Source organism: Phyllobates terribilis, unplaced genomic scaffold (genome assembly GCF_046119375.1).
Source record: "Phyllobates terribilis strain yellow unplaced genomic scaffold, ASM4611937v1 Scaffold_1__5_contigs__length_1240528914, whole genome shotgun sequence".
NCBI classification, from domain to species: Eukaryota; Metazoa; Chordata; class Amphibia; order Anura; family Dendrobatidae; genus Phyllobates; species Phyllobates terribilis.
The window spans coordinates 255,143,100-255,215,188 of record NW_027362761.1 but is presented as its reverse complement, the minus strand read 5'-3'; the positions used below and the strand labels follow the sequence as shown (position 1 = coordinate 255,215,188).

The window sequence follows — 72,089 nt, the reverse complement described above, 5'->3', positions numbered from 1 at the left end:
GAGCAGCCTAAAGATGTGCGTTCAGAGCTTCCCATGAGGTATGCAACCTTGGTAAAGACCATAAAAATTAGCACTAAATTAAATCACCTATATCTATGAAACTGTATGGAGAATAAAAAAAATGATTACGTAGGGGATCAGCAGGAATAAACTAAGGAAAAATTGGTGCCTTTTAACCTGGTGACAGCTCCTCTTTAAGACACTGTCTTATGAAAATAATCCTTGTATATGCCATATGCATATATATGGGAATAGCAACTAATACTATACATTTCTATCAGAATCCTTGTATATGCCATATGCATATACATGGGAATAGCAACTAATACTACACATTTCTATCAGACTGTGGCTTTTTTGGCTGGTATATTGAGAGTTAGTTACCACATAAAAAGAGATGATGGTGATGAAACACCTTCAACTACAACCCCTGGCAAAAATTATGGAATCACTGGGCTCAGAGGATGTTCATTCAGTTGTTTAATGTTGTTGAAAAAAAGCAGATCACAGACATGGCACAAAACTAAAGTCATTTCAAATGGCAACTTTAGGGCTTTAAGAAACACTAACAGAAATCAAGATACAAAATGTGGTACTCAGTAAGGGTAATTTTTTTCAGACCAAGCAGAGGGAAAAAAATATGGAATCACTCAATTCTGAGGAAAAAATTATGGAATCACCCTGTAAATTTTCATTTCCAAAACTAACACCTGCATCAAATTAGATCTGCTCGCTAGTCTACATCTAAAAAGGAGTGATCACACCTTGCAGAGCTGTTGCACCAAGTGGACTGACATGAGATATGAGATGGCACTCGGACCATGCGAGTGCCGTCCGATTTTCACGCACCCATCTCTTTAAAAGCCGGCAATTCATCAGCCGCGTACAGTTACAACACAGCGGTACCCAACAATTTAGAATAGAAAGAATAGATCTACACACATAGAATAGAAAGATGTCAGTCACGTATATAATTAGTACAGTGACTGTGTTGGTTATTGTACTTGTCATTTATTGTTAAATTAAAGAATTTATTAAAAAAAAAATTTGCGTGGGGTCCCCCGTAATTTTATAGTCTAGCAGAGGTTACGCGGACAGCTGGGGCAGATGTTTGAAGCCTGGGAAGGGGGCAATACCCATGGAGCTTCCCAGGCTACTAATATCTGCCCACAGCTGAATACTTAGCCTTTACTGGCTATTAAAATGGGGGGACCCCAAAAAAGAAACGACGTGGGGTCCCCCTATTTTAACAGCTAGAAAAGGCTAGGCAGACAGCTGGGGACTGATGTTAATAGCCTAGGAAGGGGCCATGAATATTGGCCCCCTCCGAGGCTAGAAACAACAGCCCTCCATAGGATGCGCTAATTCTGGCACTTAGGCTATGTGCCCACGATGCAAAAATGAAGCAGAAATTTTCCAGAGCATTTTGTGCATGTCCATTGGCAGAAAGAAAGCATGTGGATTTTACAAGCATTTTTTATGCGTTTTTTAAGCGTTTTTACTTGCGGATCTGCCATGCGTTTTTCCAATGCATTGTATAGGCAAATCCGCATGCAGAAACGCACAAGAAATGGTCATGCTGCGTTTTTTTCCACACCTAAAATCCGCGCAGAAAAAATCCTGACCATGTGCACAGAACTTGCAAAATGTCATAGGAAGTCATGGGATAAGATGTGCAAAGCGTTTCTGCTGCATTTCCGCAAGGAAAAAAACGCACCAAATCCGCATCGTGTGCACATAGCCTTAGCCTCGCTCTGCCCACTGCCGTGTAGCAGTGGCAGTGGGGTTATAGGGCTGGGGTTGATGTCAGCTTATAATGCTAGCTGACATCGAGCCCAGGTTAGTAATGGAGAGGCTTCTATAAGACGCCCCCATTACTAACCCCTTAGTGGAAGTCAAATGTAAAATAAATACACCCACACCGTGAATAAAATATTTTATTTGAAATAAACACAGACATCTTTTAATATTCTAAATTAAACCCTACTTACCCACGCCCATTTCATCTGAATCCATTGTCACCTGTAATAAAAGTAAAATAAAAAAGCAACCTCACGTTTACCTTTCCGATGTGAAGAACAGAATTTGTCCTGTGACGGCTCCAGCTCTGCTACATCTAGATGGCAGGCAGCATAGTAGCTGGACGCGACCATCCAGCCTGCCATCCTGCAGAGACACTGAGGAGCTCATGCTTGCACTCGTCAGTGACTCGCTGTGACGGCATCAAGATGAGCTGAGTTCATGTCATTTGCCAGCACCGCGAACGTGATATGAACTCAGCTCATCTTGATACTGTCACAGCGAGTCACTGACCAGTGCAAGCATGAGCTCCTCAGTGTCTCTGCAGGATGGCAGGCTGGATGGTCGCATCCAGCTACTATGCAGCCTGCCATCTAGCATTATAAGCTGACATCAACCCCAGCCCTATAATCCCACTTGTCACCACCACAGGGCAATGGGCAGAGCGAGGCTAAGTGCCAGAATTGGCGCATCCTATGGATACACCATTTCTGGGGTGGCAAGGGGAGGTGATCGTGATACCCACCTGTCCTGCCGGCGTCCAACGTTGTCTGCCGCGGCTTCCCGGATGCTGCCATGATGACCCGATGTCGTCATGTCAACATCCGGGTCACCAGACAGCAGGAAGATACTTTGGTCATGCGCAGTGCATGACCAAAGTATCTTCTGCATCTGTAGCGCTGACAGCCTGTATAGCACAGGGATGGTGCTCCATCCCTATACTATACAGGCGATCAGAATAAAAAAAGTGAAAGTCCCATAGTGGGACAAACAATAAAAGTAAAAAAAAAGTGTTAAAAAATGAAAAAAAAAAAAAAATTGGAAAAATATAAAAAAAAAAAATTAAAAAATAATCCTCCAAAAATAAAAATATAATGTACCCATCAATAAATATTATTATGAAAAAAAACAAACAATAGAAGTACACATATTTGGTATCGCCGCGTCCGGAACGATCTGATCTATAAAACTGTCCCACTAGTTAACCCCTTTAGTGAACACGGTAAAAAAAAAAAAAAAAAAACGAAGCAAAGACGAATATAAATAAAAATGGTACAGCTGAAAACGTCATCTTGTCCCGCAAAAAACAAGCCGCCATAAAGCGACACAAAAAAATATTTTTTTCTATAAAATAGTTTTTAGGCTATGTGCCCACGATGCAGAAATGCTCAGGATTTTTTCCTGAGCGTTTTTGCATCTCCTTGGCAGAAAAAAACGCATGCGGATTGTACATGCGTTTTTCCTGCCAGTGACATGCGGAAGTGAAGCGTTCTTCACTTGCATTTCTGCATGCGGGTGTCAAGCGCTTTCCAAGCGATTTTACCATCACTTGGAAAGTGCTTGACAACTTGGTCACACTATATAAATCCATGCAAACGGCATGGATTTAGATACTGTGACCCGAGAGAATGTCAAAAAATAAAAAATAAACCTATACTTACCTTCCGATGACCCACGCTGTCTTGCTACGCTCCTGTGCTGGCTGCCGGCAGATTGCGGTACGCTGTACTGAAGGACCTGCCGTCACATGACTGTGACGTCACCGCAGGTCCTTCAGTCCTGCGCGAGCTATCGGCAAGCCCAGGGAAGTATTTTTTATTTTATTCTTTTTTTTACAGCTTTTAATGGTACCTGGGTGTGGAGGAGAGTCTCCTGTCCTCCACATCCGGGTACCATCCGCACATTAGAACGCGCCAATTACGCAAGTACAGATGCTGTCTTGCGGAATTGGCGCGTTCTAATGCAAGTCAATGGCGGCGAAAACGCAGCGCTTCCACAAAATAATTGGTAGTGCTGCGTTTTTTCCCGCAATGATAATCCGCAGCGGAAATTTCCGCAGCATGTGCACAGCACATGCGGATTATCATTGGGGGACATGGTAGGCCTTCTACCATGCGGTTTTTAAGCGTTTCTGCAGCGTTTTTGCCGCTGCGGAAACGCTTTAAAAACGCTTCGTGGGCACACAGCCTTATTGTGTAAAAGCGCCAAAACATAGAAAAACAATATAAATGTGGTACCGCTATAAACGTACTGACCCAAAGAATAAAGCTGCTTTATCAATTTTACCACATGCGGAACAGAATAAAAAAATAAAAAAAAAAACAATTCCTGAATTGTTGGTTTTTGTTTATTCTGCCTCCCAAAAATCAGAATAGAAAGCGATCAAAAAATGTCACGTGCCTGAATAATGGCACCAATAAAAACATAAACTCATCCCGCAAAAAAACAAACTGTCACATGACTCTGTCGGCCAAAATATGGAAAAATTACAGCTCTCAAAATATGGCGATGCAAAAACTAGATTTTACAAAAAAATGCGTCCTTTAGTGTGTGACAGCTGTCAATCATAAAAACTCGATATGAATCTGGTATCGCTGTAATTGCACCGACCCAAAGAATAAAGTTGTCTAATCACTTATACGAGGAAAGGGGTAAAAAATAAACTCTAGGGTTAGGGTTGGGATTTTTTTCAAAAGTAAAAAAAAAAAGATGACGATATGGCGACTAGTGTTAAGTGTAACATCCCTGGCAGTGTGCTGGCATGGCTTACCATCTCCCACCATGCAAGACAGCCAACTTACCTATCAGTCCAGGCTGTGCACTATACTCCTTTTCTTGCTGTGTGCATGTCTCTTGTCTGCTGGCTTAGGGCGGAGGTGGCGCTGTTACTTCCTGATTCTTAAAGCTACAGTGTGCGCAGTCCTAATGCGTCCCCAGCCTATTGCTGTGAGTCACTGGATACTTAAACCTCCCCCACCCTGTGGGAGGTGCCTGAACAACACTTTCTTTCAGTGTGTTCTGTGCAACTGAGTTGCCAGGTCCTGTCCTGTATCTTGTCGGTTTCCGCCACCCTGGGGGCTGAGTACCCAGGCCCGTTACATGTATCTGTGACTTCTAGTGTATCCCTGCCACCCGGGGGGCTGAGTACCCAGGCTCGTCCCTGTATCTCGTTCCAGTGTCAGTTCCTGTCTGAACTGTTTCCTAGTCCGTTATCTATTTGTCTCTATGTTTGTGAGTTTGTGTCTACTCGCTACTTCATTGCAAGTACCTTGTGTGTATCTGGTTCTGCTTGTCCCGTTTCCCTTCCTCTGCTTCTACCTCCTGTGTTCTAGCTATCTTCCTGTGTTTCCAGTCTGTTCCATGTGAACAGAGCCCTGTCCTGTCTGCCTGCACCAGCGGCTCTGCTCCGCTTGTCCTCCGCACCTACGGTTCCGCTCTGCTCTTCTTGTCCTCCGCACCTGCAGTTCTGCTCTGCCCTGCTTGTCCTCCGCACCTATGGTTCTGCTCTGCTTGTCCACCGCACCTGCGGCTCTGTTCCTGTATCCCAGTCTGTACTGGTCCCTATCCAGCCTGTTTTCCTACCTGCCAGTACCCGCCTGTTTGCATACCAGCCGCGCCTGCCAGTACCCCCGTCCGCATACCAGCCATGCCTGCTAGTACCCACCTGTCTGCATACCAGCCGTATCTGCCAGTACCCGCCTGCCTGCATACCAGCCAAACCTGCCCGTTCCTGCATTCCCCGGTGTGGGTCAACAGCTGTGACCGGGGTCTGACCTGGAGTAGCACCTGGGCCACCTCCCACGTCCCTCCTTGGACCACGGAGTCAATTAAGCCGCCGTGTGTTCGTGGTCGGATCTGGCATGGCCCCTAGTCACGCCCCTCCAGGCACTCCTCAGTTCGTGGCCCAGTGGGACCACTAACCATGCTCATGCCAGTAAGTCCGGGCGTGAGCGTATATTGAGCTCAAGTGCTCGCTACTTGAGTTTGCATTGGGTGCTCGGGTATACACTGAGTATCGCGAGTGGTCAAGTGACATACTCGAGTCTCCGCCCCATATGCTTCGCCGCCAAAAAAAACTTGCAGGGATTGCCTGCCATGCACGAGCGATCCCGCATGTTTTTTTTTGGGAGTCTAATAACCGTGAAACATGCGGGTGGGGACTCGAGCACGCGCGATATATGGTGCATACCTGAGTACCCGATGCAAACTCAAGTAGCGAGCACTTGCGCTCAAGACAAATGACAACTTATTCAATATGATGACCTAATGTTATCAAATTCTGTGTCGTACCTCTGGGTTCAAAATGTTCACTATACCCCTTGATAAAATCCTTCATGGATGTAGTTTCCAAAATGGGGTCAATTGTCGGGGGTTTCCACTATTTAGGCACATCAGGGGCTCTCCAAATGCGACATGGCGTCCGCTCTCAATTCCAGCTAATTTTGCGTTCAAAAAGTCACACAGTGCTCCTTCCCTTCTGAACTCTGCCGTGCGCCCAAACACTGTATTTTCCCTACATATGGGGTATTAGCGTACTCAGGAGAAATTGCACAAAAGTTTTTGGGGTCCATTTTCTCCTCTTACCCTTGTGAAAATAAAAAAATTGGGGCTAAAACATCATTTTTGTGGAAAAAGTTTGATTTCTTTATTTTCATGGCTCCATGTTATAAACTTCTGTAAAGCACTTGGGGCTTCAGGATGCTAACCACACATCTAGATAAGTTCACTGAGGGGTCTAGTTTCCAAAATGGTGTCACTTGTGGGGGGTTTCCACTGTTTAGGCACATCAGGGGCACATCCGCTAATTATTCAAGCAAATTTTACATTCAAAAAGTCAAATGGTGCTCCTTCCCTTCCGAACCCTGCCGTGTGCCCAAAAAGTGGTTTTCCCCCACATATGGGGTATCGGCATGCTCAGGAGCAATTGCACAACAAATTGCATGGTACAATTTCTCCTATTGCCCTCATGAAAATGCAAAATTGGAGGCTGAAAAACATTTTTGTTGCAAAAATGTGAAAATTGTACTTTTACGGCTCAATGTTCTAAACTTCTGTGAAGCACCTGGGGGTTCAAGGTGCTCACCACACATCTAGATGAGTTCCTTGAGGGGTCTAGTTTCCAAAATGGTGTCACTTGTGGGGGGTTTCCACTGTTTAGGCACATCAGGGGCTCTCCAAACATAACATGGCATCCGCTAATTATTCAAGCAAATTTTACGATCAAAAAGTTAAATGGCGCTCCTTCCCTTCCGAACCCTGCCGTGCGCACAAACAGTGTTTTTTCCCAACATATGGAGTATCTGCGTGCTCAGGGGAAATTGCACAACAAATTTTGGGGTCCATTTTTTCCTGTTACCCCTGCAAAAATTAAAAAAAAATTGGGTCAAAAGTAACATTTTTGTGAAAAAAGTTAAATGTTAATTTTTTTCTTCCACACTCCAAAAATTCCTGTGAAGCACCTGAAGGGTTAATAAAGTTCTTGCATGTGGTTTTGAGCACCTTGAGGGGTGCAGTTTTTAGAATGGCGTCACTTTTGGGTATTTTCTGTCATAAAGACCCCTCAAAGTGACTTCAAATGTGATGTGGTCCCTAAAAAAATGGTTTTGTAAATTTTGTTGTAAAAATGAGAAATCGATTGTCAGCTTTTAACCCTTATAGATCCCTAAGAAAAAAAAAATTTGGTTCCAAAATTGTGCTGATGTAAAGCAGATATGTGGGAAATGTTATTTATTAACTATTTTGTGTGACATACGGTACAGACCAAAAGTTTGGACACACCTTGTCATTTAAAGATTTTTCTGTATTTTCATGACTTTGAAAATTGTACATTCACACTGAAGGCATCAAAACTATGAATTAACACATGTGGAGTTATATACTTAACAAAAAAGTGTGAAACAACTGAAAATATGTCTTATATTCTAGGTTCTTCAAAGTAGCCACCTTTTGCTTTGATGACTGCTTTGCACACTCTTGATGAGCTTCAAGAGGTAGTCACCGGAAATGGTCTTCCAACAATCTTGAAGGAGTTCCCAGAGATGCTTAGCACTTGTTGGCCCTTTTGCCTTCGCTCTGCGGTCCAGCTCACCCCAAACCATCTCGATTGGGTTCAGGTCTGGTGACTGTGGAGGTCAGGTCATCTGGCGTAGCACCCCATCACTCTCCTCCTTGGTCAAATAGCCCTTACACAGCCTGGAGGTGTGTTTGGGGTCATTGTCCTGTTGAAAATTAAATGGTGGTCCAGCTAAACCGGTTGGAATAGCATGCCGCTGCAAGATGCTGTGGTAGCCATGCTGGTTCAGTCTGCCTTCAATCTTGAATAAATCCCCAACAGTGTCACCAGCAAAGCACCCCCACACCATCACACCTCCTCCTCCATGCTTCACGGTGGGAACCAGGCATGTAGAGTCCATCCGTTCACCTTTTCTGCGTCGCACAAAGACACGGTGGTTGGAACCAAAGATCTCAAATTTGGACTCATCAGACCAAAGCACAGATTTCCACTGGTATAATGTCCATTCTTTATGTTCTGTAGCCCAAACACGTCTCTTCTGCTTGTTACCTGTCCTTAGCAGTGGTTTCCTAGCAGCTATTTTACCATGAAGGCCTGCTGCACAAAGTCTCCTCTTAACAGTTGTTGAAGAGATGTGTCTGCTGCTAGAACTGTGTGGCATTGACCTGGTCTCTAATCTGAGCTGCTGTTAACCTGCGATTTCTGAGGCTGGTGACTCGGATAAACTTATCCTCAGAAGCAGAGGTGACTCTTGGTCTTCCTTTCCTGGGTCAGTCCTCATGTGAGCCAGTTTCTTTGTAGTGCTTGATGGTTTTTGCAACTGCACTTGGGGACACTTTCAAAGTTTTCCCAATTTTTTGGACTGACTGACCTTCATTTCTTAAAGTAATGATGGCCACTCGTTTTTCTTTACTTAGCTGCTTTTTTATGGCCATAATACAAATTCTAACAGTCTATTCAGTAGGACTATTAGCTGTGTATCCACCTGACTTCTACACAACACAACTGATGGTCCCAACCCCATTTATAAGGCAAGAAATCCCACTTATTAAACCTGACAGGGCACACCTATGAAGTGAAAACCATTTCCGATGACTACCTCTTGAAGCTCATCAAGAGAATGCCAAGAGTGTGCAAAGCAGTCATCAAAGCAAAAGGTGGCTACTTTGAAGAACCTAGAATATAAGACATATTTTCAGTTGTTTCACACTTTTTTGTTAAGTATATAATTCCACATGTGTTAATTCATAGTTTTGATGCTTTCAGTGTGAATGTACAATTTTCATAGTTATGAAAATACAGAAAAATCTTTAAAAGAGAAGGTGTGTCCAAACTTTTGGTCTGTACTGTATCTCTCTGATTTAAGGGCATAAAAATTCAAATTTTGAAAATTGCTACATTTTCACCAAATTTATGTTTTTTTCACAAATAAACGCAAGTAATATTGAAGAAATTTTACCACAATCACGAAGTACAATATGTCACGAAAAAACAATCTCAGAATCAGGGGGATCCGTTGAAGCGTTCCAGAGTAATTACCTCATAAAGTGACAGTGGTCAGAATTGTAAAAATTGGCCTGGTCATTAACGTGCAAACCACCTTAGGGGGTAAAGGGGTTAAAAAGGATCTGACGACTCATTATGTAAAGAGTGGCCAGTGTTTGCGCTTATTTTATTCATGCTGTTTTCTTGATTATTATTATTTTTTAATCTTATGGTTCCGGAGATGTGGGCTTTTTTATTTAGTGTACCTGTTCTACTAATTCTTAGGCTAAGTGCCCACGATGCAGAAATGCTCCAGATTTTTCCTGAGCGTTTCTGCATCTCCCTGGCAGAAAAAACGCATGCGGATTGTACATGCGTTTTTCCTGCCAGGGTTGTCGAGCGCTTGGAAAGTGCTTGACAACTTGGTCACACTACAGTTATGGATCTTTCAGCAAGACAATGATCCAAAACACCGCTCCAAATCTACTCAGGCATTCATGCAGAGGAACAATTACAATGTTCTGGAATGGCCATCCCAGTCCCCAGACCTGAATATCATTGAACATCTGTGGGATCATTTGGAGAGGGCTGTCCATGCTCGGCGACCATCAAACTTAACTGAACTGGAATTGTTTTGTAAAGAGAAATGGTCAAAAATACCTTCATCCAGGATCCAGGAACTCATTAAAAGCTACAGGAAGCGACTAGAGGCTGTTATTTTTGCAAAAGGAGGATCTACTAAATATTAATGTCACTTTTCTGGTGAGGTGCCCATACTTATGCACCTGTCAAATTTTGTTTGAATGCAGATTGCACATTTTCTGTTAGTACAATAAACCTCATTTCAAGGCAGAAACATTACTGTGTCCAACAGTTATTACATATATCAAACTGAAATAGCTGTTGCAAAAACACCAATTTTTATAAAACATTAAGCTTAAGATTAATAGGGGTGCCCAAACTTTTTCATATAACTGTATATAAATCCATGCAACCAGCATGGATTTATATAGTGTGACCGTAAAAGAATGGTAAAAAATAAAAATTATACTTACCTTTTGATGGCCCCCGGTGTCCTTATCTGATGTGTCCGGTCTCCCCGGTGTCTCGCGGTTGTGTAAAAGCACCTGCTATGACGTCATTTAGTCATGTGACGGGTCACGTGAACGCCGTGACCCGTCACATGACTAAATGACGTCATGGCAGGTCCTTTTAGACCATCGCGAGCTGCCGGGAAGCCAGGACGGATCGCTGAGGAGACCGGGGGCCATCAGAAGGTCAGTATAATGTATTTTTTTTATTTTAATTATTTTTTTTTTTACAGGTTCTATGGTACCTGGGTCTGGAGGAGAGTCTCCTCTTTTCCAAACCCGGGTACCATCCACACATTGATTAATATCCGCATGTGCACACGTAGTGATGCGGATATTATGCCAGTCAATGGCGGCGAAAACGCTGCGATTCCGCAAAATAATTGGTAGTGCTGCGTATTTTTCTGCAATGATAATCCGCAGCATGTGCACAACACATGCGGATTATCATTGGGGAACATGGCAGACCTTCTACCAAGCATTTTTAAGCGTTTCTGCAGCTGGAATTGCCACTGCGGAAACGCTTAAAAAACGCATAGTGAGCACACAGGCTTATGGCTTTTACCAAGGTGTGTTGTTGGTAGGGTAATTATGCAGAGAAGATGCGCTCCAAACAATCCTGGGAGCCACGTCCCCTTGGAAAGACTGTAAACATTTGCACTAAAAAAGGCTCATATCTCTGGAACTGTATGGCGGATTTTTTTAAAAAAATAAAAGCTGAATGCTCAGGGGAACAGCGGGAATAAAATGAGAGCAAAAATTGTCCACTTTTCACTTGCTGACGATTGTTCTCACTTTCGTATAGCTTGATTGCTATACTATTGATTGCTCTTGGCCATGAGGGACGTGCTACCATTGCGATTCCCCAATAGTCAGAGATTCAAATGTTACTAGAGCTGTGGACCTTGACTGTTTTCTGTGCAGAGGATTCCACAACCCTCATGGCCTCAGTACTGTAAGGAATCTCCTGAGAGTCTTGTTTATTTAAGAAGGGGGTTTCCACCAGTCCAGAACAGCTGCAACAACTTCAGTTTTATGTGTCCCCTTACCACATGGGAGGATATCATATAATCCGCTTGGATCCTATCTTCAAGGTGATTCCTAATTAAAGGTTGTAGAGAGGTCACAAATAACTGCCTGATACAATAAGACAAACTCTAAGGATACAAAACTATAAATCCGACACTTCTGTGACCTATAGACGAGAGCACAACATGTGGTTACTCTCCAGTATGCACTAGATGTAGCCTAAACTGCTTTCTTATCAATTTATTATGCTTTTCTTATACAGTATATCGCCATCATATTCCGCAGCGCTTTATGTACATTATCATTGTTGTCACCAATGCGGCTCACAATCTAAATTCCCTATCAGTATGTCTTTGGAGTGTGAGTTGGAAACCCATGCAAACACGGGGAGAACATACAAACTCCTTGCAGACGTTATCCTTGGTGAGATTTGAACCCAGGACCCCAGTGCTGCTAAGCCAATAAGGCCAAGTGCACACTTTAAGTATTTGTTGAGATCTGAGCTCATCTGAGATGTTTTGAAGAATTTTTGATGCATATTTGGAGGAGTTTTTTCCCCTACAGTGTTTATTTGCGGGCTATTGATTAGATAGCGCCTAGTTTGTAGTTTCCCAAGTGGTTTTTGAATGATTTTTTTTTAAGCGGACACACTCTAAAAAACTCTGTGTTCTAATTCTCTAAGGTTATGGGCACATTTAGATGCCGGCGTAAAAATTGAGTTTTCCCATGCAAAGCATGCTAGCTGAAGAGGTATAAAGACGTGACATTAGAATGAGCATGTGCACAGCAGTTTATGGGGTGCTTTTGCAGCACTTTGTCAGGCAGACCCTCCTGTAACAAATGATGTGTGCACATACCCTCACATGGCTCTATTAGTTACCCTGCCGGGCATGTTATCCGAACGATAGGTCAATATGTCAGTTCTGGACAACCTGTTTAATACTTTGGTATACCACATACACGATACCAAAGCATTACAGAATAAATCAATCCCATTGGGGAGTCCCCTCATGGGACAAAAAAAGAAGTGTGATGAGAAGAAGGATGATATGGCTTATAGACGACAGTAGAGAAGTGACATCTGGGCCAAAGAGATAGATCTGAGTTAAAGTGTTGAGCGAGTATGTTCTATTAACCCTTTCGCTGAGTATGCTCGGGCCGAGCTCCGAGTATTTATAGCTGCTCGGTGAAATGGTTGAATCGCTCCCATGTGCATGATTTGCAACTGTTTGACAGCTTTATTACATGTGAGGAATGTGTAAGAAATAGACATTCCTCACATGTGTTAAAACTGTCAAACAGTTGCAAATCATGCACACGGGAGCGATTCAACCATATCACCGAGAAGCTATAAATACTCGAAGCTCGGCCCGAGCATACTCGGACAGAACATACTCGCTCAGCACTAATCTGAGTGTAATCAGGGTATAGATGATAATTGAAGCCATGGGACTTTATAAGTTGTCCCAGGCAAAATATATAGATGGAGAAAAGTAGGGGTCACAGGACAGAGCTTAGAGGGACAACAACAGAGAGAAGGCAGGATGAGGAGATAGTATGGAAATGCTAAATGTACGGTTAGTAAGGTATGAGGAGATCCAGGAGAGGGCAAAGTCTTTCATGCCAAGGAAAAAAGAGGATCTGTAGTAGAAGGGAGTGGTTGACTGTGTGTGTCGAAGGCAGAGGACAGGTCAAGAAGGAGAAGTATAGAGAATTGTCTGTTAGCTTTGGCGGTAAGTCGTTAGTAATTTTGGTTATGACAGTTTCGGTGTAGTGGTGTGGACAGAAGCCAGATTGCAGGTTGTCGAAGAGTGAGTTGGATGAGAGGTGAGAGGGACGTTCGATGTGGAAGTACTGTTCGAGGAGTTTGGAGGCAAACTGGAGCAGCGTCAAGGGGCGACAGCTGGATATAGAGGTTGTGTCGAGGGATTGCTTCTTTGAGGTGTGTGTGATTGTTGCATTTTGAAAGCAGAAGGGAATGTATCAGAAGTTAATGATAGGTTGAAGAGCTGGGTTAAGGCTGGGATAAGTGGGGTGGTGAGGTTGGGAAGGAGGTGGGGTGAGGTCAAGTGCATAAGTGGCGAGGTGAGATTTGGAGAGAAGGTAAGTAAGCTTTCTTTCAATGATGGTGAGTAGGAAGAATATGGGGGAAGGACATTGGTCTGTTCTATGGAGGGGTTGTGGTGGTTGAGCAGTAAAGAGTTGCCTTGCTTTTGAAACTTGTGGCAAAGTCTTCTGCAGAATTGAGGGGAGGTGGAGGGGGCAATGATGGGTGTAGAAGGGAATTAAAAGTGATGAATAACTGGAGTTATGGGATAGAGAAGATACAAGAGTTGAAAACTAGTCCTGTTTGAATGTGAAAGTTGCTTGTTTGAATGTGGTAAAGTTTTCCTGGGAATGTGTTTTCTTCCAGGAGAGCTCTGCAACCCTGGACCCTTACACAAGCTTTTTAGTGAGGCTGGTGACCAGGATTGTCTATTGATTTGTCGCACTCTGCCATGCATGAGAGGGGCAACCGAGTCAATAGCTGATGCGAGCGTGGCATTACACAAAACAGTGGCGCTTTCTGTGTCGTGAAGATATGAAGGACAATGGTAGAATAGAGTCAAGAGTGTGTGAATGTCTAGATATGCGAGGTTACTGTGGGGGTCAGGTGAAGAGGTCAGGGATGAGAAAGTAAGTAGATGGTGGTCAGCAGAGAGAAAGTGCAGAAGCCAGGTGGAGAAGTGGTCGATAAAGGTGGTGGCAGGCCTAGGGGTCGGTATATGATGACCACTTGGACATTGGAGGGAGAGTGGATATGGGCAGAGTACACTTCAACAGAAAGGAGGAATAAGGGAGGGCAGAGGTGGGATTGGGTTGAAGGCGTAGTCATTATAGCATGGCCTCTAAGTTTTCATTAATCTCACACAATTTCTAGAGGTTCCTTGAGGCCATAGGGGTATTCAATGTGAAAACCATTATTTCTACCAATGCAGGCACAAGGACACTGGTGGATCCTGAGCTACATGTTGCTAAAAATCTAATCGTCTTACACTTCTCTTGGTACAAATCTGCAGATCTATAGCCTGTATGATATAGTCAGCAGATCTCCTATGTCTTGGTGGTCTGCCATCATCCTGTCTTCTTCTCATAGATCTCCTGTTTCTCTGTGGTCTGCCATCACCCAGTTTCCCTGTCAACTGTCTCCTATGTCCCTGTGGTCTGCTATCACACTGTGTCCTTCTTAGAAGTCTCCCAAAGTCTCGGTGGTGTTCCGTCACCTTTTCCCTCTATCAGCTGTCTCCTATGAATCGGTGGTCATCAATGAAATTTGTCTCCCTCAATCAGCAATTCTCTATGTCTCGGTGGTGTGCCATCGTCCTGTCTCCCTCTCACATATCTCCTATATCTCGGTGGTCTGCAATAACCCGGTGTCCCTCTCTCAACAGTCTCCTATATCTTGCTAGTCATCACCTTGTCTCCCTCTCTCAGCAGTCTCTGTCAGCAGTGGTGTGCCATCACCCTGACTCCCTCTCACAATTCTCCTATGTCTCAGTGGTCTCTCTTAATGCTGAGTCCCTCTCTCAGCAGTCTTCTATGTCTTGGTGTTCTGACCTCACCCTGTCTCCCTCTAGGCAGTCACCTATTTCTTGGTGTGCCATCACCTTGTGTCCCTCTCAGCAGTCTCCTATGTCTCAATGTTCTGACGTCACCCTGTCTCCCTCTCAGTAGTATCCTATGTCTCAATGGTCTGCCACTACTTTATGTACCTCTCACAGATCTCCTTTGTCTCGGTGATATGCCGTCAACCTGTCCACCTCTCTTGGCATTCTCCTATGTCTTGGTGACCTGGTGTGAAATAAGTAATGAACACACCACCGATTTTCTAAGTAAACATATTTCTAAAGGTGCTATTGACAAGAAATTCTAACCAGATGTTGGTAATAACCCATTCAATTCACAGAGGCAAAGAAATAAAAAAATAGATGTCCATAAATTTTATGTAATAATGAGAAATGACACAGGGAAAAAAGTATTGAACACATGAAGAAAGAGAAGTGCAAAAAGCCATGGAAAGTCATGCCACTTAGTGAAAAATAATATCACCTATAAAAAGTGTCTCATTACCAAGGTTCCACACAAGAAACATCTCATCTCAGTAAAACCAGTCAGCTGTCTTAAGACCTTTGCGACCTTATTGCTGCAAATCATACTAACGGCATTGGTTACAGAAGAATTTCTAAACTACTGAAGGTTCCAGTGAGCACTGTTGGGACCATAATCCAGAAGTGGAAAGAACATCATTTCACCATAAACCGGCTACGACCAGGAGCTCCCCGGAAGATTGCAGACAGCTGAGTAAAAAGAATTATCAGAAGAGTTGTCCAAGAGCCAAGGACCACATGTGGAGAGCTACAGAAAGACCTGGAATCAGCAGGTACAATTATTTCAAAGAAAACTATAAGTAATGCACACAACCTCCATGGCCTGTATGCATGCTCACCACACAAGACTCCATTGCTGAATAAAAAGCATGTTCTAGCGCATTTAAAGTTTAGTCAACAACATTTAGACAATCTGTAAAATACTGTGAGAATATAGTCTGGTCAGACTAAACTAAAATTGAACTCTTTGGATGGCATTATACACACCATGTTTGGAGGCCAAAAGACACTGCATATCACCCCAAAAACACCATACCAACAGTTAAGTTTAAGGAGGGAACATCATGGTTTGGGGCTGTTGCTCAGCATACGTTACTGGCAAACTTCATATAATTGAAGGAAGTATGAATGAACAAATGTACCAAGACACTGATAAAAATCTGCTGCCATCTACCAGGATGATGAAGATGAAATGAGGGTGGACATTTTAGCAAGACAATGATCCAAAACATATAGCCAAGGAAACTCTCAATCAGTTTCATAGAAAGAAAATAAAGCTGCTAGAATGGCCCAGCCAATCACCTGACCTGAATCAAATAGAAAATTCATGGAAGGAACTAAAGCTCAAAGTTCATAGGAGACCACAGAACCTTCAGGATTTGAACAGTGTTTGTGTGGAAGAATGAGACAAAATCACACTAAAGCAATGCATGCAACTAGTTTCTCCATACAGGATGCGTCTTGAAGTTGTCAACACCAACAAAGGCTTTTGTACAAAGTATTAATTAAATTTCAGTAAGCGTGTTCAACACTTTTCCCCTGTGTCATTTCTCATCATTACACATAACTTAATGTATAGACATCTATGGATTGATTTCTTTGCCTGTGTGGATTGGATGGGTTGTTACCGATATCTAGTGAGAATTTCATGTCAATAGCACCTTTAGAAATATATTTACTTAGAAAATTGGTGACACGTTCAATACTTATTACACCAGCTGTCTGCTATCACACTGTGACCCTCTGAGCAGTCTCCACCAAGTCTCGGCGCTCTGCGGTCACCCTGTCTCCCTCTCACAGACCTTGTTTGTGTCTCAGTGGTTTGCCATAACCCTGTGTTCCTTTCTCAGCAGTCTCCTATATTTCAGTAGCCTGCCTTCAATGTCTCCGTCTCTCTGTACTCTCCTATGTCTCAGTGGTCTGCTGTCACCCTGACTCCCTCTCAAATATCTAAGTCTCGGTGGTCTGTAGTCACCCTTTCTCAGCAGTCTCCTATGTCTTGGTGGTCTGCCATCACACTGTGTCCCTCTCAGCAGTTTCCCCAAGTGTCAATGATCTGCTGTCACAATGTCTCCATCTCACATATCTTCTATATCTTAGTGGACTGCCATCACTTTGTCTCCACCCTCGCAACAGTCTCCTATGTCTCGGTGGTCTACAGCAGGGTTCCCCAACTCCAGTCCTCAAGGCCCACCAACAGGTCATGTTTTCAGGATTTCCTTAGTATTGCACAGGTGATGTAACTATTGCTTGTGCTGATGATGGAATTATCACCTGTGCAATACTAAGGAAATCCTGAAAACATGACCTGTTGGTGGGCCTTGAGGACTGGAGTTGGGGAACCCTGGTCTACAGGCACCTTGTATACCTCCCTCAGCAGTCTCCTGTTTCTTGGTGGTCTACCGTCACCCTGTTTCCCTCTCTCAACAGTCTCCTATGTCTTGGTACACAGCCATCACCGTTTAACTCTCTCAGCAGTCTATTATTATAGATTTCCTATGTCTCTCTCAGTGGTTTGCTACCAGCCCGTGTCCCTCTCACAGATCAATGTCACAATGGCTTGTCATCATTCTGAGTCCCCCTCAGCAGTTTCCTATGTCTCGGCGGTCTGTCATTACTCTGTCTCCCCCTCAGAAGTCTTCTATGTCTCAGTGACCTGCTGTCTTCACGTGAGTCTCTTTCAGTAGTCTCCTATACCTTATCCCCTCTCAGCAGTCTCCTATGTCTTTGTGGTCTGCCACCTTGTGTCTGTATCACCAGTCTCCTATGTTTTGGTAGTTTGCCATTACCCTGTCGCCCCCTCTCTCAGCAGTCTCCTACTTCTCGGTGGTTTACTGTCATCCTGTGTACCTATCAGCAGTCACCTATGTCTCTATGGTCTGTCATCACCCTCTCTCTCCCTCAGCAGTCTCCTATATCTCAGTGGTCTGCCATCACCCTGTCTCCCTTTCTCAGCATTCTCCTATGTCTTGGTGGTCTGCCCTCACCCCGTGTCCCCCTCTCAGAAGTCTCCTATGTCTTGGTGGTCTGCCCTCACCCCGTGTCCCCCTCTCAGAAGTCTCCTATGTCTTGGTGGTCTAACGTCACCGGGTGTCCCTCTCAAAGCAGTTTCCTATATCTCGGTGGTCTGCTATCACCCTGTCTCCCTTTCTCAGCAGTCTCCCATGTCTCTGTGGCCTGCCATCAACCTGTCTCCCTTTATCATCATTCTCCTATGTCTCGGCAGTCTGCCCTCACCCCATGTCCACCTCTCAGCAGTCTCATATGTTTCGATGCTCTGCCTTCACTCAGTGTTCCTCTTTCATCAGTCTCCTATGTCTTGGTGGTCTGACGTCACCCTGTGTGTCTCTCTCGGAGGTCTCCTATGTTTCGGTAGTTTGCAGCCACCTCGTGTCCCTCTCTCAGCAGTCTCCCATGTGTCGGTGGTTTGCAGTCCCCCAGTGTCCCTCTCTCGGCAGTCTCCTATGTCTTGGTGGTCTGCAGTCACCCCCTGTCCCTCTCTCGGCAGTCTCCTATGTCTCGGTGGTCTGCTGTCACCGTATCCCTCTCTCAGAAGTCTATGTCTCGGTAGTCTGCAGTCACCCCCCCAGGGCCGCTATCAGGGCATTACTGTCCTTACTGGCGTATGGGGCCCGGTGAGCAGAGGGGCCCTCCGTTCTTCTGCTCACCGGGCCCCAGCAGCAGGATTCTGCATGTTCAGTCACGTACATTTTAAATCTATTGACATGCGGGAAGCTTCCCGCACTTCAATAATTAACAGCTGCCGGCCAATCACAGGCCGGCAGCTGACGTCAGCGCGCACGTCGCTGGCATATGATGTCACTGTCATGTGCCAACGATCGTGCTTCTGGTGATGGGAGAGCTGGGCGCCGCAAGGCAGGAATAAACTTTCTTTTTTTTACAGCTGCACCATGGGGGCAGGATGGGAGACATTGGGGACAGGATGGAAGACATTGGGGGCAGGATGGAGACATGGGGGCAGGATGGAGACATGGGGGCAGGATGGAGACATGGGGGCAGAATGGAACCATGGGGGCAGAATAGGAGACATTGGGGACAGAATGGGAGACATGGGGGGCAGAGTGGAAACTTGGGGGCAGAATGGAAACATGGGGCAGAATGGGAGATTTTGGAGGCAGAATGGAAACATGGGGGCAGAATGGGAGATCATGGGGGCAGAATGGTAAAATTTGGAGGCAGAATGGGAGATTTTGGAGGCACAATGGAAGATTTTGGAGGCAGAATGGAAACATGGGGGCAGAATCGGAGACTTTGGAGGCAGAATGGAAACGTGGGGGCAAAATGAAAACATAGGGGGCAGAATGGAGACATGGGGGCAGGATGGAGAGACATGGGGGGCAGAATGGAGACATGGGGGCAGAATGGAGACATGCGGGGCAAAATGGAGACATGGGGGGCAGAATGGAGACATGGGGGGCAGAATGGAGACATGGGGGGCAAAATGGAGACATGGGGGGCAGAATGGGAACATGGAGGCAGAATGGAAACATAGGGGCAGAATTGAGACATGGGGGCAGAATAGGAGTCATTAGAGGCAGCATGGAAACATGGAGGCAGAATGGAGACATGGGGGCAGAATGGAAACATGAGGGGCAGGATGGAGAGACATGGGGGTAGGATGTAGGGCATTATTACTGTAGGGGCTAATTAAAGGACATTATTACTGCTGTGATGCATTTTATTTTTGAGGATTCTGTTTTCAGTGAGGGGGTCCTGTTACTGTGCAGGGTGGCACTATGTCGCTTTTTTTTTCTTCATCTGGTGTTGTGTAGAAGCTGGGGAAAAATTGGGGAATGAGCTCGAGAAGCGGTGCTCTAGATAACTGTGTTATTTTATGCAGAGACGAGTCCTGGCAGGAAGAAGTGATGGTGGTCTGTGCTGGATGAAGAGAAAAAACGAAGATGAAGGACTTCAACTAGAGACGTCACCGGTGAGTCAGTGTGTTATCTGTACACTGACACTATACATTATACACTATGTACGGGGGATCCTGTGTATAATGGTACTTATGGTAATATTAGTATTCTGTTTTTTTATTAATGATCAGTAATGTAGTATTCAGTTACTATGTGGTGGTAATATGTGGCCTGGTCATGGTGTAGCGGTATTTGTTCCTTGTAGGTGGTATTATTCGGTCTCTATGTGGTGATAATATGTGGTCTGGTCATAGTGTGGCGGTATTTGTTCCTTGTGTGTGTTATTATTCGGTCTCTATGTGGTGGTAATATGTGGCCTGGTCATGGTGTAGCGGTATTTGTTCCTTGTGTGTGTTATTATTCGGTCTCTATGTGGTGGTAATATGTGGCCTGGTCATGGTGTAGCGGTATTTGTTCCTTGCGTGTGTTATTATTCGGTCTCTATGTGGTGATAATATGTGGTCTGGTCATGGTGTGGCGGTATTTGTTCCTTGTGTGTGTTATTATTCAGTCAATATGTGATCTGGTCATGGTGTGGTGGTATTTGTCCCTTGTATGTGGTATTATTGGTCATTTTAAAAAGGGTATGTGACACATTCCCATAAATAAAAATATACCTAAAAAGAATATTGGGTATTATAAGAAATGTTTAATAGGTTAGAGTAGAGTAGGGCCCGGCCAGAAGAGTCTACCTTGTCGTGGTAGCGGCTTAAAAAATCTTTTGGCCAAAACAAAAGCTGATGGCTATGTATGTGATATGGCGTTCCATGGGAACTGTTAATGTGTGATTGGTGAAAACGTGGTGCAGAAAGTAGAATTTTTCCAAGAGTGGGCTGTGGGACTGTGGAAAATTCAAGGGATGGAGGCGAAGCTGGGGTGGAGCCTCAAGGTGGCCCAAAATTCCTGGAGGCTGCCCTGTCACTCTCTTTCGCCCTCTCTTGGCAGTCTCCTATGTCTCGGTGGTCTGCAGTCCCCCAGTGTCCCTCTTTCGGCAGTCTCCTATGTCTCGGTGGTCTACCGTCACCCTCTGCCCTCTCTTGGCAGTCTCCTATGTCTTGGTGGTCTACAGTCACCCCCTGTCCCTCTCTCGGCAGTCTCCTATGTCTCAGTGGTCTGCAGTCACCCTGTGCCCCTCTCTCGGCAGTCTCCTATGTCTCAGTGGTCTGCAGTCATCCGGTGTCCCTCTCTCGGCAGTCTCATGTCTCGGTGGTCTGCAGTCACCCCATGTCCCTTTCTCGGAAGTCTCCTATGTCTCGGTGCTCTTCAGTCACCCCCTGTCGCTCTCTCGGCAGTCTCCTATGTCTTTGTGGTCTGCAGTCAACCCCTGTCCCTCTCTCGGCAGTCTCCTATGTCTCGGTGGTCTGCAGTCACCCCCTGTCGCTCTCTCGGCAGTCTCCTATGTCTCTGTGGTCTGCAGTCACCCCCTGTCCCTCTCTCGGCAGTCTCCTATGTCTCTGTGGTCTGCAGTCACCCCCTGTCTCTCTCTCGGCAGTCTCCCATGTCTCGGTGGTCTGCAGTCACCCCCTGTCCCTCTCTCGGCAGTCTCCTATGTCTCGGTGGTCTGCAGTCACCCCCTGTCCCTCTCTCGGCAGTCTCCTATGTCTCGGTGGTCTGCAGTCACCCCCTGTCCCTCTCTCGGCAGTCTCCTATGTCTCGGTGGTCTGCAGTCTCCCCCTGTCCCTCTCTCGGCAGTCTACTATGTCTCGGTGCTCTTCAATCACCCCCTGTCACTTTCTCGGCAGTCTCCTATGTCTCAGTGGTCTGCAGTCATCCGGGGTGCCTCTCTCGGCAGTCACCCCCGTGTCCATCTCTCGGCAGTCTCCTATGTCTCGGTGCTCTTCAGTCACCCCCTGTCCCTCTCTCGGCAGTCTCCTATGTCTCAGTGGTCTGCAGTCATCCGGTGTCCCTCTCTCGGCAGTCTTATGTCTCGGTGGTCTGCAGTCACCCCCTGTCCCTCTCTCGGCAGTCTCCTATGTCTCGGTGGTCTGCAGTCACCCCGTGTCCCTCTCGCGGCAGTCTCCTATGTCTCGGTGCTCTTCAGTCACCCCGTCGCTCTCTCGGCAGTCTCCTATGTCTCGGTGGTCTGCAGTCACCCCTGTCCCTCTCTCGGCAGTCTCCTATGTCTCGGTGCTCTTCAGTCACCCCCTGTCGCTCTCTCGGCAGTTTCCTATGTCTCGGTGGTCTGCAGTCACCCCCTGTCCCTCTCTCGGCAGTCTCCTATGTCTCAGTGGTCTGCAGTCATCCTGTGTCCCTCTCTCGGCAGTCTCCTATGTCTCGGTGGTCTGCGGTCACCCGGCGTCCCTCTCTCGGCAGTCTCCTATGTCTCGGTGGTCTGCAGTCACCCCCTCTCCCTCTCTCGGCAGTCTCCTATGTCTCTGTGGTCTGCAGTCACCCTGTGTCCATCTCTCGGCAGTCTCCTATGTCTCGGTGATCTGCAGTCACCCGGTGTCCCTCTCTCGGCAGTCTCCTATGTCTCGGTGGTCTGCAGTCACCCCCTGTCTCTCTCTCGGCAGTCTCCTATGTCTCGGTGATCTGCAGTCACCCGGTGTACCTCTCTCAGCAGTCTCCTATGTCTCGGTGATCTGCAGTCACCCGGTGTCCCTCTCTCGGCAGTCTCTTATGTCTCGGTGGTCTGCAGTCACCCCCTGTCCCTCTCTCGGCAGTCTCCTATGTCTCGGTGGTCTGCAGTCACCCGCTGTCCCTCTCTCGGCAGTCTCCTATGTCTCGGTGGTCTGCAGTCACCCGGTGTCCCTCTCTCGGCAGTCTCTTATGTCTCGGTGGTCTGCAGTCACCCCCTGTCCCTCTCTCGGCAGTCTCCTATGTCTCGGTGGTCTGCAGTCACCCGCTGTCCCTCTCTCGGCAGTCTCCTATGTCTCGGTGGTCTGCAGTCACCCGGTGTCCCTCTCTCGGCAGTCTCCTATGTCTCGGTGGTCTGCAGTCACCCTTTGTCCCTCTCTCGGCAGTCTCCTATGTCTCGGTGCTCTGCAGTCACCCCCTGTCCCTCTCTCGGCAGTCTCCTATGTCTCGGTGGTCTACAGTCACCCGGTGTCCCTCTCTCGGCAGTCTCCTATGTCTCGGTGGTCTGCAGTCACCCCCTGTCCCTCTCTCGGCAGTCTCCTATGTCTCGGTGGTCTGCAGTCACCCCCTGTCCCTCTCTCGGCAGTCTCTGCACGGACCTCCCCTCGGCCCCTCCCATTGCTGTCTCTTTCCCTGGGAGTGTCTATGAGCCTTTGTCTGGGTGTCTCTCAGATCTCGCAGACAGCTGCACAGAGAGGACCCCAGAGACAGCTGACAGAGAGGCCGGAGCCCCGATCACAGTGAGTGTCCCCGGCTGATGTGTGAGGTGACAGACTGGCCGCTGTGCTTCCTTTTCGTGCCTCCATGTGTGTTGTGTGACGGAATGTGTGCAGCCTGCGGTGCTGCCATAGGAGCGAGTGGCCGTCATGGTGCTGATAGCCGTGTGACAGATGGCCGAGTGTATTATCATGTGCACGTCCTGTGTCCTTGCATGTAATGTCCGCACTGGGGGCTTATAGCTGAATTCACAGCACACACTACAGTGTGCATACATGTACACGAGCAGCTGTGGTACTACAACTCCCAGCATGCAGAAGACACCACTGAGACACTACACTGTGCCACAAAGTGATATAAACATCTCTCCTTTCTAGAAGCAAACGACCACGCCCACCCCTGTTACTGTCCGTCCTCGGGTAACCACGCCCACACAGCTCTAGTCACACCCATAAACAGCCTGGCACTTCTCGTAGTCCCGCCCACCGTGCATTGTCCCCACGTGTAACAACAACACAGCGACCTCTCCGTGCTCACACCTGGCAGGGGGGCTTCCTTGGGTGTAGTAGGGTTATGGGTGGGCTCCCGTGTATGATGGGGTCATGGGGTGGGCTCCTCGTGTGGTGTATGGTGGGGGTCATGGGGGGATCCTCGTGTGGTGTATGGTGGGGGTCATGGGGGGATCCTCGTGTGGTGTATGGTGGGGGTCATGGTGAGCTCCTCGCGTGGTGTATGGTGGGGGTCATGGGGGGATCCTCGTGTGGTGTATGGTGGGGGTCATGGGGAGCTCCTCGCGTGGTGTATGGTGGGGGTCATGGAGAGATCCTCGCGTGGTGTATGGTGGGGGTCATGGGGAGATCCTCGCGTGGTGTATGGTGGGGGTCATGGGGGGATCCTCGTGTGGTGTATGGTGGGGGTCATGGGGGGATCCTCGCGTGGTGTATGGTGGGGGTCATGGGGGGATCCTCGCGTGGTGTATGGTGGGGGTCATGGGGAGCTCCTCGCGTGGTGTATGGTGGGGGTCATGGGGGGATCCTCGTGTGGTGTATGGTGGGGGTCATGGGGGGATCCTCGCGTGGTGTATGGTGGGGGTCATGGGGGGATCCTCGCGTGGTGTATGGTGGGGGTCATGGGGAGCTCCTCGCGTGGTGTATGGTGGGGGTCATGGGGGGATCCTCGTGTGGTGTATGGTGGGGGTCATGGGGGGATCCTCGCGTGGTGTATGGTGGGGGTCATGGGGAGATCCTCGCGTGGTGTATGGTGGGGGTCATGGGGAGCTCCTCGCGTGGTGTATGGTGGGGGTCATGGGGGGATCCTCGCGTGGTGTATGGTGGGGGTCATGGGGGGATCCTCGTGTGGTGTATGGTGGGGGTCATGGGGGGCTCCTTGTGTGCTGTATGGTGGGGTTCTGGGGGGGCACCCTCCGTGTTATGTATGGTGGGGTCATTGGGGGCTCCCTCATGCAGTGTACGGTGGGGTAATGGGGTTCCTTTGTGTGGTGGGGTCATGGGGGGGCACCCTCGTGTGGTGTATGGTGGGGTCATGGGAGGTTCCCTCGTGCAGTGTATGGTGGGGTCATGGGGGGGTTCCCTCATGCAGTGTATGGGGGGGGGGGGATACTCTCCTATGTGGTGTGTGAGTGAGGTAATGATGGGCTGCACCTGTCCGTAGTACAGAATATAACATGCCCAGGTACATATCCTGTGAACAAACAGTTCAGTTTCTCTTTTTTTTCTTCCTAAAACTGGGATGAGATACATCTAGGAAGACGTCTTTCTTCTCTGGGTCAAATCTTAGTTTGGGCAACACCAAAAGTACAATAACGCGGGTGACAAACAAGCCTGGCCACAACCTCTGCTGCGTTACCACAGAGACAAAACCATAATGGCTCAAGGAATCTCAGTCCTTCTCTACACTCCTGTAATAAGGCGTCTATAGGATAATAGGCTCAGTGTAGAAGGCCCCCTTCTGACTTTGGGAGGAAAGCTGAACACAGGGGGTCTTGCTTCTGGAATGCAGTGTTAATCACTCTTTCTTCATTAGCTGAATGCTTAGTAGGTCAATAGGAGCCAAGCTAGACACCCTCTATAGCTGTACATGCCCTGTGTGCATCCAGGCTAAAAAGATTTACTAAAAATTAAAAAAAAATACAATTTGTATTAAAATCTGTAAACACATAAGAATAATAGAATTATGTATGGAGTTTTACTGGTTGAAAACCACAAATTGTGCATGTTATCCAAATTATTAAGTTAAATAATTATTTATTATAACTTATATTTATTATAATTTATTTATTATAACAAGAGTGTAAGATTTTTTAATTACATAAATATAGTGGATTTTTAATTATTTTTTTGTGCAAGTGCCATGTGTGAACGAAGCCTCAGGTGGCGATGTGACCTCCTTAGGGGGCATGAAGCTGAACTAGCATTTATGGCACATGCACACTAGTCGTGGGCTCTTGGGCATGCTTTATTGATTTTCCTAATTCATAAATAACTTTAGTCATATGAACTAATGTTTTCTCCTAAAAGCAGATACCGAACATCTATCAATTCCCACAGGAATTGTAAACTCTTTAAACATGGTGTCCATTAAGCACAGAGATGTATTATATAGTGTATGCCGATGTAGTGAATGCACAGGATTAACAATGGAGGTTTACCAGAAGAGTTTCTTATTCTGCGGTGTTTCAGAGAAAAGCATAGTTTAATAGTCGCTGGGGAGCCAGTCCCACGGGAGACTAGTCAGACAAGTGGGTCCTTGGCGGCTTCCCCCCCCCCCCCCGGTAACCTGGAGGGACAGGTTTCTCTGTGTAAGTGTGTATAGGGATAGACCCCTCTCACTGGCAGCGGGCGGGGAGAGACTGCCAAGGACCTACCTGTTCAGCTAGTCTCCCTGCGGCTATTAAACCATGTTTTGCTCTGTAATGCCTCAGCGTTTCAGAGTTAAACATACATGGCTGCCATCATACAGCCAGTGCCTGATACTTGCTGCCCGTTGATCAGCAGTATGCATTAGCTTTTAGGTGCTCTTTAATTAATCGTTTACAGTGAAAACGGTTGTGTTGTGGATGGGCAGTACTTATATAATTATAATGCAAACTATGTCCATGGGGAGGACAATTTGTTTTTAATTTGAACATCTGCACAAGCTCTTACTAGGTGCTGTTAGCTAATCTAAAAGGGGCTTCAAACATCACCTATGCCGTGATATGATGGGAAAATCAAGACAAATGTGACCTCTTAAGCCCTTGTCATGTAGAATTAAAGGGGACCTGCAGGTCCCTCAGGCCTCCCAAACTGCCCCCATAATGATTTAGAGTCTTAATTCAGCAATACACTCAATGCTCTTGATGTCTCATTTTGTTATTCCTATCTCTGCAATAGTAACTTTTATTGCCCTCACTCTCTTATGCAAATTATCTTTGACCCCTGACCTATTGTCTCCTCCAGTATGTTGTGGATTGTAAGCCCTTGAGGACAGGTTCCTCTCCCCCTCTGTACTAGACTGTCAGTGTTATTTTATGTTTATCGTACCTTTATTTTAGATATGTATTTATACCCTCTTCACATGTACAGAACCGTGGAATTAATGGTGGTAATAACGACTAGTCCGATGAGACGTTCCTTTCCTAGAAGAGGCTTGATTCATGGTCGTGAAGTGGGTACACGTACACATAACCCAGTTAACAGATTTACATTGACGGACCGCTACAGAGGGGGATAGGACCATGACCTCACAGGCATGCATTCCATAAGGCATTGGGGAAGGAAGCACTATGTCAGGGCTTCAAAGATAATTCACATACATGAGAAAAGGCAATAAAAAAAAAAAAAGGGATTTTTTTTTTCCGCTTATATAGGAATAACAAGATGGTATATCAAGGGCATGAGTGTATTGCTGAATTATGGCTTTAAACCATTGGGAAGTGGAAAGCTTGTGGGTCCTGACAGGTTCCCATTTTAACTTATGTTTTTGGTGAAATCTCTCCAGAAAAGTACCACAATTATCACTTGTACAGAACAGTGTTTGATCACTGGGGAAACGGGGGTGCCATTGCCGGGCCTGTCACCAAGCACAACATCAAGAGCCCTGTGTCCTCCATTTCCATGGATCAGAAATTGCATATGCGCAGTGTCCCTCCATTAAATTCTGATGGATTTAGGGTACATTGGGTGAGTTCCAAACATGCCATAATGCCAAATACTTTACAAAGGTTCACATTCCATCCGTCATGGAAAAAAATTCTGCCGACACTAGGAACCAGTTAAACCATGGAATTATTTAGATTTTTTTTTAGTGCCCTGAGAATTGGTACTTTCATTAATGTCAAACTAGTCCAATAAGAGGTAGTTTTAGTATATAACCCCAACTCCAAAAGAGTTGGGATTCTGTGTAAAACGTCAAGAAAACGAGAATGTAATGATTTAGAAACCTCTCCTAGCCATAAGTTATGCACCACAGTACAGGTCAGAAGGTGAAAGGCATTTTCCATTTTATTTGAAAAAATAAACTCATGTAGAAATTGATGGCTGGAACACATCTTAGAAAAGTTGAGACAAGGCCATATCTGGACATTTACAGAAGTCTGTAAATGTTTCGGAAGTGAGGAGACAATTGCTGGAGTTTTGGGAGAGGAACGTTGTCCCATTCTTGTCTGATGTAGGATTCTAGATGCTCTGCAGTCCTGGGTCTTTGCTGGATTTTTCATTTCATAATGTGCCAAATGTTTTTTATTGGTGAAAGGTCTGGACTTCAGGCGGCCAGTTCATCACCCAAATTCTACTTCTGTGAAGCCATGCTATTGTGATGGATACAGTATGTGGTTTAGCATTGTCTTGATGAAATATGGAAGACCTTTCCAGTAAGCTACCCATGCCATAGGCAGTAATGCACCCCCATACCATCAGTGATAGAAGCTTTTGAACTATGATAACAAGCTGGATGGTTCCTCTCCTCTTGATTCCGTAGGACTCGCATCTGTGGTTTCCAGAAAGAATTTACATTTTGATTCATCTGACCACAGAACAGTTTTCCATTTTGCCTCAGTTCATTATAAATGAGCATTGGCCCAGAGAAGACTTCAGTGTTGCTGGATTGTGATTTATTGATTCTTCTTTACATGATAGATCTTTGATGAATGAAGGAGGGATCCAGCTCACAAGCAAACAGTGTTTCTTTATTCAGGTGAATATAGTACGGAGGATTAGGGATAAAATCTTTGTCAGCGATAGCATCTACGCGTTTCAGGTCTTGCACTCTTAATCCTGACTTTTTTGGAATTGGGGTTGTGGTAACACATTCTTCTGTACCTTGATGTCTCTGATAAATGACGTCTCTGAAGAGAATTCTTGTTGCCTTTTTTAAGGAAACTTCTTAATGGTTTATGTGTACTTTCTCTTGATGGCACACCATAAGGGCGCACTTCTTGTCATTTCAGACTCCATGACTAAGTAGATTAGGTTTAGGTTCACGTATATTCTGGCTTTGACTAGAACTGGTTGGAATAGTCACATTTTAGGTTCACGTATATTCTGGCTTTGACTAGAACTGGTTGGAATAGTCACATACAATCATCAGACCTGTTAAACTTCTTTCAGAGAGCAAATTGTCATAATAGCAGCAAACTTTCCTTCATCTGTATGTAGATGTCAGATTTTTCCAGTTGTGTGAGAACTGTGCTTCTTACATTCTTCAGACCACTGTATCTTATCACCTCCCAGTAATGTAATATGGTTACACATTATACAGCTGCAGACTTCTATGAGTTGGGAATGTACACTCATAAAGTTGTACTCTAGTCACACAGGACTATAAAATTTTACTTAATAATTTTACATTTGCACATAAATCACATAATATAAAGTACATCCTATATCAGTGGCACGAGGGGTTTGTCCACTTGCTAAAAATTACTTTAAGATTATAAAGAACTTGCCAGTATACTTTTATTTGAAAGGTGCCCCAATCATAAGCTTTCAGCCTTCTGCTGGTTTACACCCATAGATATTCGGCTAGTGAATGGTCGTATTAATGCTCTTTCTAATTAATACACGGGTGTAGACATGCTGACAAGTGCCTGATGAACAAGCAAGATGCCTGACATTGGGTGGTTAGATCATTTATGCTGGCAAAACTAAAAATCATTGTTGTCGGCAGTACATCGTGTAAATAGGTGATGTTGCAGATACCAAATACTGTATAGGGACAGAACTATCGTATTGGTGATCATTCTGCCCGAATAATTATTCATTGGCCTCCGGTAAACAGGCACCACATGACTTGTCTATAGTTGATTCGCGCTCTTTAATGTAGCATTGCCAAAATTGTCAAGTTTTAATGCACCATGACTCCTGGGTCCAGCAGCTTTTAGTTCTTGCCCCTTTCTTTAAAGGGAACCTGACAGTTGATACATGCTGCTTGATCCATGGGCAGCATGTATCAGATAGTGGCTGCATTATTTCAACCATATATGTTTGACTCCAAAATGTTTCGGCTTCTATGAGGCTGGTACTCTGGAGTGACAGGTCTGTCCCTGTGAGCTTCTGTAAGGAGATACCGATCAGTAAAGCAAGGGAAAGCCACCGGGAACCGAGACGCACAGTAGACTAGTCGGACAGGTAGGTCTCCGGCAGCTTCTCCCCGCCTGCTGTGAGCTTCTGTAAGGAGATAACTATCATTCCAGGGAAAAGGAAAGCCACCGGGAACTAAGACGCCCAGGAGATTAGTCGGACAGGTAGGCTCCAGCGGCTTCTCCCTGCTTAAGGAAAGACCTATCACTCCAGGGGGGTGGGCTGGGAGAATCTGCTGAGGACCCCCTTGTCCAACAAGTCTTACATGCGGTTCGGTCCCCTGTGGCTTTTAAACTGTTTTTTCTGATTTAAGCATATATGACTGAAGTCATGTAGTCAGTGTCTGATAAATGCTGCCTGTGGATCGGGCCGCATGGATCGGCTGTTAGGTTCCGTTTAACACAGGAAAATGTTTCCTGGATTGACGTTTCATCAGAGCTGTAGGTGAAGGGGGTTATCACGAGAAATGAATAAACAGAATTGGGCTTAGATATTGTAATGAGCCGGTGTCGAACATCCTGCCAGAAGTGGAGCTGCCATACCTCTGACCAAGGCTAAATGGTGAAGACCTTATGGGATAAACGTATACTAGCAAGTTCTGAACCTGGAGAGACCTGTCAATCACCCCTATCAGCACTGGGGGAAGCCGGCTGAGAGCAGCGCCGACTAGTCTCATCTGTCTATGGTACCCGGTCAGATGACCTAACTGTTTCCTCTGAAACACTGTAGCTCTCTCCCGCCCATAGATCTTAACAGCTCATTTACATATTTTGTAAAACATGGATTTCTCTGGAATTAGACATCAGATCGCAGATATCAAGGCATCATTTTATTAAATTTTCTATGAACTACATGCCCGTATAGACGACTTAGGAGGGTTGATCGTACTGACAAATTCCCTTTAAAGATAGATTCACACGTGACAGTATTGTTAAAGATATTTCTGTGACGAAAAATCAATTCCCTCTCATCTGAGTAGGATTGGTTTGGCAGCAAGAACATGGATTGCTGCAAGTTCTGTTCAGATTCATTTTTGCTTTGCCTAAAAAGGGGCACAGATAAATAGCTGGATTATTGAAGCATTAGGGTATCATGTTAATGGTACGTTCAGATTCCCTGCATGAATTTCTGTGATTCTGTGTATTCTACAGCATGGCATGAATTTGTGCACACCAGAATCGGGTATAGGAGAAAGATGCAAACAATTCAGCCGTACCTGCCTGGTGCCATATAAATCTGCTGTGTGACCATATCCTGGTTGTTACTTACACCATGTGTATCTTCCAGGTGATTCTATGCCGGTTTGTGCTGCACCACTACCAGTATGTGCGTCTTAGGCCACATTCACATGTTCAGTATTTTACCTCAGTATATGTGAGCCAAAACCAGTAGTGGGTGTAAAATGCAGAAGTGGTGATGTGTTTCTATGAGGCCATGTGCACACGTTCAGTATTTTACATCAGTATTTTGTAAGCCAAAACCAGGAGTGGGTGATAAATACAGAAGTGGTGATGTGTTTCTATTATACTTTTCCTCTGATTGTTCCTCTCCTGGTTTTGGCTGACAAATACTGAGGTAAAATACTGACCAAATACTGAACGTGGCCTTACTCTTATTTCATTTACCAACATGGCATGAAAAATTACATATAAAATATAAGGGATCTAAGCGGTAAGGTTTCTCCTCATGTAGAATGACATGCCAGGTCTGGCACGCCAGTATGAGGAGACTTAAACGCCTTGCATTCTCCTCTGGGAAATTAAATATGCAAATTGTCTCTTCAGACAGGAAGAGGAGTTGAGCTCTAGTGCCACCTATTGAAAGTAGCAATCCTAAAAGTCATTATTGACCCTTTAACGAGCCTTGTCACACGACTTAGGATAAAAGCCAAATCAGAATCTCAATTTGCAGACGCGGTGTTTCGGGGTCAGTGCAAAGTATGAGATGTGATTTGGCTGGGTGAGAGGCTAAGACTAGCATCTAAATGGGAAGGTTTCTCTTTGTGGAGAGTGACCTACCAGGTCTGGCACGCCATATAAATGACACTTCATGATTTTTTTATTTCAAACTATAATATGACTGATAAGTCAGTGGACAGATGCGGTGCGCTAAATCCTCTTCCTGGGTAAAATCAAAACTTTTTTTTTTTTAGATAATTAATTTTAATTGCCAGAGTCAGAAGACTCAGAGAGAACGGTCATGTGTACATTCACCGTAACCGCTACCCAGGAGCCCCGGACGGTGGCATATGTCAATAATTGGAATATTTTTCTGTGTAAATGTCTTTTTTACATGACTGTGCCCAGATGTGGATTTTTAGAAGCGTTAATTGATTTGCTTTGGTAATATAATTACACTTTATGACCCGCTCAGTGAATCACGTCATATGTAGAGAACAGATTGCCTTTAATTAACATTCAAGCTGCATATTAAAAATGTAAGATGCAAGCAGAATCCTGTGCAATGGTGCTATCTGCCATTCTTCGCATATCGTGTCTGTGTATTGTATCCTTTATGATATTGCCGCGTGTCACGACAGATGTGCACATTTGCCCAGTGATGTATACCAGTGTGTATACACTCTACCAGCCTGTGCTTTTCTGTCTGTCACGGGTTTGATCTTGTGACCTTCAAGATTTGAAGGGCAGAAGCTGCGTAACTCCTGGGAGCTTTGCCATAGCTCCGCTGCCTGGGACATACCATTATTTAAAGGGGAGCTCATATGATAGGCCATATGTGACTAGAGCAGACACGATGAGAGGGAGAAGCAATATCATTGCCTGGTTGTTTATGGATTTCATCATGCCAAGATGTGGGGAAGGGCTGGAAAGAATTGAAGAAGGAAGGCTGTGCTTCAGCCACACACAGAGCAAGACTGATAGACACCTGATTCTTCTCTAAGGTGTGTTACGTCTACTGATTTCAAGATAAGGAGCTCCTATCACCTAGTTTCCACTTGTTTGTTCTTTTTGTATTTTTTCACAGAGCTAGAATTGTTTCCCTCGATTTGGAACTGTGGCAAAATGTGTGTTGACAAAGGGAGTAGACAATTCACCACAATTTTCTATCTTTACACTTAACAATTTTATTCTTGCATAGAGTCTAAGGCTGGGGTCCTCAAACTACGGCCCACGGCCCACGGAGGACTTTTATCCGGCCCGCCGGGCTATGGGTGGAGGAGAGGAGAGCGGTGCCATTGCCCGCCCTTCTCCCCCCCCCCCCCCCCGCTCGCTCAGGACCCCGGCAGGCAGATACTTACCTCTCCATGTGCCTCTGCAGATCCTCTGTCTTCCTGCTCTGCGCTTCCTGTGACGTCTCAGGTCAGAGGGTGCGGTGACGTCTTTACACCGCGCCCTCCCGAGTGCCGTCACAGGCAGCGCAGAGCGGGACAACGCCGCCGCGACGCTGGAGTCCAGACCAAAGTAGAGCAGCGGCAGCAAGTGAGAAGTGAGTATTGGATTTTTTTTCTTTTTTTTTAATGTATGGAGGCATAGGTCATTATATGGGGGGGGTGACATCCTGCATGGGGCATGATATGGGGGGTGACATCCTGCATGGGGCATGATATGGGGGGTGACATCCTGCATGGGGCATGATATGGGGGGTGACATCCTGCATGGGGCATGATATGGGGGGTGACATCCTGCATGGGGCATGATATGGGGGGTGACATCCTGCATGGGGCATAATATGGGGGGTGACATCCGGCATTGGGCATTATATGGGGGAGAAAGGGACACTGCATGGAGCATTATATGGGGGGAAAGGGACATCCTGCATGGGGCATAATATGGGGGGGGGGTGACATGCTGCATGGGGCATAATATTGGGGGGGTGACATGCTGCATGGGGCATGATATGGGGGGTGACATCCTGCATGGGGTATAATATGGGGGGTGACATCCTGCATGGGGCATGATATGGGGGGTGACATCCTGCATGGGGCATAATATGGGGGAGAAAGGGACATCCTGCATGGGGCATAATATGGGGGGGGACATCCTGCATGGGGCATAATGTGAGGGGGTGACATCCTGCATGGGGCATTATATGGGGGGAAAGGGACATCCTGCATGGGGCATTATAAAGACGGGAGTGATAGCTTGCATGGGGCATTATATGGTGTGAGAAAGGGACATCCTGCATGGGGCATTATATGGGGGGTGGCATCCAGCATGGGGCATTATAAGGGGGGGGAACAGCCTGCATGGGGCATTATATGGGGGGTGGCATCCAGCATGGGGCATTATAAGGGGGGGAACAGCCTGCATGGGGCATTATATGGGGGTTGGCATCCAGCATGGGGCATTATAAGGGGGGAAAAGCCTGCATGGGGCATTATATGGGGGATGGCATCCAGCATGGGGCATTATAAGGGGGGGGGGAAGCCTGCATGGGGCATTATATGGGGGGTGGCATCCAGCATGGGGCATTATAAGGGGGGGAACAGCCTGCATGGGGCATTATATGGGGGGTGGCATCCAGCATGGGGCATTATAAGCGGGGAACAGCCTGCATATGGCATTATAAGGGGGAAACAGCCTGCCTATTGGGAACATTTACCTGCCTATTGGGGACCTATGCTGCCTATTGGGTACAGTTACCTACCTATTGAAATACCGGTTGATTTAACTTTACTTGTTCTTCATTTTAAATATTGTATTTGTTCCTGTATTGTTTTTTTTTTACTTCAAAATAAGATATGTGCAGTGTGCATAGGAATTTGTTCATAGTTTTTTTTAAAACTATATTCCGGCCCTCCAATGGTCTGAGGGACAGTGAACTGGCCCCCTGTTTAAAAAGTTTGAGGACCCCTGGTTTAAGGCGTAACGTTTCTCCTTGTGGATAGTGACATGTCAAGCTTGGACATGCCAGGCTTGACATGTCACTCACCCCAAGAAGAAACGTTATGCCTTGGACCTCAGTTCAGAGCCTCTCACCTAGCCGAATCAGATCTCATACTTTGCACTGACGAGGGAAACACTGTCTGCAAATTGAGATTCTGTTTTGGCTTTTATTCTAAGTCATGTGGTTCGTTGAAGGGTCAATATTGACTTTTAGGATAGCTGCTTCCAATAGGTGGCGGTAGAGTTCTAGTCCTTTTCCTCTCTGAAGAGACAATTTGCATATTCATACATAGAGAAACTGGTGAGACAGAAAGTATCCCCCCTCATCCCTCCCATTGCAACTAATCAGGTCGCCAAACTGGAAATTGACTGGTTGCACTGGCTTTTTAGTGTCCAGTTTTGTGTTGATAACATTATGAACAAGCATTGGAAAGGAAAGTTGGTGCTCAGTACACTCCATGCATTGGTAGATATTTCTGGTGTATACGTCAATGTATCCGCCCATATGTCTATAGATGTTTGGCATATTTGTCTTTGGTTTACATTTGCAATCTGCAATCATCTCATTCCTGTGTTGAAAAGCACAGTCAACTACTTGTTCCCATACAATTGTATACATCAGAAAGCCAAAACCTGTACCTTCAACATTGGGATTTTTACTTTTTTAAATAGGATTCAATGACCTAGTTGCATATTGTAAGTGGTCCGATCAAACATAAGCGGCTCCCAGTATGAGAACCTAGCCGCAGATCCATTAATATACAGTGCAGATATGGGTTTGCCAATGTGGGCTCATGCATGAAGTCAGCTGCCTTACAGCCCATAGAAGCCAATGATGATACATGAGGCCCTGTAGATATTAGAATTGTGCATCGTGATTTTCTTTGTAATGCGACTTTAGGCTGCGTTCACACATTGCGTATTTCCCTTTTTTTTTTACCTGCATTTTTTTTACGCAGGTAAAAACAGCACCTTCATTCACACACTGTTTTTTCCTGCGTTTTTTTTACGCAGGTGCAGGAGAAATGAAGTGTGAGGAGCATGGACACCTGTATGTAATGTAATGTATATGTCTGTGTGTCCTGTGTGTCCTGTCTGTGTCTATGTGTCGTGTGTGTGAGTGTCCCTCTAGCAGTGTATGTACAGACAGCTTCTGGCTGCTGTACATACACTGCTTTAAAAGAAAAAAACTATGGATACTCACCTATCCGATGGATGGGAGAGGCGTCCGGTCCCGCGGCTTCCAGCATCTGCCGTGAAGCGATCAGCTGACTGTCACGTGACTGGCCTGTAAATCAGCTGACCGGAAGCCGGTAAGCTACAGTTACTTGATCGCTTCACCGGCAGTTGCTGGAAGCGGCTGGAACAGACCGGACGCCTCTCCCATCCATCGGGTAGGTGAGTATCTATAGTTTCTCCTGCTCCTCCATAAAAAAGCGCTGGAATTACGCAGTGTGTGAACACCGCTGCGTAATTCCATCGCTTATAATGGGCACAATAGGAGAAAGTGCAGGCCGCGGTGCGTAAAGAATTGACATGTCAATTCTTTACGCAGCTGCGCTTTCGCGCTGCGTAAAATCACACAGTGTCTGAACGGCAAAGTGAATTTCCCATTCACTTTGCTGGCAGACACAAGGCACATTGCGCATTTTGAAAAAGCTCGAGAAAATACGCAATGTGTGAACGCAGCCTTACTTTGCATGAAACATTTGGTTAATAAAAATCAAAATCTAATTGCACTTACCGGCAAATGTGACTATGAGATCATTTATTCGGCTGGGAAATATACATAATTGATGCCACAAAGATTTGATTAGAAGTCTTCCTGTGGCCAATGTGAAAAACAAGGAGGAGGGTTGTTTTTAAAGTGCGGCTCTAAAATTCTATCTGTTGTTTGTCTCTTGCTTTGTAGCAACAAATTGGCACATTTTTAAAGCTTATTATGATCTGTTGCTAGATAGGACTTGAGGAGCAAACTGAATTTAAGTGGCAGGGAGAAATCAGAAAAATTAAAGCTACACTTTAAATAAATATACCCCTTTAAAGAGGACCTGTCGGCTCTGCCCTCCTGTCGGCTCTGCCCTCCTGTCTGCTTTAGTATTTGTATTCCTTATAAGAATCCTGTAACATCTTATAGCTCTGCATTGTACCATTCCTCTGTTATTCCTTCTAAAAATGCAGGGAGGAATTCACAATGGGGTGTTATTAGCCGGAGGTGTGTATGTGCACACTCTGACACTGTCCAATCAGTGCTGACTCTACCAGACCATCTAGGTCCTGGGAAGTTTACAGTTTTGGTTGAATGGGGTGGAGATTAGCAGGGCTAGTGTGCAGATCTTAAGTTTTAGGCAAAACTTTCCATCTTTGAAACTGAGCTTATTGAAGATCAGCCCTAGAAGTGGTAAGTGTTCCTAATTTGTGCCTGATAGCTGTGCGCGCGCTGTGTGTCTGGTGTATATGTTAAATGTGTGATCTGTGCTTTGTTTTATGTGTACTTATGTAATGTGCATTGCACTTGTATGATGTGTTTTATATGTACTTGTGTGATGTGGGCACTATGGTTGTGTAATGTGTGTTATGTACTTGTGTGATGCGGGTTCTATGCTTGTGTAATGTGTGTTATGTACTTGTGTGATGTGGGCACTATGCTTGTGTAATGTGTCTGATAGGTACACTGTGCATCTAATATGTGCTCTCTAATTCCCTGTTGTGTTCAACATGTTTTTTTTTGTATGACCTGTTCCTTAAAGGGGTTTTCCATTTTTTTATTTATTTTTTTTATTTTCATTTTTTATGCCTATAGGTTTGCAATAAGGAAAAATAGTAACATCAGGATTTCGCATCCTCCCCATCTCCGGCTTTCCGCTGCTGTAATGGACATTGTTGAGAGGCTGTAGAGGTGACGTCACAGCTAATCACTGAACTCAGCAGCTTGTGCCATCTATCATGTCATGACCACTGAGGCATTGATTGGCTGCAGCACGCAAATTTCTCTGTAGTCATGACGTCACCACTGCAGTCTGTCAACAAAGTCTAGAGCAGCGGAGAGAAGCTGCTGGACCCAAGGAGGATGAGTAACTGTGATTTTAGCCTACGGACTTAAAAATAAAATAAAAAGCCCCTTTTAAGAAAGGGGAGCCCATACAACATTCCTGCACAGGGATCCCTTGCTTTCAGTGTTCACCCCTGCTTGTTACATTTACTACTCTTGGTTTTGAAATAAACATGCTCGTGTCGCTCCAAAGTGATCTGTTCTGGGGACTGAGGGGCCATGTTAAGATTCCAAATAATTTATCCTGTACCATTATGCTTTCTTTTTTTTTTCTATTTTCTTGTCCTTGTCAATTTTCTTACCCATTTGTCCACCATGTCGATCTTGATGGGTTAGAGAATTTTCAGCTTTGGCTACGATTAATCTGGTTAATTCAGGACAGTGTTCCTCTTTAATATTCTGTGCCGCTTCTCCCACAGCTCTATTTGTACATGGTGTTAAATGCCAGGCTGGCAGGAAGCAAACAGTTGTGTCAGAAGCAGTGTTTTGTAGTCCTTGGGAGAACGGGTCTGTGGGTGGGCAAAGAGAAAAGGGGTGGTTGCTAGGTGAGCAAAAGCTGGGACTTGGCCCTTTTCAGGGCTCTCTTGAATTTAATTGATATTTTGAAAGTATTTCATCAGTGCGGTCATGTATTGGAACCAATCAGCAAGGCGAAGGATCTGATTTCTATTCCCTTACCGCTGTATTTTTTCTTTCCCTACTGGAAACCTTGTAGCTATTTTATATTCGTGACTTTAAAAGGAACCTGTCAGCTTGACAAATGCAACTTACCTTCAGATATAGCAGGAATCTGCAGGTAAATGGTGTTTAAATCATGTCTGGCAGGCTAGGGGCTAATTCACACCACCATATTTTCAGTCCCCATGCTGTCTGTAAAAAAACGGATAGCACTTGGACCAATGTTATTCTGTGGGGCAGTGCAGATGAGTGTTTTTTTTTTTTTTTACTGACAGAATTTGCATGTGAAAAAAAATCACAGCATGCATGAGCGTCTTCCATAAATTGGAAGAGACTCACCTATTCAAGTCTATGGCTGCGTAAAAAAATCTAACGGAGCCACAGTATAACATTGAATTTTTACAGATACATTGCAATTCTGTAGCATAGGAAACTGCAAATGGACCTATAAATGATTAGTATTTGCTGAGTAATTAGTATCTGCTGAGTAAAAAAAAATGGATGAGCCTGGAAAAACGGATGGAAAAAAAGCCGTTGCATTTTTAAGTGCAGAATCAGTTTTTCTGTACTGTAAGGCTATGTTCACATGCAGCATTTTTGCAGCATGTTTTTTTTTTTTTTCTGCAGAAAAGAAGCTGTGTTTTACGGTGCCAGCCAAAGCTTTGAGATTTCAGATATCTCATGCATATGCTTGTTTTCTCCTGCAGGAATTTCAGAACTGCAGAGTCTTTGAAATTCGCAGCATGTGAATTTTTCCAGTGTTTTAGCAGTGTTTTTTTTTAATCGATAGAAAGCAACGAGAGAGGTTTTGCAGCATTTTTTGCTGAATACAATTGACTTTATTAAACATGTACTGCACACAAATCACACTTGTAATCTGCATGAAAAAAAAGCTACAAAAAAAAAGCAGGAAAAAAATGCAAGACCGGTGAGTGATCATAGGCTAAAAATGATGCTTCCAATCTGTACCAAAAAATGCATTAAATAATCCGAAAAATGCTGCATAAATGCAATAATCAGAGATTATTGTTATTGCGTAGCTTGGTGTGGACACCTGCAAAAAACATAGATAAAAAGCGACATTTATGCTACGTATGAACTCGACCAAAGTCACCGCTCACTACACATTGAGAGCCCTGTTATCACTCCCTGACACATTGATTGCCAGCCTACTGGGCACACACATGCTGCAGAGCAGGCTATCGGTCAATGTGCCGGGGAGTGATTACAGCACAGTGACTGTAACCGCTCCCTGCACTGCCCAGATGACTGGAAACATGCGGCTGCAGGGAGAATATGAGGTAATTTTCTCTCTGTAGCCGCTGCTCCAGTACGGCATCCAGACATGATCTAAAATTTATTTGCGTGCAGAATACCACTATAGCTGCAAATTAATAGTGTTTCTGGAGGTGACATGTTCCCTTTAACCTCTATCTCAAGATCCACATATAAAGAATGAAGCTACATTCTATTATTGCTCTAAAGTGCATTTTAAATAGCCCTGGCAGCAGCATTTACCCCTGGCAGCAGCATTTACCCTCCTAAGCCTGGCCCACCATGCATTTTGGCACCGTATGGCATGTCCAGATAATGACAGAGGCTTCTTGATATACGTCTACTCCGGCCTATCTTCCTTTGATTGATGTGGACATCCACAAGATCTCTACTGCACAGCAAAGGCCCAATGCATGTGCAGCTGTTGGGCAGAGGATTTAAAGTGATTATCCGGCATGTAATGTTGATTGTCATCAATATCATATCGGTGGGGGTACGAGGTGTTGGACTCCCACCAATGAGCGGATATTAGCTCAGACACCGGCGCGATGTAAACAAAACAAATTGAACAGCACTGCTCCATTTAGTGGGTCAAATGAATAGGGTCTGGTCTGCAGTGGCCGATGTCTTGCTCCGTCCACTGCGCTAATAACAGCTGATCTAGTTACCCCACCCCCACCAGTCTGATACTGATGACCTTTAATAGGGATGGGTCATCAATATTACATACTCGGGCAACCCCTTTAACTTTCTTCTTTCTCGCACTCGTTCCATTGAAAGTTGACTCTCCTATCCGGAAGAGGGGAAAACAAAGTGCGTAAACATTTATTTTATGCTATGCAATTAAAATTATAAGCACCATGTCCTCCACATCAAAGGCACAAAGAGGTATAAGATTAAAAAGGTATTTTTAAGCCAGAAAGTGTGATGTGAATGGTTGAGGAGGGTGAAATCTGGTGACCGGTTGACCGTGCAGCAAAAGAGAAAGTAATGGTATTCCACAAAAAAGCACGATGCCACCAGGGGTATAAACTTAGTTCAACAGTTCCGAGGACTCTCTGCTTGAAACATATTTTCAATTATTTCTATAGAACATCATGCAGTGATTTTCCTCACAATACTGCATGAAAACACTATGAATTTGTTAGAAACACCAATGTCTTCATGGATTGTTTCCACCCCCAGCCCGCCATGGACCACACTAATTAGATGAAACTTATTGGCAGGTTAGAATGGGGGCCAGCCGACTCTTGCCAGATAGCCTTATAAGTGTTCCTAACGGAGATGAGCCACTGCCAAAGTTCTGTAGCCCTTCCTATTGAAATAAGCATGCATGCATATGGGGGGATTGGAAAACTGTCTGTCAAACAAACATTTGGTTGACTGTTATTTAAATGGACTCTGTCAGCTCAGAATGACTGTTCCATCCAAGTACAAGTGCTTTTGCACCCTTGTGATAGCCAAACATTTAACTGTTTTCCATCTATCTCCAACCTTCTCTGGCTCTATGAAGCCAAAACTGGCATTCAAAGAAGGAGTGAAGATAGAGGGAAAACCATTAGGTGGGAAGGGGCACTTAAATGTTTGTGCACACCAAGAGTGCACTGAATGCCTGTGCTTGGTTTGAACAGTCATTCTGTGCAGACAGTTTCCTTTTAAAGGGACTCTGTCAACCGAGAATGACTGACTGTTAAAACCACGTACAGACGCTCGGTGCTTCCCGGCGGGGCCAATCATTTACATACACCTTCTCTCCTGCTTGGTTTTCATTTATCTCCACCCTTCTCTGGCTCTTTGAAGCCAAAGATGCCAATCAAAGAAGAGAGGAGGTGGAGATTGAGGGAAACAAGCAGGTAGGAAGGTGTATATAGATGATTGGCCCCGCCGTGAAGCACTGGGCGGCGGGACTTAGTTTGAACAGTCATTCTGTGCTGACAGTCCCTTTAAAGGGGTTATCCAGCTCTTCTTTCTACTTAGCAGCACCTAAGTATTGTGCACTCATCCTATTCTAATAGGACATGTGAGCGATACGATGCCACATCAGCAGTGCCTCAGATCTCCTAATTTGTAAATGAGAGGTGCTGGATACTCCCTTTTAAAGGGGTTGACCAAATTTAAAAAAAACAAAAACAAGAAGTAATACTGCCAAAATATTTAAATAATATTTACACACCCTATGTTCTATCGCTGCATTCTCAATGCTCGTCGCTGATGTCCTGGTTGCATTTGCTGTCACAGCCAATATAACATGTATGTCCACTGCGATCAATCACTGGCCTCATCTTGCATATTTTATATAGGTTATTATAGGTCATGACATTTGCAGCCTAAGTAAACCGTATACCAGTAGGGAACATCAAAGATGCAGCTCTGGAATGGTGGTGAGTATATATTACTAGTGTTGAGCGATACCTTCCGATATCGGGAAATATCGGATCGGATTGGATCGGACCGATACCGAAAAAGTATCGGATATCGCCGATTCCGATACCGGAAACCAATGCAAGTCAATGGGACATAAATATCGGAATTAAAATAAACCCTTTCTTTCCTTGTAGGTTATTTCTACATGAAGGAAAACAACTAAGAATAATGTAGAATGTATTGGGGGAGGTGGGGGAGACAATAAAGGCATAGAGGTTTAGCCCAGTCAAATGGAATAGCAGGAATTACTATTTTTTTATTATATTCTGAGTTACGGAAATATTAACTATGTTAAGTATTTTTATATTTTGTCAGATATTTATGTTTCACTACTTCCATGCTCTTCACCTTCTTTTTTACTTCTCCCACACTTTCTCCTTCATCATCCTCAGCATCTTTTTCATCCACTTCTTCTTCACCTTCTTCTTCTTCACCTTCTTCGTATTATTCTTTTTTTTACATTCTTCATATTCTACTTCTTCATCTTCTTCATATTCTTCTTCTTCATCATATTCTTATTTGTGACAGGCATTCCTGTAGTTGTTATCTATAAAAGGTTGGACATTACACCTTTCGTTCTGCCCGTCACAAAAGATTTACAACAGGATTTGTCCGCGTTCAGTTTGGCCTGCAGCAGCAGGTCTTTTCCAGGGGCACCACGAGGAGGAACGGACTCACTCCCATACACTGCTTAGTCATCTTCTGCTTATAATTTAGATATTATCTTTTGCTCTGATTTTTAGTCTTATGCTTAATGTTCTTCCGCTTTTTGTTCTGCAGCTTCTTGTATTTCTGCTTCTTGGTTTTCTGTCTCTTGTTCTTCTGTATCTTGGTGCTTGTCTTCTCTTCTTTGTCTTCTTGGTCAACTTCTTCAGGGTCATCTTCTTGGTCTTCTTCGGGGTGGTCTTCAGGGTCGTCGTCTTCGGGGGTCCTCGTCTTCGGGGTCCTCGTCTTCTTCGGGTTGGTCTTCTGGGTCCTCGTCTTCGGGGTCCTCGTCTTCTTCGGGGTGGTCTTCAGGGTCCTCGTCTTCAGGGTCCTCGTCAGGGAGATCCAGAGTGATTACCAAGAACCATTTCAAAAAGCTTGAACTTGGAAATGTAGCAGAAGGTACAAGAAAGCTGAGGAACTACCGAGGACCAGCTGACGGTACTGGAACCCGGATGGGTAGCAGAAGGTACAAGAGCCAATGGAACTACTGAGGACCAGCTGATGTTACTGGAACTCGGTTACTAAGCAGGAGGTACCTGTGCCAGAAAGCACTACCAAGGACCAGCAGACGTTGGTGGAACTTGGATACCGAGAAGGAGGCACCTAATCCAAAGGTACTGCCGAGAACCAGCTGACGGTACTGGAACCCGGATGGGTAGCAGAAGGTACCCATGTAAAAAAAAGTTCAAGGCCGCGAGCCGGCCGCAGTTACCAAAACCCACAGTCCTACAGGGGGTGCTTGTCCTATTGGCACTATGGAACCAGCCTTCATTGCCAGATCCCGCAGCCCACATAGGAGTCACCTAAACTGCAGGCACCATAGAGTCGGCTAACCCGACCGCAACACGACAGGACAACGCATTGGAGGCAAAGTGACGTTGACACTACCCGGAAACAGCTGGCGTGCTGGAACCAGGCTGGGCAGGAGGGAGTACCCGTGCCAAAGACACTGCCGAGAACCAGCTGACGGTACTGGAACCCGGATGGGTAGCAGAAGATACAAGAGAAAATGGAACTACCGAGGACCAGCTGACGGTACTGGAACCCGGATGGGTAGCAGAAGGTACAAGAGCCAATGGAACTACCGAGGACCAGCTGATGTTACTGGAACTCGGTTACTAAGCAGGAGGTACCTGTGCCAGAAAGCACTACCAAGGACCAGCAGACGTTGGTGGAACTTGGATACCGAGAAGGAGGCACCTAATCCAAAGGCACTGCCGAGAACCAGCTGACGGTACTGGAACCCGGATGGGTAGCAGAAGGTACAAGAGCCAATGGAACTGCCGAGAACCAGCTGGCGGTGCTGGAGCCCAGGGTAAATACTAAAAACAGAGGAGCCAGAGGTGTATTTGGAGGAGGTTTTAAATCCGTAGTACAGTGGATGTGGACAAAGCAGGAGAATTTGCCGGACACACAGCTGGGGATCAGCTGACGTTACTGAACCCCAATAACACTGGAGCAAGCGTTGACTGTGCAGACGGCACTTCTGAGCAGCAACTAGCGGTATTGGAGCCCAGGGTAAATACTAAAAACGGAGGAGCCAGAGGTGTAATTGGAGCAAGTTTTAAATAAGTAGCACAGTGAATATGGACAGAGCAGGAGAAATTGCCGTGAACACAGCAGGGGAACAGCTGACGTTACCGAACCCCAATAACACCGCAGCAAGTGTTGACTGTGCAGACGGCACTTCCGAGCGCCAACTGGCGGTGCTGGAGCCCAGGGATAAGAATGAAAACAGAGGAGCCAGAGGTGTAATTGGAGCAACTTTAAAATGTGTAGTACAGTGGATGTGGACAAAGCAGGAGAAATTGCCGTCCGTACAGCAGGGGAACAGCTGACGTTACCGAACCCCAATAACACGGCAGCAAGTGTTGACTGTGCAGACAGCACTTCCGAGCGCCAACTGGCGGTGCTGGAGCCCAGGGATAAGAATAAAAATAGAGAGGAGCCAGAGGTGTAATTGGAGCAAGTTTTAAATAAGTAGCACAGTGAATATGGACAGAGCAGGAGAAATTGCCGTGAACACAGCAGGGGAACAGCTGACGTTACCGAACCCCAATAACACCGCAGCAAGTGTTGACTGTGCAGACGGCACTTCCGAGCGCCAACTGGCGGTGTTGGAGCCCAGGGATAAGAGTGAAAACAGAGGAGCCAGAGGTGTAATTGGAGCAACTTTAAAATGTGTAGTACAGTGGATGTGGACAGAGCAGGAGAAATTGCCATCCGCACAGCAGGGGAACAGCTGACGTTACTGAACCCCAATAACATCGTAGCAAGTGTTGACTGTGCAGACGGCACTTCCGAGCGCCAACTGGCGGTGTTGGAGCTCAGGGATTACAGTTCAGGTGGTAGAAACATGAACAGAACAGGAGACCTGGATACTGTTGCCAACCAATTATTTATTCTGGAAGAGGACTGGCAAATTCATGAGAGATCCAGGCCTTGTTCATTTTGAGAAAAGTAAGCCGGTCAACGTTATCGGAGGATAGTCGCATGCGACGGTCTGTTAGTACACCACCTGCGGCACTAAAGACGCGTTCCGATAATACACTAGCAGCAGGGCAAGCTAGCACCTCCAGTGCATACTGACTAAGCTCTGGCCATGTATCCAGCTTACAGACCCAAAACTTGAAGGGAGAAGAGCCGTCTGGGAGTACACTAAGAGGGCAAGACATGTAGTCTGTCACCATCTGACGGAAACGTTGCCTCCTGCTGACTGGAGCCGTCTGTGATGGTGTAGACATTTGTGGCGGCGGGGACACAAAACTTTGCCACATTTCGGCCATACTGGTCTTGCCTTGTGCTGAGGCGCTGCTTCTGCTCCCTCTTTGTGCAGAGCTTCCTCCACTGCCTCGACGCACTGAGCTGCTTTGTAAAGCACTAGCAGCACTGCTCTCGGTTGGAATGGAGAACATGATGGAATGCACCAGTGCGTCTTGGTACTCCCGCATTTTACGCTCCCGGTTCAACGGTGTTATGAGGCTTTGTAAGTTGTCCCGGTAGCGAGGATCTAGGAGGGTGGACACCCAATAATCAGCCGTGTTGAGAATGTGGGCGATGCGGCGGTCGTTTCTCAGGCACTGCAGCATGAAATCAACCATGTGCTGCAGACTGCCAACTGGCCAAGAAACGCTGTCCCCTGCTTGAGGCGTGATCTCTGCCTGCTCTGCATCACCCCACCCTCGCTCTAGATACTGACTACTAGAGCATTGTGTACCTCCCTCCTCTGGACAGATGTCTTCCTCATCCATTGACTCCTCCTCATCCTCCTCACAAAGTGTCCCCTGCCTAGGCCTTTGTGAGGAACCACGTTGCGCAGACTGTAGAGAAGCAGATGGCATTTGTGACTCCTCATCCTCCACCTCTTCCAAAACCTCGTCCCTTAGTGCTTGCAGTGTTTTTTCAAGCAGGCAGATAAGGGGGATAGTCATGCTGACTAGTGCATCATCTGCACTCGCCATCCGCGTGGAATAATCGAAGGCACGCAAAACGTGGCAAATGTCCTTCATAGAGGCCCACTCAGTGGTGGTGAAGTGTGAACGGCGCGCACTGCGACTTGTTTGCGCCTGCTGCAGCTGGTACTCCATTACTGCTGCCTGCTGCTCACACAACCTCTCCAACATATGTAACGTTGAATTCCACCTGGTGGGTAGGTCACATATGATGCGATGTTCCGGAAGACATAATCGGCGCTGCAGAGCTGCAATGCGTGATCTTGCATTGCTGGAACGCCGCAAGTGAGCGCACTCTATGCGGACCTTGTGAAGCAGTGCATCAAGATCCGGATAGTCCCTCAAAAAACTCTGCACGACCAAGTTGAGCACATGTGCCAGACATGGGATGTGAGTGAGGTTGCCTAGGCCCAGAGCTGCCACCAGATTTCGGCCATTGTCACACACTACCATGCCTGGCTGGAGATTCGCTGGCACAAACCACACGTCACTCTGCTGCTTGATGGCATTCCAGAGCTCCTGCGCTGTGTGGCTTCGATTCCCCAAAGAAATTAATTTTAATACGGCCTGTTGACGTTTGGCCACGGCTGTGCTCATATCGGTCATCATAACAGGTAACCGTTCACGGGTCGATGTGGAGGTAGACCGTGACGGCTCCTGCAGCGCTGATTCAGAGGAACTGGAGTATGAGGAGGAGTCAATGTGTACAGACTGGATTCCTGCAATCCTTGGAGTTGGCAGAACACGTACAGCGCCACTCTCAAGATCTGTACCCGGCTCCACAACATTTACCCAATGGGCAGTGAGGGAAAGGTATCGTCCCTGTCCATGCTTACTGGTCCACGCATCAGTGGTCAGGTGGACCTTGCTACTGACGGCGTTTTGTAGCGCATGTTTAATTTTTCCCTCCACATGATGTTGCAGGGCAGGGACGGCTTGCCTGCTGAAATAAAAGCGGCTGGGCACGTTGTATTGTGGGACTGCCAATGCCATAAAGTTACGGAATGTGTCAGTCTCCACCAGCCTGAATGATAGCATTTCAAGGGCCAGTAGTTTAGCAATGCCAGCATTCAGAGCCTGTGCTCGGGGGTGGTTTGCCGAGTATGGGCGCCTTTTCTCCCATGCCTGTGCTAACGATGGCTGTAGACTGGCCTGGGAGTGTGAGGATGACTGGGAAAGTGGTGCTGTGGGTGGAATTACACTGTGTCTCTGTACAACAGTGCCAGAGATTCTTCCATGGCGATCCTGTGAGGAAGCCGAACCAGCTGTGTGTGAGCTGGAGGAAGAGGCTACAACACGAGCTGAAGAGGTGGTAGGTGGCGCTGTAGGTTGGCCTAGGTCTTCAGTGTGTTTGTGTAACTCCACCACGTGCTTGGTCCGCACATGTTTCCACATATTTGTGGTATTGAGGTTGCTGACACTTTTCCCTCTTTTCACCTTCTGATTACACAGCTTGCATTTGACAAAGCAAATGTCATCTGCAACTGTGTCAAAAAAGGACCAGGCACTGCAAGTCTTGGGAGCGCCCGCTTTGGATTTTGGAAGAGCCATGCTCCTAATGGGTGCCGAAGTGGAGGCTACAGGCAACCAAGTCTGCCCCCTCCCTCTCCCTCCTTTTTGGGCCGTTCGGGGAATCTCTTCCTCAGAGCTGCTCCCACCACCTTCCTGTCCCTCACGCCATGATGGGTCAAGGACCTCATCATCTACACCACCCTCTTCAAACAACTGCTTCTCCTGGGTAGTCTCGACAGCACAGTACGCACCAGAAAGTGGCACCTGAGTCTCATCATCAGATGCGTACTGAGGTGTGCTGCTGACCATAGGCACTGGCCCACCCGCCTCTTCAGATTCAGAGAGACAAAACGGTTGCGCATCACTGCATACTACCTCTTCTTCAAATTCTCGAATTCTGCTTGGCTGGCCCCCTCTTTCCAAGCCAAGAGATTCAGAGAACAGAAGTAGAGATGGCTCCTGTCCAGGGCTCTCTGACTGCCTGGGCAATTTGGCAGGTGGTGAAGAGACAGATGGGTGCTCTTCAGTGCTCAGGACCTGAGAGGATCTGGAACTAATTGAAGTCGATGCGTTAGCTGCCATCCATCCGACAACGGCTTCAATTTGGTCCTCGCGCAGCAGTGGGGTACGGCTAGCTCCTACAAAGCTGCGCATAAAGGACTGTTCCCTGGTAAAACTGGGGGATGCTGAGTCACTGGTGCCCGCAGCAGGCACAGAATCCCCACGTCCTCTCCCTGCAGGCACAGAATCCTCACGTCCTCTCCCTGCAGAAACTCCACGCCCACGACCACATGCCTTACTTCCTGCCTTCTTCATCTTGGTAGACTGATAAAGATAGGCAGAAAAGTACTAAGGGCTTAGTGTGCTTATTCCTGAACAGCTGCTAACCGGTATAAGAAACACTAATTTTATAAAGTGTGGACTAGACTTTAATATGAGCTAATGTGGCCTACACAACTGTAAAGTGGAGTGTTTGGTGAACTTTATTTAGGTTTTTTTTTGTCACAAAAAGACACTGGATGTGCCTAAAGATGTAATAACGATAGTATCACAAACTTTTTGTAGCTATTACAATGTAGGAAGGTAACCTACAATGCAATAGATGAGGCTGCAAAAAATAGGCTAATACTAATCTGGCTGGGGCTGCAGGGCCCAATGCTGCAGAAAGGCTCCTCTATCTACTCCTATATAGTGTGTTTGGAATCAATTTAGCTGAATACGGATGGAACCACCACACTAATAGGAGATATCAGGAAAAATTATGAATTGGCAATAAAGGACAATGTATGAGGCAGTGACACACACTGAGTGCACTACAACCAGACGGGGTTGAAGCACACACTACAGGGTGAGCTGCACTCACACACACAGACCTTGCAGACAGCGGTGAACAGTACAGATGCAGAGCACTGTGCACTAGTGCTGCAAGACGGAAAAAAATGTCTCTATCTACTCCTATATAGTGTGTTTGGAACCAATTTAGCTGAATACAGATGGAACCACCACACTAATAGGAGATATCAGGAAAAATTATGAATTGGCAAAAAAGGACAATGTATGAGGCAGTGACACACACTGAGTGCACTACAACCAGACGTGGTTGAAGCACACACTACAGGGTGAGCTGCACTCACACACCAGACCTTGCAGACAGCGGTGAACAGTACAGATGCAGAGCACTGTGCACTAGCGCTGCAAGACCAAAAAAATTTCTCTATCTACTCCTATATAGTGTGTTTGGAACCAATTTAGCTGAATACGGATGGAACCACCACACTAATAGGAGATATCAGGAAAAATTATGAATTGGCAAAAAAGGACAATGTATGAGGCAGTGACACACACTGAGTGCACTACAACCAGACGTGGTTGAAGCACACACTACAGGGTGAGCTGCACTCACACACCAGACCTTGCAGACAGCGGTGAACAGTACAGATGCAGAGCACTGTGCACTAGTGCTGCAAGACGGAAAAAAATTTCTCTATCTACTCCTATATAGTGTGTTTGGAACCAATTTAGCTGAATACAGATGGAACCACCACACTAATAGGAGATATCAGGAAAAATTATGAATTGGCAAAAAAGGACAATGTATGAGGCAGTGACACACACTGAGTGCACTACAACCAGACTTGGCTGAAGCACACACTACAGGGTGAGCTGCACTCACACACACAGACCTTGCAGACAGCGGTGAATAGCACAGGGAACTGTGCACTAGCACCGCAAGGCACAGTGATTTAGAAAGTAGCTTGGGTAAAGCAGTATAGAGCAAATAGGTAGCTAAAACTGTCCCTCAGAACAACAGCGTCCTATCCCTAACTGAATTCACAGCAGAGTGAGCTCAAAATGGCGGCGGTGGCTTTTATAGTGCATCATGACATCATTTCAGCAGCCAATCACAGCCATGCCATTAGTTAAGATGCCTACATGCCTAACAGGATGTGCCCACACTTCTTAGGATCCTCATTGGCTGAATAAAATGAAAATGTCTCATTGCATTATGGGAACTTCCGATTCCGGTATACGATATTGCAAAAGTATCGGAATTAAGTATCGGAATTCCGATACCGCGAATATCGGCCGATACCCGATATTTCAGTATCGGAATGCTCAACACTATATATTACTCATCACCATCTAGAGGTCCTACATCCAGCACTTCCACCAGTCAGTGTTTTGTAGATTGCAGGACCCACTACATAAGGAAAAAACGAGGAACATAATTGGCTGAACAGTAGTAGACTAAAAAGATTTCTTAGTACAACTTTTGGACCCTTCACAGTAGATATGTGAACATAGATGGATTACAATATTGGACATTAAGGTGAAGGCGAATATAGAATCTTCACCTTTATTTTCTACCAATTGAAACCATATTCTGATTTTACATATTCATTTTAGTGCCTGTATTTTAGATGTCTTTATTTTGTTTGATTGCGGGACAGTGCTTTTGCCTAAGCTGCAACTTCTATTGTAATTAAAAAGTCACCAAAACTCTTAAAAATTATAGTTGACATAAAAAAATATATTTTTTTCTGATGACACAAATGTATCCACAAGGCTGAACAGACAATAGATTTTGTGTGGGAAAATGTGTCATAACAAGGATCTACCTGAAAACATTTGCAAGCAAAGCATTATTTTAAGATTTGGCCAGTTTTACTTAGTGTCTGTGCTGCATATAACAACCAATGGGGGTTCACATTTCTTTTCTTTTTTTTCGCAGTGTATTATAAAAAAATTAAGGCGGGGGTGAGGGGGAAAGGAAAGGGTTAAAGTTATAGGCCCGCCTAAAGGCTTAAAAATATGAGGGTAAGTAATAATCAGTTAGTCTGGGGTAGTGCATTCCAAACAACTGGCGCAGCAGGAGAGACGTATTGGAGGTAGAAGTAGGAGGTTTGGATTATGGAGTATTGTTGGTTTAAGGTCAGTTGCAGAATGGAGAACATGGGTAGGGTTATAGGTTTTATTCTATATAAACTGTAAAGCAATTTTTTTTTCTTAAAGAGAACCTGTCATGTGAAAAAAACGCTATTAACCTGCAGATATGGGGTTAATCTGCAGGTTAATAGCATTACTTACCTGCCCGGTGCTGGCACTTAGAGTCCCACAGCTGTTTCAGTCACCAATCTTTGTATAGAGAGTGGCGGCTGTAACTGCACCCCCACTACACTGACTGACAGCAGCTAAGCATGAGGGCCGGCTGTCAGTCAGTGTCAGGGGCGCGGTTACAGCCGCTAGTCTCTATACATTGGGCGATGACGGAACCTGCGTCGACTCCACCCTCGTGACTGAAAACCGAACACAACCAGGAGGAATAATGTTCATTTCCTCCCGGCAGTGGGGCTCTAAGTGCTGGCACTAGGCAGATTCAGCGCACTATTAACCCCACTGTTGAAACCTTAAAAAACGAGTTGAAAAATTACCCTCTTTAGGAAATCCCACAGCCTATAACCCTACTGCCTCCATACTGCCATAAGAGTACGTTGTACTTCCACTCTCTGACTCCTTTCCCCTTTAGCAGATTGGTAGCCCACACTTCCATATTGCCTTTTCTTCTGAAGCAGTAACTCATGTAGTTTGTGATTACTCTGCTGGTTTATTATGTTTTGTTTTATGTCATATGTTTTCAATATACACTTTACCCCATTTATTCTATAATAGCTGGGGCAGAGAGTTGAATGCTTGGGATCCCACAATGTACCCATTGTACAGAAAGTCTGAAAAATATATATATTTATTTTTTACAGTTTTTTTTCCTCATATGAATTTTTTGTGTTTTTTAGATCTGGAGATGTCGGAGTTACAAGAAGTTCAGATTACGGAGGACAATGCTCTTATGCAGGACCCCTTAAAGGTAAGATTATGGCTATTAACATTTGCTTGTCCCTTGTAACCACCTCCTAAGTTATACTTATCAGAAACCTCTTTCTTCTCCATTCAGGCAGCTGAGCTAGCAGCCAAGCTACTTCAAGTGCAAGAACAGGTATGCCTATGTCCGTATTTGTGACGGAAAAGCCATCATGTCTTATTTGGAAGGCCATGTTTGTACGTCAAGCACATAATATATGCATGTGTTATCAACACGTAATATGGTTATTCTTTATCAGCTTAGTCATTTTTACATATCTTTAATGTAAGTGGTACGGGGTGTTTTTTATATTTAATGGTTAATATGGATCTTCTTCAAAGCGAATCTGTCACCAGGTTTTTGCCACCTAATCTGAGAGCAGCATAATGTAGGGTCAGAGACCCTGATTCCAGTGAGGTGTCAACTTACTGAGCTGCTTGCTGCAGTTTTGATAAAATTACTGTTCTATCTGCTGTAGATCTAGAAGTTCTCTGAATGCTGAGCTCTCTATAGCCCCACCCACACATCTGATTGGCAGCTTTCTGTGTACACTGTGCAATCAGGGGTGTGGGCGGGGCTATAGAGAGCTCAGCATTCAGAGAACTTCTAGATCTACAGTAATTTTATCAAAACTGCAGCAAGCAGCTCACTAAGTGACACATCACTGGAATCAGGGTCTCTGCCCCTACATTATGCTGCTCTCAGATGGGGTAGCAAAATCTGGTGACCGATTCCCTTTTACTCTTATATGAATCTCACATGTTATGCATGTATTAGGTATCCTAATATCAGACTTTGGATGTTTCTAGGTTATACTGTTCCCAAAAGTCATATTAAGAAATATAATGAAAATGATATGTTTCATATATAAATATATATTTATATTATAGCGTTTTACTAACCAAAACATTAGTGAAAATAGAACAAAAGAGCAATGATAAACTATTGAGATGCAAGATTTTACATTTTCTGGCTTTCTAACCAATACATTATATATGCAGGATTTGAGTATTTTGGATGATGCAGCAACTCCTTTTCTGTAGCGTTGTATAGCGGTGTCTATGTATATAGAGTTGTGTACCATTGTGTCTTGTGTGCCTTTTATCACTATACATGGTGATTTTCACTAATCTGCTGTGCTTTATGTACAACTAATGGTATTCTACACAAAGTTACTTAGTGGGATCTTTCCAGCTGATATCCCAAGGTTTACCTACTTCTTGAGCTGTGTATGGTCACGTGGCATTGGAGTTGACATGTTTGGGATGCATCATTAGATATTAATACTCATTGGATTACCTCTATTAAATACAGTATATCAGCGGTTGAATTGGTTTAAAGCCGGGGTGCACAAACTTTTTTAGTCCAAGGGCCACTGAACCAATCCAGGGACCACACTAAAAATTAAAGGGGTATTACCTTCTGTGACAATTTATGGCACATTGAAAGTACATACAATAAATGTCTGGCCCAAATTCTACTTACAGGACTCTAATGATACGTTCACAGGTTTCTGACTATTTAAAAATGGCTTTTGCTCCTAACTCCGCATAAAAAGACACATCAAATACTCTTTGAATATGTTTCCGACTGATTTTAATGGGAAAGGCTCCTATAGTGCACACAGTATTGTTGTTTTTCACGTTATTTTGAACATCTTGCACTAAAACCAACCAGCAGGAAGCTAAATCAAAGAGTATTTGAAGCATTTTTTTTTCAATGTGGATTTACAGTAAAATCCACTTCTAAATCCTCTTAAAAACACTGTAGGAATAGGGCCGAAAGAGTAAGAGGTCATGCATGCACATGGCGCTCTACAATGGATCATTACTGTCTAATAATTCAGAACTCCCATAAAGTAGAGTGGAGTGACGCCCAGACACAAAAGGCCACCTGTCTAATTCCCAGACTCCTCTCTGGAGTGCCAAATGGGTGACGAGACCCCATGCTCCTGTATGAGGCGTCCAGAGAGGTCTACACCGTGCACCATTAGTACTGCCAGTGCCGTCTCCTCAGCTGCTGCCACTACTCTTGTGTGTGTGGCTGACCACGTATAGATAACCTGACAAGCATTTTTCAGTCCATATGGTTGGGGTCCGCACAGAATGACATCGTGGGCACTCCTGGTTTAAGAGCAAGAGACTGCTCCTTCTCTACAACATACACTGAATATTCGAACCCTATTCTCACATTGAGATGCTTTACACAACACATATAGATATACATACACCGCATTAGTGTTGTCTCTCTTGAACAAAATCGAAACCTTCTGCTGCGGAAACCACTGTTTTCTTGTGTTCAAGCGACTGTATATACTTAACCCACATTTGCTGTGTTTGTGCAGGAGCAAACCGTCCATTGAGCGTGCGCTTTACTGGTCTTGTATTGATGTCTTCCTGCGTTCTGGTAGATCTCAGTCTCACTATTTGTGTATCTCATGGTATAGAAACATTCAATCGAAACTCCCTATGGGATGGTGACAGTCACAATTCAGGGCTCCCCCAAACCCAAGAGGCCAGCGATTGTAACATTCCATGATGTGGGGATGGACCGTGAGTATGAGGGCTGTCTGCGCTCAGCCATTCATTGTTGGGTGTTGTGTACGTCTGTCTTGGCTGTCTCTCGGGGTTCTTCTCTGTTTGTCTGTCCAGTGCTTGTGGGGGCTTTCCTTTCTTTGTGTAGTGATATTTGTGTATTTTAAGGGCAAGTGATCCTCTAGATCTCTTAAATCTCTTGCAGCTTGATTGCTGCCCTGTGTAAATGGCTCTTCTTAGTTATTTTTTGCCATTTTTGTGTGACTGCCGCAGTAACATCATGAGCAGTACTAGGGGGGTCACAAGACGAGGATTTCTAGGATCCGGCTAGTTGCTACCATCACATTTGTAGGCTAAATGGAAAGCTCTAAAGCATTACCTAGACATGTCCAGAAGAAGACATAGTGGTTGACTCCCCATGAGTGCTCATGAAACTTGGCTCCTGCCAGATCCTACATCTGATGAAGATAATGAAAGTTTCCTTTTTTTTCTAATTTCACGCCTCTTGTCCTTGCGTCATGTATTTCTTTTTTTGTGTCTCCCTTTATAATTTTCTTTTCTTTTTCTTATCTTATTTTTTCCATTCTCAGATAAATTGTGCTTTAAAATGCTCTTTGAAAACGAGGACATGTATGAGATTGTGAAGAACTTTGTTGTTTGCCACATTGATGCCCCAGGACAAGAGGAGGGGGCAGCTGTCTATCCTGCTGGGTGAGATTTCTGTATTATGTGGGTGGCTATTGGTCACACTGACATCTGTCAGTCTTGACTTATGCACTTTTCACTGGTGTGTGCCATTGCAAAAGTGCTGCTGGAGATGAAGGATCGCCTGACACTTCTGGCACCATTTCCAGATTTGGTGTTGTCAGGCTAAATATGGAACATGACAGTAAGAAATCTAGAAATAAGTGCAGAAGACTGCCAGGTAATCTCATAGGTACTGGGTTTCTGGTGGGTGCCCCAAAGATTGGCAGGATTTGGTTACAATAATGTGATGCCTATATGGAGCTTTGTCTATGACCTCTTATGTACAGTACTGTACATCCACTGAAGATGCTAATAATGATTTTACGTGAAGGTCCAGTATTGGCCACTATATGTGCTGCCTCTTTAGTCTCTCATTCTGCGTTCTCTTAGGTACCAATATCCATCACTTGATCAACTGGCTGAAACCATCCCATGTGTGCTGCAATACCTGAAGTGAGTGATTAAATGGAGCTGAACCTTGAAGTAATGGACGTCTTCATGGCCTGTATGTAACCTGTTGTCTTCTTTTCACTACAGTTTCCCCAGTATTATTGGGATTGGTGTTGGTGCTGGTGCATATGTCTTGGCCAGATACACGGTAAATAACATTGATTGTGTCTTGACGTTGGAAACCAAGCTTCATGGACGTTCTCTTCATGCTCTGTTTTCTTCCCTCCATTTATTAAATTACTATTAAAAAGAAATCTAGACAATATAAGCCAAATGGTTGTTTTGGAAGCTTCTATAATCTCTTTACTTTAAAGCCTCCATACACATTAGACTCCAGTCGGCCAAAGATGCCGATTTATGACGGGGATCAGGCGACAGTCTACTGTTTATGGGGGCGTCCCGACTCTCCACCGAAAGATGACGGCAGGCAAGAGAAGGATCCAGACTGATGAATTAAGTCACCATAAAAGTCCTACAGTAGCTCTCTCATGGAGAACACAGGAGACCTCAGCCAAGCAGAGGATCACTGTATATGGGGTCTCCAGGAGAAATAGTTGTAGGCAAACCATCTTTCAGCTAACAGCTGTATAATATGTAGGGCCTTAAGTTTTAATAAATGTGGCTCAATGTTGTTTTCAACTGCTTTAGCCCACATCATGGTTTTACTGTAGTATTCACTATTCATACGCACCAAATACGTCACTTTGCATATCGGTGCTGCTTATCTTTTCCTACTTAGTCTATGCTGAGTATTGTGTAACTGTGCAGTTTTACTTAAAAAATGTCTTGTATATAGATACTCTAGTTTTCAGATCAGACTGTGATCCCTTGGTTTAGATTGCTTCTATCCATTGTTTTCCATCTGCTAGACCTTCCTCTTTATCAGTATGCTCCCGTAACCAGTTCCATGTCTGGGAACCACTTCTGCTTTTGTGAAGTGTTCACATGTTTTGTCATGATGAACATACAACTTGATACTAAATAAGTGTCATTTTCCAAGATTCCCATCATCTCCACACAATGTCCCAGAGGCCGGTATTGAGCTGCTATGTACGGACTAGTGATTGCATAACAAAACCTGTTGTCCATTTTGCTTGTCAGTGTATTTTATTGGTTCCCTACAATTGTTGGGAATCATTTACCATCCTCTGAAATGAGATCTTCTAAAGTCTTCTGGCTGACTGACTTAAAATGGCATTCTTTTTTTTTAAGGAAAGCAAGGCAATTGATTAAATTCACACTTTTTGTTAAGTGTTTGTAGAATTGAAATCTAATTTTTCGGCATTTCTCCATCTTCTCACAGCTTTCTCATCCTAACACTGTGGAAGGGTTAGTTCTCGTTAACATTGATCCAAATGCCAAAGGCTGGATGGACTGGGCAGCACATAAGGTAAAAGAAGACTCTACATTTTCTGAACATACTGGGGAGGATTTACTGTCTGGTACTTTTATATGCCAGTTTTAAAGGAGTATTCTCAAGTTTGGAAGTTATCCCCTGTCCAGAGGATGGGGTTAACTTACCAGGATCTGACCGCTGGGACCCCCATGAACTAGGGCTCTGAAGACCCCCGTGTGAACAGGGACCGATTGATCATGTACAATGCCTCTCTATTCATTCTTAATGGGAGTGCCGATAACCAGCCAAGCGCTGCGCTCAGGAATCTCTAGTGGTCTCTTTAAGAATGATTGTGATCAACCATCGCTCCATTCACAGGGGGTTCCTCGGGGACGCAGGCGTTCCCATAGGTTGGAAAATTATCCTCTCTCTTTATCTTTATGATTTCCAAATTTGAGAATACGCCTTTTAAAACGAAGTCCTCTGTGGCATGATCCTACAGGTGTGCACCAAATTTTGCACCTTTTTCCTCCAGAACAATGCCGTACATAGATTAATAAAACTCCCCCAATGTCTGACGCGTTGTATTGCTCATGTCGTGTATATTTTTAATATACCACTTTATACTTCGGTTACGTTCTCTGCCTCTGCCAAGTCAGACGGTCACGGGTTTTATTTAAATATAGATGAAACTGATCATACTGTGATGTGGCTTTCTCCTCTCCAGCTTACAGGCCTCACTTCATCCATCCCGGAAATGATTCTGTCACACCTCTTCAGCCCAGTAAGTGAACGCACTGAAACTAGAGTAGGATTAGTAGCCACCTGGATACAGTTCTTACTTTCTTGCCTTTATCGGATCTGTTTCTGCAGGAGGACATTTCTGGAAACTCCGATATTGTGCGTCAGTACAAAACCGCCATTTTAAACTCTCCTATTGTTGGCAACAACCACCTGTACTGGAACAGCTACAACAGGTAAGTCTACTGGTGCCATGTTGGACTTCATTGTGGTTATGTTAATTTTTAAGCTTCCTATTATTTTTGCATCCCACTATTGGGTTGTCATAGCCTTGTTCTAGTTTGTTACCATCTGATCATTTGCCTGTCCTAAACACATTGTGTCGCCCATCGGCAAATATGTCCTAAACTCTTGCTGACAGTTACATTGGAATTTTTGCATGGGAAACATGGAAAAGTTATTTCTAGCAATCGATGACTAATAGAGGAGTAACTCTGGGTTATATAAATGTTCTATTGTAGGATGAGACCTTTATGTGACTTGGACGATGCAGACAAAACAGCCCCCGATATCTTCTATACACTGTATATTTGTATACACGTATCTATAGGTTCTTACTAATCTGACTGAGTGTAGAGGGCTGTAATTGACTTAATAATAGGATTTTTAAAAATTACTCTTTACTGCATATAACATTTATTTAATGGGAAATTTAGCCCATGTTGTTCTAGACAGCACATCAGTCTTTTAAAAAAAAATAATAATAAAATTGATGGAGCCATGACTTGACCACTGCAGCCAATCACTGGCTGTAGTGGGCCATACTGGCTAAGATCACCACTTCTGTCAGTCATGGTCCTGACGCATACAGGGAATAGGAATTAGAAAGTTACTATTAGCTATACTTGTAAAAAAGGGTGTTTGTGTTTTTTTTCTAAGTTCTGGAAAAAATGTTCACATTGGTCACTGACCACATTATGTAGTGCTTTTTTATATTAATAAAACTTTAAAACTCAATGTTATCGTTTGTTTATCTGCAGTCGCCGAGATTTGAACCTGGAACGTGGAGGGGATGTGACTTTGAAGTAAGCAGAGGGGCTTATTAGCTTATACCCCACTATAGGCCCATTTATCTGGTGGAGGGTGGAGGTGAATGAACGCCTGAATGATAATTTGTGTAAATGTTCGTTCCCAATCATTGCCTCGCGTACACTTGTCTGGCAATCAAAGCACAAATGAGAAAACACTCTCTTTGGCCACTGATCGTATCATTTGTGTGGACGTCGTGTAAACCTGAATGTGCTGCCAATTATTACGTGACGTGTTTTTTTTAGGCTGCGTGCCCACTATGCGTTTTTCAAGCGTTTTTGCCGCAGAATTTCCGCAGCGAAAACGCTTAAAAAAACGCTTGTTAATACCTGCCCCATGGTCCCCAATGATAATCCACATGTGCTGTGCACATGCGGAAATTTCCGCTGCGGATTATCATTGCGGAAAAATCCGCAGCATGTCCATTAATTTTGCGGACACGTAGCGTAATTGCCGCCATTGACTTGCATTGAAACGCATAATATCCGTGTCAGTACATTTGCACACACGGATATTATGCGATTCTATGTGCGGATGGTACCCGGGTCTGGAGAAGCGGAGACTCTCCTCCAGACCCAGGTACCATAGAATCTGTTAAAAAAAGAATTTTGAATAAAAAATAAAGATTATACTTACCTTCCGATGGCTCCCGGTCTCCTGTATGATGCGTCCGGTCTGTTGTATGGGTCGCGGTGGTGTGAAGGACCTGCCATGATGTCATTTAGTCATGTGACAGGTCACGTGACCGCTGACGTCGGCGGACGCGTGACCTGTCACATGACTCAATGACGTCACCACAGGTCCTTCACACCACCGCGACCCATACAACAGACCGGACGGAGCGGAGAAAATACTGGGGGCCATCAGAAGGTAAGTATAATCTTTATTTTTTACCATTCTTATTATTCATTTTTTTTTATTTTTTATTTTTTTAACTATTACTTGGTCACACTATATGAATCCATGCCGGTTGCATGGATTTATATAGTGTGACCAACTTGTCAAGCACTTTTCCAAGTGATGCTAAAATCGCTTGGAAAAGCTTCTACCTGGCAGGAAAAACCCATGTAAAATCCGCATGCGTTTTTCCTGCCATGGAGAAGCGGAAAAAATATGCAGCATTTCTGCATCGTGGGCACTTAGCCTTATGAACTATTGTGTGAACGATCGTTTGTATGAAAATCCCAAAATAATTGTAGCATGTTAACTTAACTAAATGAGCGCCAATCAATTTTCAATCAGCGGGCAGATAATCTGCTCACATAAATAGGCTTTTAGCTAAAAGTAGAGTTTACAAGGTTTCAGTCCAGAAATCCCGTAGATTAAAAAATTACATCTTCTTAAAAAAAAGAAATAATTAAAAACCATATTGGAGAAAAATGAGGCAGGAGAGGGGGTAATAAAATTCTATGAAAAGGTTACGCGTTTCAAACCACATGGCTTCTGGCTAGGATTAAGCACCCATGTGGTTCAAAACGCGTCACCGTTTAATATAATTTTATTACCCTCTCTCCTTCCTCATTTTTTTCTCCCCTTTTTTTTTTTCTCAATATGGATCAAAACCTTGTCAACTATACTCTGTTTGTACATGGAAACCACCGGGATTCCTCATCTGTGCATCCCTTTAAAATGAATCCTTGGATCCGAACCCTGGGTGAGCTGATAAGTTATTTTTTGCTTCTTCGATATTCTAACTTGCCTATTCCTTTGTTTTGTAGGTGCCCTGTGATGTTGGTAGTTGGTGACCAAGCTCCTCATGAGGATGCGGTGGTAAGGATGAATGCATTTATGCTACTGGTTAGATATTTTTTGGGGTGAATTTTCCATTGTGACCCCTGTTGTGCCTCTACAGGTCGAATGCAACTCAAAACTGGATCCAACTCAGACTTCATTCTTGAAGGTAAGTTAGAAAATAACTTGTATAGCCCAGCACTGATGGTTTGACAGAAGTAGCAATGTAGACAGGTCCGTTATATGGCTGAGGGCTACCGAGATCGGCATGGACCCGTCATCCTACTGTACACACAGACCGGCATTTTATACAGATCGTCCTTGTAAAAACTCACAAGGTTAAAGCCTTGGAATATGAGCTGTCAATTCACCAACGGGATAAATAAACTCACTGCAACATTAAAACCTGTTTTATTGTGCTGGGATTGTTATGAAATTGTATCTATGGGCTGCTGTCCTTTTCTGCAAATAGTGATTGAAGTGCGAGCTTATAGTATTTTGAAAGATCAGCGCATCTAAATCTATTTAAAGATTTCTAAACTGCGTAGCAATGAATCCTCCAGAAGTAGTGCCATTCATGAGCTCCATATAACCCCGCCCCCTCCACTGATTGGCAGCCTACGCACAGTGAACACAGAAAGCTACCAATCAGTGGTGTAGGCGGGGTTATACAGAGCTCAGCAATCAAATAACTGCTAGATCTGCAGCAGATAAAACAGTGATTTTATCAAAACTGCAGCAAGCAGCCCAGTAAGTGATACAACGCTGAAATCCGAGTCTGTGCTCCTACACCGTGGTGCTATCAGATGGGGTAGCAGAGATCTGGTGACAGATTCTCTTTAAGCCCTGAGAGGGCACGCCATAGTGTTCTGGTAATAGTTCTTGAGTACATACTTTTATCTTTTATAGTGTAAGGTACTGAGGCTGTTTGTACAAAAAATATTAGAATCCCAGATGCCCCTTAATGCGCTATAGCTTCCAAATGACACAACTCCCCCAGCTTTTCTACTTGGTCAGCTTTCACACGAGGCTATATTTAGTTACTGTATGGCTGGGGAGGCCGGTTTGGCAGATAGGAATACTCATGCTGCCAACAGTAAGCTCAGAAGTAGAGTTTTGGGATAGTTGATGGTTCGGGAGACAGTGAAATTAAACTTGAGACTCGAATACATTTTCCTATATTTTTTCTCAGATGGCAGACTCTGGCGGACAGCCACAGATAACACAGGTAAAACACTTCAATGTTACCAAAGAATATTATTATCCTTATTCTTCTTTTCTCCTTTTTTTTTTTTTTTTTAAATAAATGAGCATTTGAAATTTTTACTATCACATTTTGGCGTGTGTATTCTCTATTATGTAGATTTTGGGGTTTTTTTTTTGCATTTTATTTTCTGCACATCATCAAGAGAGATGCTGTACAGCAGCCACATGCATCACGGGCAGCAATAGGCAGGTTCTGCCTTAATGACTTCTATAGAAGAGTTTTCTGGGCATGCTCTGTGCCTTGTGTAGGGACGGCGCTGAGCCCTGGCTATACGCCATGACTTATTTATATTGTGTTATCTACTGTATATAGAGGTGTTATCTGTCATTATCCTGCCGTGATGATAATCTGATGACTACTAATCTCTCCGGATTAGAAACTATAAGACTAATATAAAACTCAGCGGCCAGAATGTTTTTTGTTTTTTTCTTGTATAGATATAGATATGGTAAATTAAAAAAAAAACAACATAATAAATTTAAAAAAATCAATGTAACCTAAAAGTGCTGACCTTTCTCCTTTAGGGTTTATTGTACATACTTGTTTGTATATTCAATGTATTTTTCACTCAAGTGTCTATTCTTTTCAATAAAGTCATTACAAGGATAATACAAACTTGTACGAAAGATGTTCCTATTCTCATTGGCTAATACTGTATAATGACGTTCTGACTTTTCATTCTTCTTTCCATGCTGTTATAGCCTGGAAAACTCGCTGAGGCTTTCAAGTACTTTGTACAGGGAATGGGCTACAGTAAGTACTGACATCTCTATTCTCCACACTGTCCACGTTCGGGTTATCATCTAACGTAGGAGCTTACAGCTGTCCTCTTATAATGGCGGCTTTAGAAGCAATTGTATGCTCTGCAGACTTAGCAGCTAAGCTGCGTTGCAGGACAGATGTTGGTCTATTCCGGCTTCAGGCGAGTTTTAATTACTCATACATATAAATGGCTCGCTCAAATACAACATAATGCTTGGCTGCAGTCCTCCAGCTGAAATAGAAGGGTTTAGATCTTGAACCAATGCACAACATAGAATTCTGAGATGAAAGCGTCTTGTCCACCTACATGAATTCTGCACCTACATAAGGGGTCAGCACTACATTGGATAAGCCCTGTACTATGTAACCACACAGATGCCTACAAATACAGGATAAGCAAATACCAAAAATAATGAATCTTTTTATTTTTTTATTTTTTATTACATGGTAATACTAAAAAACACAGTTAAAAGGAAGATGTGGTAGGATCAGTAATATTCTAAAAGCACATAGCACCAGAAACACTATACTAGGCATCTGTTGCCAGCAAATGATAAAAGCTGTGAATCATAAGTCAACAATCAAAAGCGGCTCAGAATAAATCAGTATAAATACTGTACATAAACTAGTAAGATAAAACCTACATAGTTACCGACATACAAAGCAGCCGTATCCCCGATTGGTTGCGTTGGTCGGTATCTACATTACTTTGATTTATGAGTCACAGCTTTTACCATTTGCTTAATATGGTGTTTCTTGTGCTATGAGCACTTAGAATATAGTATGCAATGTTTAACTACTAATCATATCCGCTTTCTTGTAAATATAGTCTTCCTTTTAAAGCACCACTCCAGTGTTTTCTTTTATTTTACCGCTGGAGTGGTGCCACTAATCTAAGTTCCCTGGACTTAGTCTCATTCTTACCAGCTGCCGTCTTCATCTGTTATCGACGCCACTTCGGTTGGTATTCTGCAGATTGTGAATTGCCGGATCTCTCCAGTGTTGACTGGGTGATCCGGAAGTCGCTACTCCAGGTAGAACGAGGCTCTCAAAGACTTACATTGAGAGCTTGTGACTGTTACCTTTGACTTCCCGTCAGTCAGAAGTTGCGGTCACAAAATGGCCGTGCCGGGACCGGGAAGTATAATGCTAGGATCAGGGACCTTAAGTTAGTGGCACAACTCCAGGGTTGAAATAAAATAAAAAAACACTGGAGTGGTGTTTTTGACTGTGAATAATTATATTGTTATTATTTGCACTCCTCAATATTGAAATTGCAACACCAAGAAGGAAAAATTGTGGAAGTGTGGAAATCGTAGGATGGATAGATATGTTGATGATATTCAAATGATGAAATAATGGAAACAAAATTTTTAAAACGCATCGATTTATTGAGAATGACTGCAGAAATACACGCACTTTCACGCCTTGGCATGCTATCAATGAGGATATTAATGGTTGTCTGCTAAATTGTTTTGCACTAGGGCACACAAATCATCAAGATCTGCTGCTGGCAGCTTCCTTTGCAATTGACAACCAATGACGTCTCACATTGATGCACATCTGGGACAAGGCTGGAGACTCTGCAGGCCATGGTACCACGTTTAGGCTGAGCAGACTGCTCACAGTATGATGAACAACATGTGGCCTGGCATTGGCATATCCTAAAAAAAAATTATTGTAACGCTGTGTTGTTAGTGTACCTGAAACAAGGACAAGAGGGGTCTAGCTACCATACATTATGCCACCCACACCATAATCCCGGGAGTGGCAGTGGCAGTGTGACAGTCCCTCGTGTGGCGGTCCCTCATGAAGGCCTCTTTATTAGACCTCTTGCCACCTTTCTTAAAGGCTATAATTATGCAGAACAAGACTGCAATGGAGACTTGAAAGGATGTCTGTCCTCTTCAGTGATGAGCCCCACTTTTGTTTTGGACACGATGACAGCCAGAGATTGGTTTGGAGACCATGTGTGCAATGCTATGAAAAGGTCTTCACGATGAAAGGTCACCACAAGTTCTACTCTTGGGATTATGATGTTGTGTGACATAATATACAGTAGCCGGACCCCTCTAGTCTTCATTCCAAGTACACTAAAAGCTTTTCGTACCATTGATTTGCTTATGGAACCTGTGGTACAGCCATTCCTGCTAAATGTTTCATGACTTGTTTTTCAACATAACACCAGGCCATATGTTGCTCCTGCAACTTTGAGCAGCCCGTGTAGCCTAAACGTGTTACCATGGTCTGCAGTGTCTTCAGGCTTGTCTCCCATCAAGCACATCTAGGACGTTAAAGGTCGACAGTTGCAAAGGGAGCTGCCAGCAGCGGATCTTGATGATTTGCGTGGCCAAGTGCATTCAGTGGAGCAGAACATTCCTCAGAGAACCATTAATAACATTGATAACATGCCAAGGCTTGTAAGTGCCTGTATTTCTGTGCGTGGCGCTCATACTCAATAGTGAAGAAATCGAGATGTTTTGAAAATTTTGTTTTGAAATTTTGTTTCCATTTTTTAATTTGCATATCATTAGCATGTCTATGTTGTTTTCAGAATTCCAATAGTTTTCCTTCTTGGTGTTGTAGTTGGAGGACTGTAATATCAATAAAGATTTAGTATTTTTGGTATTCGGTTCTGCTATGTATATTTGTTGGTGTTTCTTTTACACTTCTTTTTGAGGCCTTATCAGGGAAACATTTCTGCCACTCCTGCATTTTCTCAACAGATGACCGTGCGTTGTTGCTTCTTGTTTGCTATAATTTTCTCTTGTGACTAATCCTCCATTGGTTTAATGGGGGTGGGGGGTGGAATCCCATTAATTTTCCTTTTGACCTTTGATATGGCACTGACTACATGTTGTAGTGTTTATAGTTCTCCTTGGCTTACAAGGTATAGACAGGTATTTTGGCTGAGTTGCTATTTTTCAATTCGTAAGAATATATGCTCAGGGTCCCTTTATGTACACAATGCTCTAATATATGCATGAGCCGTCATCGGAAAAAAAAGGTTTGGGGTTTTTGATTCTGTAGGCTGGAAAATTTAAAAAAAAAACAAAAAACCTGGATGGACTCACCAATCTCTAGTCCAGTGGTCCCCAACCTTTCAGACCTTGACAGCCATATTCAGCTCTGTGAGGGTCTCGAGCCACATTCAGCTTCGAGAGAGGGTCGCGAGCCACATCCAGCTCCCAACCCCCTCACAGTAATGGCAACCAAAGCCCCCATTACTGGTGTAATGATAACCAAAGCCTTTCTACAGAAATTACCACAAAGCAGTATACCAAAATCTAAGGTTTCCCACAATACCCCCATTCAGTATTCTCCCATTACACTGTCGCATCCAGCTTCAAGCTGGACCCTAAGACCAGTATACAGTATGTGCATCCAGATCTGCTCTTCTCTACAGGGCTACTCACAAAATTCACCATTTTGAGATGTGCTCTTCATACCTGTTTGCTAGACCAGGAGCTAATGCACCAAGCTGTCAGACAGCCGCGAGCCACATGTGCCTCCTGGGCTACAGGTTGGGGACCCCTGCTCTAGTCGGTTGTTATCTTCAGCCTTATAGTCATTGAATAGCGCAGCATGGGACTTATGTGACCACCACTCCATATGCCTCTTCATGCAGAAAGAAAGAATTGGAGTCTCTGCATGACTACCATTCATTTCAAATGAGTCTTCATGCCTGAAGAGGGAAAGAGGATCATTGACACATTTGGATATTGGGTTATAAATATAATTTGTGGAAAAACCTTTAGGATTTCCTAGTGAAATAGCAAAGCCATAGAAATGTTAGATATGTTCTGTACAAAGAATATTGATCTTTCTCTAGAAGTGTGGATGTTTTATCCCGTCTGATGACAACTGACTAAGATCACTATTGATGCTGGTCTTTCTCCATAGAGTCACGTTTCAGGCCCATTCCTTACTGGTGTCCTCCATAGTGCCTGTAGTTTTCATTTGTCTTGCTATTTCTTCTCCTCAGTCCCCCACATTCTGGATAAGAGGCGCAGTATGGGGTGAAGTATCTTTGAAGAACTTATCAATCCCCCATCCTCCTTCACTGCTCTTGGTCCTTGCACCCTTTCTGCCTCTTCTCACCCAGCTTTTGTCCAGGTGCTTGGGCATGAGACACTCACCTCACCTTTTGTGTGCTTACAATGTACTTTTTCTATCGTGTGTGTGAGCTTACACCTATACCTAGCTATAATGCCTTTTGTGGCAGACGAGCTGACCTAATTTCAGCTTGGTTAGACGACAGAGGAGTTCTTGTTCATTGGCGGATGACCCTATGACCTCTCACCTGTTACCTATAAGCATGGCTAGCCTACAGCTGACCTGTAGTTTTCAAGATCCCACAGCTACACCACATGTCCTGTTAGTTTTGTCACTGTGATGTCACCTATTTCCGGAAATGTCTTATCTGTTATATTAAGTTGAGGAACTCAGAAAGACCACAGTATCTCACATCTTGTTCCTGCACATTTAGCAGAATTGTGTCCACAATTTAGATACATGAAGTGGTGGTGGTCAAGTTTTCTGGAGGAACCTCAAGTGAAGATCCCAGGCTGTTCATCAATCCATTCTTTGTCTCATAATCTTTTTCTGTTTTTTTTTTTTTTTTCTTCTTTTATTTCATTGCAGTGGCATCCTCTTGCATGACTCGTCTGTCTCGCTCGCGCACCGCCTCTCTATCCAGCGAGGGGAATCGCTCACGCTCTCGTACTCTGTCGCAGAGCAGCGAGTCGGGGGGAGGACCACCAGGAACATTCACGGAGGTGACCTGCTGAGAAGCCGTGATGCTGGGGACATGTGATCACCCCCACTCTGTTTGAGGGGAAGGCATTTTAGCAACGCTAATTATGCTAATTAGAAAACTAAAAAACAAACCCAGACTTCACGTGAGAGATAACAAGATGTCTGTACCTGTCTTTCCTTCTCTCCTATCTCCAGATTTTTATGACCCTTTTTTTCTGATCACTTTGCCTTTCTTGTTTTATACTTACAGTTCCTATACTTGTGTAAGAGATTTGCAGGGTTTGCTTAACTTGGAGTAGCATACAGCAGAATATATTAACCTGAGATCACAAAACATATGTAGTTATCTAATATTTCTCTTTCTTCAGTGTATTCTGTAATTTAGTAATTTTTTTTTTCCTTTTTCCATTGCCCTTCCTGATTTTGATCTTCTCCAAAGCCAGGCAGACACAGTTCTTAACAGCTCCACCTCCATGTATCTCTAACTCATTGTATTACCCTAACAAGCCCTCCCTGGCACATAATAAGTTATAATGTGGGGTAACTTCATCTCCTAGCATTATGCCCAAATGAAATTGAAGGGGGGGAACTTGCGGGGAAAGTTCTCAAAGGTCCAACCACTGGAATACTTATCATTTATGAGGTCACTGTAAAGATTGCAGCACAATGGAGAATAGTGCAAAAGTATAAGATTGCTACTAAGACGGTCATAGCTGCTGTCTTTAAGTAAACTCTGCTTCCTTTTAAATGCTTTACCTTGCAGTAGTAGTGTTTGATGCCTTTTTATACTTTGCCATAACTCTTCCCCGCTGCCACTTGCTCAGGGTTGCTTCCGTGAGTCTTAGGGGGAGATATTACTATACTAGTATTTTGCTTTTAAGTTGTAAAAAACATGTAGATATACCGCAGGTTAGATGCATTTTTTTCTTTTTTTTAAATAAACTTGTAGATTGGTTGGGGGACATGTATAGCTAGAAGATTACGTGTCACGTACTTTCATCCTAGTTCAAAATGGCATCCTACCAGTAATGGCCCCATTGTAGATACAAGCTGGTGATGTCACATTTCTATTAATGCTTAGATGTGCGAGAAATGAACCCTAATTGTCATTGTAGAATTGGATTCAGGATAATACTTGGGACATTTATAATATAGCTACTTAACAGCTACTCTCCCCTCATACATACCTGTTCAATATATTAATTCCATTAAAGGGTACAGTGGATTTTTCCGTATTAATTTCCATAGAGTTTGTTAAATTATGCCTTCATCAAGACAATGGACAGCTCAGAATCACTAGTGCCAATTGCAAAATATGACTTCAAGAAAACAATCAGTATTGTACCATGATCATTGTGCCAACCGTACTCTAGCTCTCACTAATTCGCCTAATATATGAGTATATATGTACACCAATTTTAAGACTTTTGCCATAAACTTTTATCTATATGCTTCATTAAAAGGCAAAAGCTACATTATCAGCTATTTTATACATTAAAAATCAAATCCTTATCGATGACGCTTGACTATGAATTTGTGGAGCAAAGAGTGGGAATTAAAAAAACTTTGCTTCTCTGTTACTAAATGAGATGCTGAATTTTAACCATACCGAGTGCTGAATGCCAACCGGGTTGTGGGTTTCCTGCACCCAATGAACTAAAGCTGGCACTATTCTTTACTCATTATAGTGGGTTCTGCCCTCTCTACACTGTAATGTTAAAGGGATCTGGTGGTAACAATGTCTACAAAGAGCAAGGTTATCCATAATTTAAGCACTAAACCCAGCCAGTATGCCAGGTCTTAAAATGCCTGTTCTAAGCTGGTCATACAAAGTAGATAGTTGTCAGTGGATCACCAGACAATCTGCCCTCCAACACTTGCATCTGTGGGAACATGGATCAGGCATGTTGGATGTTAACATGCACAATCTTTTCTTATGCTGGGATATAAACTGCTCTAGATGTATTCAGCCATCTATTATTCCCTCTTGCATTGGTAATATACTTGAACACCAATACAAGCATGCATGTTGTGGGAGGTGGCCGACATCTATCTGAAGTGGATAGCCAGCTTAACCCCCCCGCCCTTTGTTTTTGGAGGGAAGTATCACACTAGACAAACGGCAAATCTGAAAAAATGCGTGGATCGACATAGATTTTAGTAGTCTTGAGATTTTGTTTAATGCTGTAGTAGTTATCCACCATACAGGCATACCCCTGTTTGTTATACAGAAGGAAAAACCCAGTTTGATTTGCTGCCCCTATGTATGTATGTGTGTGTGTATATATATATATATATATATATATATATATATATATATATATATATATATATATATATATATATATATATATACTATATATATATATATATATATAATAATTAGTTGACATTCATGACTCTGACCCTACTGAAAGTTTATTTTTTTTTTTTCAAGTTTGTATAGAGAAAGGTGCCACATCACAGTTTCAATCTCTATGTTTTGAAGGGTTGATGTATAGAAGGGGGCATTCTGTATAGGATTCATTTTGTTGTATTCTTATATTTTTCTGTTTTTTAGTTTTTTTCCTCACACTGTAAAATAAAATATTAAAGAAACTTCTTGTGTCATAATTTCTAATGTTTTATTGAAGCGATTATGAATATCTGCAGCAGGGATTGGACACGGTTGGCCTTTTCTTTTTACATTCTGATTTGAATCATCCGAGGGACATCCTTTTGGATCTTAAACTCTCTTGAACCATATACATTACAGACATGGTTATTCTAAAAATGATCTCTTAGGCCACGTGCACACGTTGAGTATTTGAGTTTTTTACCTCAGTATTTGTAAGCCAAAACCAGTAGTGGGTGAAAAATACAGAAATGGTGATTTGTTTCTATTACCCTTTTCCTCTGATTGTTCCACTCCTGGTTTGGCTTACAAATACTGAGGTAAAATACTGACCAAATACTCAATGTGTGCATGTGGCCTTATAGTGGCCATACACTTTCAATAGTTGCCCCATCTATACATTCTGTACTCCCCATACACATGTATGCATCTGTTTTTCAATAGGAACAAAGGGGGCAGTAAGCCTCTGCCAGGCACCTCTGGTGGTGGCTCATTTTCGTTGTCAACAGAAATGTGCAGAATGAACTTCAGCCAAACGCCTAATAAACATTAGATGTCAAGCCAACATTAGTGTAATGTATACGGTCACCTTTATGGTAAATTTGCACATGGGCCACAGTAAGCTACGACGATCAGGCCGGTAAGATCTATGCCGATGTGCAGTTTTACCCCAAACTGTACTCCTTAATACTGTATGCAGCGAGTGACAAGGTGACATTCAAATGGGGCTTTGTCGACAAAGTGTTTTTTCAGTTTTACAATACAAAAAAAATGCAATTCCACCTACTAAGAGATCAGGTAAATTAGTACTAGGCTCGAAATTTAAGGCAAGTGGGCGTATGGAGCAAAAACCACATTGACATAAGGTGGTCTAGGTTTCCAATTGACTTTCTTATTGGTCAAATAATTTGCCAATGACACCTTACTTTTACCAGCAGTATTGCACACTTGTTAGCAGTCATGTTAAAAAATTGGGTATTATTAAAAAATCATGCAATCTACAAAACATTTTAACCAAGTCCAATGTTAGGGCCCAGGGCCCAACCTCCGCCACTGTTCCTATAATGCCAAAGGATAGGAGACTGATTTTCCTTTGGTTAGTTGGGCATAGACCTTTAAGGCCTGTTCACACATTGCTTTCTTGTCACATTTTTCCCACGTGTTTTTCAAGGGTATAAAACACTGCATTTTATAGTGCCAGCAAAGTGAATGAGATTCCTGAAATCTACACAAGCTGCTTAATTTTTCATTGAGGATTTGAACCATCAAGGTGTTTTTTTTTAAATGTGCAGCATGGCAATTCTTTCAGTGTTTTTGCAGTGTTTTTCACCCAATCAAATGAATGGGGAAAAGCCCATCAGAAACACAAGTTAAAAAGAAATGTGTGCATTTTACACTGTGGTTTTCCTGTCAACATTATGGTTTCTGGTGCAGAAAAATCTGCTACAAATATTGAATGTATGCACATGCCCCCCTTGTATCCTAGTCCACATAATCTTACAGTATACATATAGAACCACATCTGTGCTCATATAGAACCAAATAATATACAAGGTGTGTCTAGAATGCCACACATAGCCTAAATAGTAATCTAATTCCCACGTTGTGTCTTATTTTATACAGTTAAATATTGCCTAGAGTGCCTCGGTGGCAGAATAGCCATCTTTTCCTGCTGCTAATAGCCAATAAAAGTAGTAAAGATCATCGTTCTTGGCGATGCACCATCCTGTGTAAACAGGACTCACACTGCCGAGAACAATGGCCACCTATGTGCGCCGAGCCATCTATTACAGATCGCTCAATACGAATCATTGACTTTGGTTTGACCTAAACAGGCTATTAAACCGTTGTTTAGTGCCGCAGGTCGATCTGTGTAAATGG

General features: G+C 44.2%; 1 protein-coding gene across 2 annotated transcripts; it reads left to right on the top strand.

Annotated features, from left to right (window-relative positions):
* The first annotated feature begins 23,173 nt into the window (after positions 1-23,173).
* Positions 23,174-69,925, top strand: NDRG2 (NDRG family member 2). Of its 2 annotated transcripts, XM_073671195.1 has the most exons (17): positions 23,174-23,319; positions 52,115-52,185; positions 52,273-52,314; positions 54,626-54,731; positions 55,304-55,424; positions 55,851-55,913; positions 55,998-56,058; positions 57,214-57,300; positions 57,974-58,030; positions 58,120-58,223; positions 59,028-59,072; positions 60,795-60,846; positions 60,929-60,976; positions 62,000-62,035; positions 62,776-62,827; positions 66,822-66,855; positions 67,481-69,925. In XM_073671195.1, the coding sequence occupies exons 2-17, from the start codon at positions 52,123-52,125 to the stop codon at positions 67,650-67,652; spliced, it is 1,143 nt and encodes a 380-aa protein (XP_073527296.1). In that variant the 5' UTR covers positions 23,174-23,319; positions 52,115-52,122; the 3' UTR covers positions 67,653-69,925. The 2 variants fall into 2 exon arrangements, with proteins under 2 accessions (XP_073527296.1, XP_073527297.1); XM_073671196.1 differs by lacking the exon at positions 66,822-66,855 and having other exon boundaries at positions 23,175-23,319.
* Positions 69,926-72,089: the final 2,164 nt, after the last annotated feature.

Coding starts and splice junctions, on each gene's coding strand:
- NDRG2 (XM_073671195.1), top strand. CDS start 52,123: ATGTCGGAGTTACAAGAAGTTCAGATTACGGAGGACAATGCTCTTATG. Junction 52,315..54,625: donor TACTTCAAGTGCAAGAACAG/GTATGCCTATGT, acceptor CTCATGGTATAG/AAACATTCAATCGAAACTCC. Junction 55,914..55,997: donor TGTGTGCTGCAATACCTGAA/GTGAGTGATTAA, acceptor TTTTCACTACAG/TTTCCCCAGTATTATTGGGA.